We start from the raw sequence: 63,018 nt of genomic DNA, 5'->3' as shown, positions 1-63,018 counted from the left end.
CAGGCACCGGGGCTTGCCTGGGGCCTGCAGGTACGTCAGCCTTCTGCCTTACCCGGTTCCCTCCCTGCGGCATGCCTGCCTCTGGGGAAGAGTTAGAGAGCGGGTGTTACGGCAGCACTGATAACATCTCTGGGGAGGTGAGGTGCAAACATCCTCCTTGCTCGCTCTCTCTCTCTCAAGCTCATGACCCGGGAAGTTCTCCCCACCCTGAGCCAGCCAGGAGAAGACTTCAAAATTGCAGCGTTTCCACGTTCCCATCGGGAGGGAGGGTGGAAAGGTAGCCTTGGGCAAACTTGTGGCCTCCAGATGCAGCGGAGGGCCGTACCCGGCTGCAAGGAGAAGGAGCTCCGGGCTTGCCACCCCCTCTCTGCTTGGCAATTTCCTGCTCTCACAGGCTCCCACACAATGATCCGAGCCGTAGCCATAGCGACGGCATGGAAGGAGGCTTTTTTGTCTACATAATTTGAGTTAAAACGTAATATATGTGAGAAAAACAACCCTTCCCCCTCCCCTCTCCTTTTAAAGAGCCTGTGCTCTCAACGCAATTCAAAATGCCAGTGCAAACTTTTCCCCCGAAGAGCCCCCAGGTGCTGTAATGTGCTCCCGCACACAGCACTTTATCCTGGGGGATGTACCACCCCGGAGCCTGGCCGGCCGAACGCGGAGGTCTCGCCGAGGCAGCTGCAGGGAAAGCACCAGCTAGGCCTGGAGCCGGCACTCAGGAAACCATTGTGTAACTCACCGCCGCACGGCGTCACCTCGGGCTGGAGGCCAGCCCAGAGAGGTGCTTCGTGCCCCCCTTCCTGTCCCTTGACCAGAAGGTTTGTTTCCTTCAGCCGGTTCCCCCGGGCTCTCTCTCCAACACTCCTTGGGGGAGCAAAAGCTGAGCTGAAGGAGTGCGGTCACAGCAGCCGGGCACACACACACAGGCACGTGCCAACTGATGGCAGCGCCCATGACACCTGCAGCAGGCAGCTGTTTGCCTTGCTTTAACTAATTCACCTCACGTAACAGACTCGGCTTTGCCCAGTTGTTTTTTTTGCTTGCCTGGGCAGGATGGCTTAAATGCTTGCTTTTTTTTTTTGGAACTCAGGTTTCAGAGAAGTGGCCGCAATTTAAACAAAGACTTACATGGTTCAGCTGCTATCTGAAACAAACCAGCACATGACTAGTGTGGCTGCAACTAATGTTAAGAGTCATAGAATCACAGAATCCTCTAGGTTGGAAGGGACGTTTAAGATCATCAAGTCCAACCATTAACCAAAGCCAAAACCACCACTAAACCATGTCCCGAAGCACCACTTCTACATGGCTTTTAAATACCTCCAGGGATGGAGATCCTACCACTTCCCTGGACAGCCCGTTCCAATGCTTGATAACCCTTTCAGTGTAAAAATTTTTCCTAATATCCAACCTAAACCTTCCCTGGTGCAACTTGAAGCTGTTTCCTTTTGTCCCATCACTTGTTACTTAGGAGAAGAGACCGACCCCTATCTCGCTACAACCTCCTTTCAGGTAGTTGTAGAGAGTGATAAGGTCTCCCCTCAGCCTCCTTTTCTCCAGGCTGAACAACCCAGTTCCCTCAGCTGCTCCTCGTATGACTTGTTCTCCAGACCTCTCACCAGCTTTGTTGCCCTTCTCTGGACACACTCCAGCACCTCAATGTCCTTCCTGTAGTGAGGGGCCCAAAACTGGACACAGTACTCAAGGTGAGGCCTCACCAGTGCCAAGTACAGGGAGATGATCACATCCCTACTCCTGCTGGCCACCCTGTTCCTGATACAAGCCAGGATGCTGCTGGCCTTCTTGGCCACCTGGTCACACTGCTGGCTCATGTTCAGCCAGCAGCTGACCAAACACCCCCAGGTCCTTTTTCGCCAGGCATCTTTCCAGCCACTCTGCCCCAAGCCTGTAGCGCTGCATGGGGGTTTTGTGACCCAGCACTTTTGCCCTTGTTGAATCTCGTACCATTGGCCTCAGCCCATCGATCCAGCCTAATCTCATTGCAAACTCAAAGCAGGCCATAACTTCTCCATCCAGACACAACTGCCCCCCCAGGACTCTCCTTTGCCTGCAACGTTCCCCCCCCCCCTCCCCCCCCCCAAGACCAGGCTATCTTTTTTAATGTCGAGCAGCGTTTTGGTAAGTGCAACCTTGATGGAGGGCTTTAGAGCCCATGAGGAGCTCAAATCAGTCCCCACAGGGAGCTCATGAAAGAGAGAGGGTGTAAGGCTGAAGATGGTGAGCGTGGGGTCCAGGGTAGGAGCCCAGCCCGACACCAGTGCAGCAGTGCCAGGTGCACCTCTCCTGTCCCCCGGGCCTCACCCTACCGTACTCTGACTTTTGTTTTTACAATCAGCAATGCTTGCTGTGGTTGATAACAGAATAAAGCACAGGTACACACCCCTACCAAAAATAGAGAGGGAGGGGAAAAAATCCCTCTCCAAACGAGTTTCGGTTTCATTTCACAGATTTACTGGAGGCCAAAGCAAGAGATTAAAAGCCCCAGGGAATAATTAGCTCATGAGGATGAGAAACAAACAGCGGTTTCAGAAACTCCTCTAGGTTAAGTAGTTTTGTTTATTTGTATTTGGACTTCTGCGTATTTCTATTGTTCACAGAGCAGGTGTGAGCTGGTCACATTCACTCAAAGGGAAAAGGCATCTCCTTTTTCTCGAGCTGTTTCTGTTTCCCTTCTCCACCAAAACAAGTCAAAAAGACCATGCTTCTCTGGAGAGACAAACCCAGGTGTCCGCCTGCCCAGAAAGTTTGCCGTACAGCATGATAAGCTGGCTTCACATCTTCCAAATCACCTCCCAGGAGACCCCCGTGTGGGGAAGGAACACGAACCCCTGAAATTCCTACCAGACACCTTCCTCCATCTGGGGAAAAAAGCATGAGAGAGACCGTAACTTTCCACGTGAAAGCCCATCGGTCTTTCTAAGTAACCTGGACATTGCAGTGGCATTTTCAAAACACACCAGTAAAAGTGCAGGCTGAGATTTTTCATAGCTGGTTGCTATAATAAGGCACCCAGACAACACTGCAAAGGTACCTTTGAACACGCTTCCTCTAATTGCTCTCATGATGAGCAAACTCTAGTCCGGACTCTTCATGATCTCCCTGAACTTTCACATTTGGGCCGTTTGAGTCACTCATGTAGAAACACCACCACACAGCTTGCACAGGAGGACACAAAAGTAGTTTTGGTGTATAGTCTTGTACCTTTTGTAATTGCTTCCTGCGGTAGAATTTTGGGGTTTTCCCCAGCCAGCTTCCTACCATGGGCTGGCCCGGATGCACAAGAACATTTCCCACCAAACACCCTGAATAGGTTTTAGCTACAGTTGCAGGCACGTGGGTCTTCCCCCCCCCCCCATTTTTTCAGAGCCAATAAGGAGGGAAGGATCAAAATCTGCGTTCGCCACTCCTAGAGGCAATAATCTCTGTATGGAGCTGTAGCTTTGCCATTGGGGTAGAAAACGTAAAGAAAAAAAAGAGGCAGGAGGAGAGGTCTGCAGCAGCGAAGGGATGCCAGGTGCAGGGGCTGACCACGTAGACTGCCACAGGAGCCACGTGCCCCACGGAGGCAGCGGCACCAAGGGAAATGGTTTAGGCTTCATTCTTTCCAGGTAAGCGTAATCAGAAGAAACTAGAAGACTCTTATTTTGCAAAATTGGAAGTCTCAGGGGTAAATTCCTGGGATACATTAATACTTTCTGAATTATTTTTACCTCCCATCAATCTCATAAACCATAACTCAATGGATTAACAAGCATTGGATTTAGTGGTGCAGGAGCAGGAATTATTTGTTGCTGAAGAGCAACAGGCAGAACTGGCAGATAGAGGCAGCAACAAGCATTAGCATCAAAGAAATAATACTATGTTAATCGAGTTTTAAGCAAAACTAGCTGAAAGTTCAAGAGATAATGGCAGTCAGTGTATGCTGTTCCTTATCCAGGCAAGGAAGCACACCCATTTCATGTAACTACATATCTCTGAAAGTTGGCAGACTGTAAATAAGACTGGTATAACAAAGTCCACCTCTGGTCCAAATGACGGTGAAGTGAGGACAAAGTTGAAGAGTCCCAGAGGAAAAAAACCCAACCTTTTCATAAGCAAATACTGAGGATTTATAGGCATTAGTTGACTTCCTTCTTAGCACAGAGAAGCAATAAAACAATCCTGTGCTTCCATGCTGAGTTTGACGTCACCAAGATTTGACTGAAATTTGATTACAGAAGTCCTGCAGGGAGTCAAGCCCAGGGGAAACCTTGTGTGTGTGAGGAATCTGTGCAATGGCCAGAACCCTAGAGTGCCTTTTCTTGTCATTTAGGCTTGGCGTCGGCCAGCTATTATTTTTCTGCTGTTGAAAGCCAAAGCACTTTTCACCCCTGCAGTTCAACGTACTCAGGCATCCCTGCTTCACTCCCAGGCAGGACCCAGTTTGCCCTTACACACCCATAGCCACGTGCCTCTCCAGCACCATTCAGGCAGGTAGGGCTTCCCTCCCACACCCTTACAGCTGGTTTCTCAGCTAAGGCATTTTCTGGAATAAGCACAGGACCGCCAAAGCCAAAGGTCCTCCTAACACAGGTCTAAAGGCAAGAAGGGTTTGTGAGGTGTACAGGAGGACATGGCATTGTCTCCCGTTCTTTCTCAAAGAAGCTGTAGAGCCTTTGGGATCCGAGAATTGATGGTCCTTTCATTTAAAATATAAAGCCTCAGGTGCTCGTGTTTGCAGGAGTAAAGGATATAGAACAAATATAATTCGCCTAAAGCCGCATGAAGCTTGCAGCAAAAGGGTTAGAAACACAAGTATGCCCTGGGCTGCGCTGGGCCAGCCCTCGCCGCTTGCTGGGGTGCAGCCCTAGCCCTTCAGCCGTCTGGGCTGCCCCATGAGCTGTGGGGACGGTGGCACTTGCAGCTGGTCCTTCTGTTTCATGGTCTTCTCTAAGCTCAGCCACAGTGCCCTTACTTTACACAGCTCCAAACAGCTCCTGCATTCCTCTCCCCAACCTATCACAGGCACTGTGGTATGTGTTTCAGAGGAGCTTCTGTGGGAGCTGGCGCAGGATGGAGAGGCATGGAGGTGGCCCTGAAGAGCTGGAAGCCCTCAGCCCTGTGGCGCATAAGGACTTGCCCTGCGTTGAAGGTCCCGCTGAGCACTCCGGAGGAGAGCCAGGGGAAATGATCACGGGCAACTCCAAGTGTCCAAGTCTCATTGCATTGTCCCTGGTGCTACTGCAGCCAGCTAAACCTACCCAGCTGCAGCATGGCAGGTTGGAACATGATGATCTTCAAGGTCTCTTCCAACCCAAACCATTCCATGATAATTCTGTGATCTTTTGCAGGCTCAGAATCTGGTAATACCAGTCAAAGCCAAAACAAGGTCCCTTTCCAGGGAGGGAGGCTGAGCCCCAGCAGTCTCCCGACAAGGTAAATGGTATTTGGGAAGTGTCTGGTTCCATCCGAGACAGCTTCTCTGCATTGGGGCTGAGCTGTGGTGGATGAGACTTAGCACCTACTGGGATGTGGAAGCCAGATGGATGTGTCACGGCTGTGGGATCACCCTGGTCTGTGGTGGGAACATGATGGAGGAGAAACCCGTGAAAGACATGAAACAAGAGAGATATGAGGAGCAGATGTGGGTTCGGCCCTCCTCAGGTGCTTGGCCACCTGAGCATGCGGTGGGGAGGCCCAGGTGTGCCAAGGGCAGCAGAGAGCAGGCAATGGGTCCCTCAGCAGACATTTTATACCATGGGGCAGAGGAATCTCACACTTCTCCTCCTTCAGACAAGGAAGTGTCTTGCCTGCAAAGACTTTCGGACTTGAACGTGTTTTGGGGGCCATGGACATGCACTTGGGTACCTGTCTCATAGTCTGTTGCCTGGCACACTGGGTAAAACATACACCAAGCTTTATAAAAGCAAAGAAATACAGCTCCCTGCAGTGAAGCAGCAGGCGTTCCCCAAACCAGCTTCCTGCAACACAGCTGGCACGGAATATTCCAGAGAGCCTCTTTTACCAAACCCCTGCAAACTAGGCCACCGCCGCCTTGGCCAGGCGGCTGCCAGTGGCCAGGGCCAGCACACCCACATTGCAAGAGAGAACCGGGGCGCCCCCGAGGCCGGGCAAGTGTGGCCGGGAGGATGTTGAGGGCCGCCCTTGAATCAGCGCTCATTGAGACACCTGGCAATGACCCCCATGGACAGCCAGCAGAGCTGCTGTCATTGACTAAATCCCCGTTTCTTCTAAATCACAGAGCCTCATTGTTACCTGTGACTCGTGTAACGTGTGAGCAAGCACATGTACGTGAGTTCCTCTTCTTTTGCTCCGTTAAAGCTATGGTTAAAAGACTTTTCCCATAAAATATGGTGGAATTTTACTTAATCCCCAGCAAATACAGTACCTGAGTGATAACACGCATAAATAGTTGGGCAAAAGTTGCACCTGGTCATGATGCGTTTTTGTGTTATTTCCATTAAAGGAGTAATGGTGAACTTCTAATGACCATACCGCAAGGAAGCCTACAGAAAGTGTGTTGAAGGCACTAAACACTGCAGTTATGTATAGAGCAATTTACTCAAAGTGTTTTATTCTTGAGACAAGCAACTGCACTATTAAAGCATTAAATAAGAGGCTTTTACAACCACCAGTAACAAGTGCATACAATAACCTCTGGTTTGGGAATGGCTGCTCAATGCAACCAAGGTGCCATGTTTTGTGTGGCCTTTGCCCAGCCAAGGGAGACACGCTCCACATGGCAGCCCCTGCAGCGAGGACCAGCAGCCCCAGAGCACCCTGGCCCTGGCCAGTGCCTGCCGGTTGCCTCCCTGGGGATGTTGCAGGGCTTTTTAGCATGGGAGAAGAGCCCACATCCTCCTGAGCCCCACACAGGGCGACTAATGGCAGAGCCACATCTCTGGTGCTTGTTTTCCTGGAGGGCACGGGGTGGCTGGGTGCCATTTGGGCTTGTTTTCTTGCCTTTCGTTTTGGAGAAAAGGCAGGGGTCCCTGTGGCAAGACCCTGGGCCACCCGTGTTGCCCTGACTTGTGGAGCACAGGGTGTCAGCATCACCTCTGGACCACCTTCCTTGGGCCATCACCTCGCCAGAGACCTCGGCACAGCCTGGCAGACCCTCGGCACCGATGCCGTGGGTTCACACCAGAGATACCGGCAACACCATCTTCCTGAAAAGCTGAGCCCTAAAAATACCAGTTGGGCATCCAAAACCTGCCAGATCCTTTTTCGTCAGAGGCTCCGCGACAAGGTTTTATCTGTCCTTTCCTGCCCTTTGACAGCCCTTCATGTCACTGACTCATCTGGAGTTGAACAACGCCCAGGCAGCTCAGCGCTCAGCAGGAAATCCTCGCCTCTGCTGTGGCTGCTAAAACGTTATGAGATGCAGCTGGAACCTTCAAGCATGCACCAGGAAAAACATCTGGCGCACTTTTCAGCAAAGCGTTTAATAACATTTATTAATCCAAAACCACCATTGGACTGGGATTATCATACGACATATTACTTCAGGGTGTCTACTTTTTTTTTCCAGTAAATATGGATGTCTCAAGCTTGTTAATTAGGGCACTGTAATTGCATACACATGCTTAGAGAGGCCCAGATAGTTTCTTTATTGTTGTAAGCACAATTTTGCTTATCTCTTCCTTTGGGTTTTTTTTTTCTTTAGCACAAATTAAATAGATCAGATGAATAAATCAATGGCTAAATCTCCATTCCAGGAGAAGCAAGCAGCTCTTCTGTACGCCTTACTACAAGTAAATTGTTCTCTATTAATCTTCTAAAGATCTCATATTCATTTCCTTCTTCTGAATTCAAAATGTTTAAATGTCAAAATGTTTGCAGAATATATTACCAGAACAATAAAAAGAAAAGTCAGCATGAAATATGTTTTTGAGCATTCCCTTTCAACGGTTAAAACTCGATCTAATTCTCATGCATGTTATCAACATACTGTTGAAGAATTGCTATTTCTAGTAAAAAAAAATCCCACCTGAGAAGGGGAGGAAAACTCCCCTAGATTTATTAGCAGGCAGGGTTTTCTCCTCTGCACACAAATTAGCACTCAGCCTCCGCTATGCCCTACCACAAAACAAGTAGCGTAAAGACCCCTTGCAACTACAAGGGTACATTAGGAAAAAGTGATTATAACAAGACTTATGGGGCTACTGCAGCACCATGAGTGAAATCAGGGCTGGGAGGGCTGTGTCACTGGGTGCCTGCCCATTGCCAGCCCGGCGCATCCTGGAGAAATCAGAAGTTTTCCTCTTACATGTTTGGAAATCGCCTACCAAGATATCCCTTAAGCTGTAAGATGGGTAGGAGTATGCCCCCCCTGGGAATAGAAAAGGGGAGAAAGGAGAGGTAGGAAAGCAGTGCTTACTAGTCAGGGTAGAAAGTCAATAATGGAGAGCAGACATACAAAAAACCTACCATAGTGTCTTTGCGTGCTTTCACTGCGTCATTTCTGATCACACTGCACACTTTTGCTCTCTCTTGCTGCAATGTTTCTTTTTCCTCTAGTTTGACACTACCCTCATCCCTGCACTCAGCAGAGGCCAGGTCTGAGGGTCCGACCTGCCCGTGGGTACCACTATGTCCCTCCCGTTGGGCCAGCTGTCCCCCGTAACTGCCTTCACACGAGCAGGAAACCGAGCATTAGAAAAACAATGCCAATCTCTTCATAAATAAACGCTCATATTCTTCAAAGGCACCCCTTTTATGCAAGGCACGCTGTAACACCCTTTCCGATGGTGCTGGCTTCAGGGTGCCAAAAGCGCTGCAAAGCTGCCCTTGCCAGCCTTTTAGGGACAGCCGGCCGGATCTGCAGCGTGTCCCACAGAGAGGAGAGGCTGCGGCACTGCCAGCGTGGGGACACAACCCGCACGCAACCCCGTTGGCACTGGGCGACGCGCCATGGCCCCGTACACCAAATGTTCAGGAATAATGGCTCCGGGGGCACCAGGAGTCCTCCAGACATGCCGGCCCCCCGTACTGGGTTAGATGAGGCCATGGGGCCAGCACAGCCACCACTGCTAAAAATTAACCTAGCTGAAACCCTTGATGTTTAAGATAAATTATATTCAAAAAAAGAAAGTGAGCTTATTGTTCTGCAGCTCTCAAAGTAATAATTGACCAGGTTTTAAGGAAACACTGCTTCAAAATCAGTAATAAGAGCTGCTAGCAGTAACCATACATGAGAAGGAGCTAGAGGAATCCATAAATGAAAAACCTTGAAAGCAGGTGCAATGAATGTCAGAATTCCTCAAGAGAATTACTGAGGCAAGAGAAAAATGTTGGGAAGACCTCAGCAGGGCCCCCGGGACAGGGAGGCGCCTCAGGCAAAGCGCCTGAGAAAGTCCACCGGAGAGAGAGGTCACAAACACAGCGAGAGGAGAAAGGCGAGAGAAAACAAGTTTGCGTGGAGAATTAAGTCAATGATCGAGTGTGGAAACGTTACAGGATACTCTGCCTAGGGACCCCAGGGTTGAGTTCCCACAGTCGTGGGCAGAAAGGACCCCTCTTTTCCAGTTGGGAGGGACGTTGTTGAGCTCTCCTGTGCTCCAGGAGCATCCCTCCGGGGCTGGCAAGTGAGCTGGGTGATTCACGCTACGCCCCTCAGCCTTCCCGCCGGCAGAGCAGTTCTTCAGCTGCGGGGGAAGAAGGGAGAACTCCTGCCTTCTCCTCCTGCCTTTCACTCCATTAGGAAAATACAAACGTGTGGGAAATCCTGCAGGATTAACAATTAAAATTACCACTGCACACCTCCTTAGCTGTTATGATTTTGTTTATGGCAGTTTACTTACAATTGATGGCTACGGGTTTATTCATGGTAATTAACCCTGTAGCCTCCCAGGACAAAAATCAGGCTCCGAGCACAGCGTTTTCTAAACTCAGAGACTTCTGGCCTGAGGTATGTAACAAGTTCTGCCCGTCAATGTTTACACCTTAGTTTACCCACCGGGAGCCTAAAATCACTTGGATTTTTTGCTCCCATAGTTCTGTTACTTCTGGGTGTGAGTCACCGGCCCAGGACTGAGGGTGTTCTTACACCACCGCTCCTCTAACATTCCTCAAACAAGAGTGTCTCCTTAGCAGGCTACCATCATCTACAAATAGGAAAATAGTGTAAAAACACTAACGCTAAAAGGCGGCTAGCAAATATCCGGCTTTTTAAAGAGTTTGAGAAGGGTCGTGGTAGTAAAAGAGGATGTGCTCACATTTATGTTGAGTTGCTCCTTTTTTCCAGAAGCTAGGACTTCTTCCCCTTTACTGTTTTCGCCTTGGTCAAAACACAGTTGCTGATTTTAGCATCTGCGTATTTTGCTCTCTTGTACAAGGATAGATCGTACTGATCTTACTCCATCAAGGCAAAAGTACAGCCAAAGGTTATTTGGCCCCAGGGACACGTCCTTGTACAGTTGGATGCTGGGCAAAAGCTGTTAAATGGCAGAGGACTCCAATATTATGTATGAATTGGCTCGCCCTCTCTTTTGGCAGGGGTGGGGGGGAGCCGAGCAGACGCACGTTTCCTTCTCCCAGCAGCCGGTAACAGCTCATCTTTTTTTATTGCCAGATGAACCTGGAGGCGAGCGCCGAAGAGATAAACACAACAGACTCTGCCTCGTTGACCTCACCACCGAAAGGAAAATAAGTCCTTTGCTGCTGCTGGGAGCAGCTGCCTTTTCTCCAGCATCTGCGTTGGGATTAGCGTACCGAGGGTTGCGCCGAGCCCGGAGCCTGCCCGGGCTTGCCGGCGAGGCTGCTGCGTAAGCACCCCGCGTGGCACCGCGCCGGGAGCCCAGGCTGACTCACTCGCAGCTCCCCATGCCATTCCTCAGCTCTGGCAGGATATGGAAAATGTGTCAAGCCTGGCACACGATAGTAAACATATTCCTCTGGGCTGGCTTCGGTGCTGTTACCGGCGCCTTTTAGTTCGGGCGGTTTGTAAACGATGCTTTTAAGACAGAAGCTCAAAACCCCCACCGGCGCGGCTCCCCAGTAAAGGCAAAGATGACTCCAGGGTGCTGCGCTGAATAACAAAACTCTCTTTTTTTTTTTTCTTTTTTTTTTTTTTTTTTTTGGCACAAAGTATGGGAGCCGCAGCCGTGCTTTGAACGGAGGTTACCTTTATGATTCACGGCATGAATGAGCACTTCGTGGGCGCATACAAGAGCGCTGTACGAATCAGGAAATGGCTCTTTCAGGTCTCCTTACAAAAGGAAGTGAGTCTGAAGCTTGCTAAATTTACAGAGAGGACGTTCGCGAACTTAAATCTAGGGCAGGGCATGGGGGGAAGGGAAGAATCCCTTTTCTTTCCCTGGGGGTTGACAGGCTAACGCTGCCTGTGGCTGTACGCAACTTTTAACAATAAAAAAAACAAACCCCAGAAAGTAAGTGGGCTAAAACCGTGGTAGAGAGGGATGTCTCCACAGCTGCCTGCCCGTGACCCGGGGCCGGTACGTGCCTACAGTCACAAAGACTCTTCTGGCTTCGTGCTTCAGCGTCCCCCTCACCTCCATCACCGGGAAAATCAGAGAGCTTTTACCCCCGAGGTAAGGCCGTGAGTTGGCAGGGAGGGAGCATCACCACACACCTCTGCTGGGGGCGCCCTTCCTCCCTCCTCTGCCTCTGGAGCCCTGCGGAGCAGGGGCACAGGGGGCTCACAGGGCGCCCTCAGCGTTCTGGGCCAAGCCCTGGACGAGGCTCATTTTCGGTTCAAAGAAACAGGTTACTCTCTCAAAGGCACGGGTGCTGCACCCTGGAGTTGAGTGAAGGTAATTCAGGTTAAGATTCAGCGTTGGGAGATTGGGATGCAGTGGGACACAGATTCTGAAAGATTTCGGTACAGGAGGTGGTGTGGTTCTGTAGCCTTCACACCGTAAGGGCCAAAGAAGCAAGAAATGAAGTTCTCCTCTTCAGCTTATTCTTTTGTCCAGGCACGCGGTTCCTGATCTCACCGCTACCTTAAAATGAACGCCGAGCAAGCCCCCGCAGCGAGAGGAGGCGCTGAGGCGCAGCCTTCCAGTCCTTGCCTGCACAGTGGTCTCAGGGCTGCAAACCACCTTCCTCGGGCGGAAGGACTGAAGAACCCAAGCGGTAACAGACCAACAGCCTTCCTGACACAGCACCTGCCCTCTCTGCCGGAGGGCACACAGCAAGCGACCCATCTTGTTCCTTCATGGGACACGTTAATGTCGCCAGACAAGATCTGGACGCTCAGACTTACACGTAAAGCATATCCTTTAGCTTTAGTCTCTATCACGCTAAATTCTTCAAGTCTTGTGCAGGTTTGTGTTCACACGGTAAGAAAAGAGAAGTTCCCTGATCAAGCTCTCCCGTTGCCCCCACTGCCGTTTCCATGGCGGGCGCAAAGACTCTGGGATGGCGAGTCCCAGCACAGCTCAGGCTGCTGCACGGCTACTCCCAGGCACGCAGCAGCAAGTCACCCAGGGTCTATCCTCCTCGCTCCAGAAGATCCAGCAAAGCTGGATTTACCAATAGCAAGACCATGCCCCAGTAAGTGGGCCTGGTGATGGAGCGTCGCATCCAGCTTACCTGCCACAGCTGGACGCGGCCCACGTGACCGACTGTTAGTTGGTAGATTTAGACTTTTAAATGCACACCCCCCAAAAAAAAGGAGTCAGGGAGCCTGACAGCTTAGTCTGGTGCAGGTACCGTAGCTCCATTTCCCTTGTGGAAATTTTTTTGAGGAAGAAGATTGGTAACCAGCTGTGAGACAGCCTGAGCCCACCTTTGATTTCTCCACCTTTCAACACCAATGCAACGGCTACCAGTAACACCAGCCTGACAACGTGGTGGCGAGAGCAGCATTCTGGTGGACTCCATGAACTTCAAGGCAAGATAATATGAAAGTCCAGATCAGACTTTGGTCTTTAACCAGAGATGGCGAGTGATGAACTCCACTGATATCAAACGGGAGAAAACACCACAATTGCATCAATAAACCAATGTTCCTTCCAGAGAGGCCTTGAGAAAGCTGTCAGCTCCACTCCCATTAAGAACCATAAACAATCAAAAAACACCAGAATCAGCTGAAGGTCCAGACTTAAGAGGACAGAGGATTGTTACACAATTACAAACATCTTTTCTTTTTTTTTTTTTCCCTTCTAAAACATCTTCTACTTTGCAGTTAAGGTACCGTTACCAGAGGGTTTTCCTTATAAACAGGAAGCTTTTGTACCTGTCAAAACCACCCCGCAGTGGGGCTGACCCAGCCAGCTGCCAGGCCACCCAGGTGCAACAGCCGACCCTGCCCCGAGATGCTACATCCAGGGAGGTCCAGTGGGAAGTTGTGCAGGCCTCCCCAGCAGGCCTCAAGAGCCAAAGTGCTCTGTGTCAATAGCAGTTTACGATGATAAAATTGGCTTTCCACGGAGCTTGGGATTTATGGGAAGGTACGGAAATAACCTTTAAAAAACAGGAAAGGGGGAAAAAGATACACATGCAGCGGGGGCTCCTCTCCGTCCGAAGCAGATGTGCTCACATCGAGATTTCTTCCCCGGGTCTAATAAAGAGAGCAGTAGCCCCTCCAACTCCCAGGGCGTTCTTTTCTCTAGGTCTAAAATATGATTTCCTCCATATCAATCCGGCCCTTTCCTGCACTGCAGTTATAGATAGCTCTCTCGGAAGGTGACGGTTGCAACGAAGAAACATTTCAGTTACAATCTCTGCTAGTAAATCCGTGTCTGGGGCCTTCTGCAGTCAGAGCACTGAGCCCAACCCAGATTTTCACAATGAACACTCGTGGCAAAATACTGTGATTTTATTCCAGGCTGCCAGATTGTGCATATTTTCCTGGGCTAACAGGACTATTCCAGGTTGGTGATGCTCTTTTTGGCAAACGGAGCGGCTACACTGTCTTCCTCAGACAACTAACACACTACCTACAGGAACTGTCACCCCAGCATTGAGGGTTGCGTAGGCCAACCTGATGATCTCCAATTCCACAATTTCCACACGCTGCAGAGATTAAAGCTGGTGTTTTTAAGACAGAGCACTGCAACCTGGCCCCAGCTTCCCTGCTAACAGCCACTGTGGCCGAGGATGCTGAGATGAGAACAGTCTCCTCAGTTGCACGGACTCCAGTTACCGAGGCCAAAGGCTTTGGGTGGAAGGATGACCAAACTGTTGATGTGACATCTGGGTGGGGAATATACTGCTTTCATTTAGCTTATGTTGTAATAGCCACAGGCAGAGTCTGGCAAAAGATAACACATTCATGCACAAATTGGTTCCATGCATCTGTGTATGTGTACATTCGTACATATACATATATATATATATATATGTGAACAGTGGTCGACTGCGCTCCTGTTCCTCATTAGGAAAGTCTCTGCCAAGTGAGTTGAACGTTTACCATCTCTTGCGCTCTTACCAGCATAAAACTTTTTTTTTTTTTTTTTTTAAATATATTTCCTGTATTTGTGAAAAACAGAAGAAGACATAAGGAAAGGATTTCATTTAGGGCTATCTTGCTCACATTTTGGAACCATCTCCTCATCACGTGTGCGTGCAGGTGCTCCAAGGCAGTCATTTCCTGCTAGATAAAAGCATTCTGTTTTGGTGGCTATGGTTTGGGTCGTTTTTAAGCAGGGGTGTAAATACGCAGTATGAAGATGTGATCAAGTAAAAAGCGTTTAAGACAAGTGATACGTATTTAACCCAGATTTTTTTAAACACGTACACACATATATATGTAAACAAAGCAAGATTAAGAGCTGTTGTGTTTGCACGAGGACTAGGCTAATGAAACAGGCTGGATGTGAAAAGGTTCACTTTGCTTTCACAGGCAGTAGAAAGAAACGGAACGGCTAACAACCTCATCAAAAAGGAGATGAGAAAAGCACATCTTGGTGGAGGTCTAGGGGGGAAAATAGCCAAATTATCAAGTAATCATATTCTTAAATGCCTATGTGGCATATGCCAAATATTACTGAAAAAAAAATACAGGCATCTAAATCTGTATTCCTAACTCAACGGTAATCATTTTCTCTAGGATACGAGAATGCATAAGTGAAGGGCTATCTTTAAGGGAAGAAACAAATGTATTCTTGTATTGCAAGAGTGGTGTAACAGAGCAGTTACAGTTATGACTGATATTTCCCAATTTTCCTTCCCACTATTGACAAAAACACTACTTTGATCCTCCCAAGTCTGTCTGAACTATGTTGGCGAATTTAAAGTAGAAAACAAAAACACACACTGACCCCAAGCCCCACGCAAGAACTCCGCTCCCTTTGCTAAATCAACATCCATCTCTACCAGCCTAAAGCAATTATAAAAACATGCAATAAACAAGTTGGGAGATGCTGTTTTTCTGCCTGAGGCAACCACGCCTTATGCCTGTATTAAAAAGAGTCGGCCTGTTTTATAATGCCCACACAGACTGGTATTTACATTGCAGAGGTCTGTTTGTTTTTCCCTAAAAGTCTGTGGAATACATTCAGCCAGAATACCTACCTAAGTCGTAACAGAGATGTTTAAAAGCATTTTTAATATGATTTACTTTGTATTTTCTTTGTCGGAAGTTAACATATCATACAAGCACACACTTAATTCCATCCTTCCCCCAGTCCTCGTAGTCACTCATTAATTTAGGAACATTTAAGACTCACCAATAGAGCTTTAAATGCTCTGAGCTACTTGGATTACAGTAACTTTTGAAGCATCACGCCCCAAAAGAGAGACTCATGGAAATGGCAACAAATGATGAAAGGGTTTTATTGTGCAAAGATTTCAAAATGCTGGAAATCCTTTTGTATTTCCCTTCGCTCCACTCTCTCCTCCCCTCCCCTGGCTGGGAATAAGGAAACAGCCAAGTTATTCTATAGCCGGTTCCCACCACCGTAATGTTCTGGTTCCCATTGAGCTGTGCATTCAAGCAAAAACAAGAACAAACATCAACAGCTCCATTCCCATCCATCTACTAGACAGGAACTCACAGATGCTTCATTATATACCTCCTGCTGGCACTGACGAGGCAGAAGATTTCTATAGAAAGGAGGGGGAGACTCAGACAAAACACGAGAGTCATTGTAATTGTTCTCAATCGTAATTCTATTAGCTAATGTTAGCCAAAACATCATGCTACTTTAAGCTTTTCCTCACTGTTAAAAAATACAGGCATTGTCAACAGCATCTCGAGAACCTTTCACAGACTGTACAAATGTGACATGCACGAGTTTAAAGATAATAAGAAGAGGGGAAAAAAACAGGACCATTTTGTTTAACCGGAATTTTATTTTATATATTTTATATATAAATATTAACAAGAGACTGAGGGATTTTGAGACTTGCTACTTGCCGTGCTGATCCTGCAATGGGACAAGCATGGGCAGACTCGAGTCCCACCGCAGAATCGAGGACAAGGTCTCATGACTGACCCAAAATACGTAGTGTCCTTTCACAGATTCCATACCAGAAGCCCAAGCAGCACACTGTCAGTCTTTCCTGAGGCAGAAGGCAGATCAGTCACATTCAAAATCAAAATGGGTTCAGATGGTTTTCCTCTCTTTCTTGGGAAATTGTTGCTCTTATCTATATTTTTTTCTTCACCTATAACCAAAGAAAGTGGGCAGAGGATAAGGGGAAGCGGGAGGGAGAAATCTGAATTAAGTATCATAGAACTTTTCTTTCCTTTGTCAGAGTGCAATTATGACTTTGTTCCTCAAACAGATTTTGATCAACTTGCCACAAACAAATTCCTTAATCCCAATTTACTTCTAATAAAGAGATTTAACTCTTCATATTACTGATATCAGAGCACTAATGATTATGTCTGGTCTAGAGAACTCGATTCCCATAGATGAAGTGTATGGAAACATAAAAGAGAAGGAACACTTCCTAGCAACAAAACACCAACTGCAATCTTGCGTAATAAACAAACTAACTTTCTCAAATAGAATTCTTTTTAGTTCCCATCAATCTCACTTACTCTGTTGTAATTTAACTTGAAGAAATGGAATTACATAAATATAAAACCTGAACAGAGTGAAAACTAGATATGTTATCTTCATGGAAAAACATAAAGCCATGTCACTTCCCTGCAACTCTTCAGCACAACAGCTGGACAAAATTAAAGCTTGCTTCTCTCACAATGGGATGTGGTTTGAGCTGCAGTTTGCATATAATTATTGATGACAAACATACTATAATAAAGGAGGTGCAATCCTGCTGTTTTTTTGGAATGGAGAAATACGTTACGGTCTCCAACCCAAAGTGATTTTGTCCTTGGCTGACCATTCACAATTCAGAGACACGCTGTGGCAAATCTTTATGAGGAAAATGAGATTGTATTTATTTTAGTAACCAGATTCAACTAGGAATATTGCCAACAGCTGAAAATACAGTGAGATTTTCAGGGCTGATCTCATTTAGAATAAACAAATATGTCTTTTCAAAGATCACAGCAGCGTCCTCCAACCTTTGGGATGACCCAAATCCAACAAAACATCTGGACTTGGGTATGGAGCTAAATAACCGGATTTGATTTCAACAGAAGTAACAAATCGCCACCCCCGCAGAACAGCTGAAAATTGATACTGAATTGAACTTTCACCCTCTGGTTGCTCTAGGTCAAAAAATCTAGTAGTTCCCTTTATGTATTTCCTCCAGAAACAACATGCGGCAAAGCAAGTAGATTTCAAAACCAGCAGCACCTGAGCAATTACCTTCACTCTTTATAAAAAGAAAGGCAGTAGAACATCCTAGACAGCAGCTGTTAGTGAGGTTTTCCTCAAAACTTACTTATATAGCATGAGTATATTTATGATTAAAATCCCGAAGACAAAAGGGCCTGGATACCAACTTCAGTATAAGTTTTCCTGACAGCTTTTGTTCCTTTCCTACCACCCACCCTCCCCTTAAAAAGAAAACGTATCTTTAGCAAAAAAAGCACTAACATTTCAAAAAGTGAATAAAGACCTAACAGAAATTACATTCACATAGTAAGAAATGCAAAAAGAAAATAAAAGCTATTTACAGGTTTATGTTTGTAATGAACCTTGATATCTGTAGTGTCCCACATATATGAACAAAAGTTCAATTTTCTTGACTTTTTTATCATTTAGTAGCTCTGTCCTAGTTCAAAACAACCACAATATTTTAGTGAATTTTAGAGAAGCTTTTCTTCTTCTTGGTTCTCCTGGCTATCTCTACTCAAAACGAAAACTGTTCTTCCTTTTTTTTTTTTTTAAATTTTTATTTTGTAAAATACTTGGAAAATATGTATTCTTAAAGACTTTATATTCATATGACTGAAGGAAAAACTAATGTACTAAGTAAATCAGCAGTCAACATACCCTTTTTTCCTTGTGAGAGTTAGCTATAGCAATTAAAAATACATTAAGGGAAACACAACATTAGAAACTAGTTTTGCTTTTAAAGCTGACTGTGTAATAGTGGAACACTTGCTCAGCAGATGTGTGCGTTCCATCACATCTGCAAACATTTGTGACTGGCGATGATGCATGGAAGAAAAAATTGGTGCAGTTTCCTAAATCCGGACTCTATTTACACAGTTGACAGGAAAAAAAAATGAATTTTACTGGTAAGTGGAACACTGCATACAAAAATAACGAGGAGTCCCTACAATGCTAGGATCACTTTCTGATGAAATATAAGTCTTTAACATGTGAAAATAATACATAATATTTGTACTAATGATGCCCAGTTACAGCATCATTAGTAATAATGAGCCTCAAATACAGAGCAATTTTTGTCCCATGAAACTGAACCATCTTAAGAAAGTTGAGAGGGTGTTTTTGTTTTGCTTTTCTAGAAACTGTAACAATCACAGGACCTGCTTGACTTTAGAAAGCAAGCCTGCGGCCAAGCCAGAAACAGAACCGGCATTTCAATTTGAGTTTTTGGCTTGGAGAACTAGGAAACGCTGCTTCTGTTTCCTCCGTCATTCATTCCCAAATGATTAAGCATGTCTCATTAGGGAGGCGCATCAACATGAAAGGTCAGGCACATTGTGGACTGTTACAGGCTGTAAGATAGCACTACATCCTCGCACTGGCAAATCTTTAGAGAAAACAGGAATAGGTTTCCTTACCCTCCCTTCATACCTGCACAGGTCTGACAAAGAAGGCAAAGAGGTTTTTGGTACAGGAGGCAGAAATGGGAAGGGAAGAAGGAAAAAAAAAAACCACCCCAAAACCAACCAAACAAGAATACATTAGCAAGGCCTTGCTAAATTACCTCAGAACCGTTGGAGGACACATATGTTTACTTGCTATGCTCTAAAGACGAAGAATTTAAGCAAGTTAAGTTAAACAGTATTAAGAAGCACGCATATTCTTGACAAATGTTAAGATGCATAAATTTATTACCTCTCTTCCCCCCTTTCTTCATCAATATGAAGAAGAAAACTACGAGTCAAACTTGCAAATGTTCAGCTTTTCCAGGTTATTTTGCTGCTGTAGCCACATACTGTTAACAGCCTCTATCCTTTACCTGTCTGATGCCAAGTGATCGGGTGTTCTACTTCTGGGCTCGCTCTTCATTTGAAGCGTCATGGACTTCCAGGGGCTTGTCACCATCTGCATCACCCTTGAGGAGGGAAAATATGCACAAATTTTCAATTGAGGCAATCCATGATTAAAGCTTTTGCCAGAACAGAAACCTTCTTCAGAAGCTGAAACAAAAACTTCTTGCAAAATCAAGTGGTTGATGAGACTAATTCAGTATAATATAATCAAATATGATCTTCTCCCAAACAGTTTCTAGATTTTAGTCTTCCTGTCATCAGCTGAGCAATTAAAGGATTTGAAAGAACAAGTAGTTCAACAGAAATGTTTTAATTGACTCATTTTGCCTACGCTAATAATAGAGGATGAATTCCCACAGAGTAGTTGGTATTTTGCATTCTCTGAATTCTGCGTGGATTTATACAATAGGTCCCTTTTAGTACGTATCCTTTGAGAGAGTTTTCTCACACTTTCCACAAAATAAATGATAGAAATCAAAGAACGAAGAGAGGCTTGTTAGAGAGTCTGGTCTATTTGCCAAGTATTTTATAATGAACAGGCATTTGATTATAGTTTCAAATAGATATCAATATAAAAAAAAAAAAAAATACTTAAAGGGCCACACATATGGCTAGGGAACCAAAGCACATGACATACAAAGACAGGCGAGAGATGTGGGTCTCTTCAGCCTGGAGTAGAACAGACAAAGGGGGAACCTAATTGCTACTCACAGTTCCTTAATGGGCATTTACATATTTGGAAGAGCAAGGCTCTTCTCAGAGGTTCACACCAAAAGGACACAGGAGCATGGCAAATTTCTATTAGATCTAAAGCTGGGGGGAGGGGGAGGAAATGTGTCACACCACTAATCAGGCACTGAAACAGGTTTTCCAGAGAACTTTTTGAATTTCCATCCTTGGAAATAATCAGCGCTTGACCACACAAGGCCTGCGCCACCAAATCTAAGTTTGAAGCTGCCTGTGCTTTGAACAGTGGATTGGATGGAATGATCAAATGATGAGGCACCCAGCCTCAATTATTGTTAAATTTTACACATGAAAATTAAATGGCATTTTCTTTATTCTAAAAAGATATTTTACCGATATGACTTAAATGTGATAGCAAACGTAACAGGAAAAGCCAGAAGAGACTGGAAAACACACACATTTCACAGAATGGGTCAAATTTATGTCCCAGCACAAACTGAATACTATAGATAAGGCACTGAGTCTGTGAGACCCTGCATATGCTGTGCACGAGATATGGACTCAATACATCAAGATAAATCACTAAGACAATTCTTAAATTTCTTATTCTAAATGTGCCTGGCAAGACCTTTAAAAGTTAATTCTTTCTTTCAAAAACCCATTTTGTTTTGATCACTACCCTGGATATTTCACACATTACAGGAAATCACATACACAAACCACACCCACTTCAAAATAATGATCTACTCCGTAATTCCCCTGTACAGGAACCTGTAAATTATGACATTTTACTACAATTTATAATGAATAATCTGACTCATGATGCCTCATCTCAGGGATTACTTAATCCTGAACAAATGAACTAAAAATAAGCTGTTCACAGAGAGTTCTATGTTTTCGCACTTGCTTGTTTTAACTTGTAAAAAGCAAATAACATCTAGATAAGCTTTTTTTTTTCTTTTGTCCTGAAAGAGGAAAAGAACCCAAAGCAGTGCACGCACACACACACACACAAACAAAAATACAGGAAAATAGGGGTCTTGCTCAGTTCCTTTGTTCCTGTGAGCTCAGTAGATGTCATCAACAGGGCTTGTCTTCACTAGATCTATGAACTCCTATGAACTAGAACTATGAACTAGTTCACTAGAATTATGAACTAAGTAACTTAAGAGTTACTTAATTCAAGCCAATCCACTGCTAAATTGTCATTCCTCACGCAAACTCACTTGCTGAATTAGCAATTACTAAGTTCTTTTAACTCCATCCACTGTATATGCGCACATAAATAGTGAGCCTGAGTGAGACTGATCAAGCAGTAATATAGGTAGCAAGAAAAGGGTGTCATTTGAGCTAGTACAGGCCATAAACACACCTAATTTTACAACAAAGTGTCAAGATCCTCTAGTTGCACTCAAAACCAGATCAGCAGCAAAAAACGTGTTTAGATCAATGACCCAGAAGACAGGCCAGTCTCTGTGCCATGATGCCTTCCCATAATTAGAAGCAGGCACATATTCAAGATGGTCTTTCTACTTTCTGGCATATTCAAGACAGTCTTTCTGCTTTCTGGCTCAACACAACCGCTCCATAATATATCAGGGTGGCCAGAGGAATTCACACATCAGAGCTCTAAGGGGAAATATTTTGCAGCATTCTTCACATCTGACAGTATCAACTGAAAGATGGCTGATAAGAAATCTCCGTAAAACATTCATTAGTAAAGCGTTCGATACACCTGGATTCGATGGGATTAAAAAAAAATCTTAAAAAGTCATTCTTTGAAATTGAAAATAATATTGGAACTACGGGGACCATACACAATGCTTTTTGTAAGGTTTTCAGTACATGAGTGGTTAAAAGACTCCCTGACTTAGCGCACGGTATCCAACATCGATACATTGAGACCTCAATTTGAAAAAGACAAACTTAAAAAAAATGCAATTATTTCTGTGAAAATTTTCCCTCTGGAAACAAATGTCCAAAAGCAACCTAGCCTAATGTCAAAAAACCAAGCATGGGGTTGCGTTTTTCCCCACATTACAGCCTAGTCTGATGCAGAAGTTAGTTTCTGTTGTTCCCTCCGAGAAAGTCTTGCAATGGCCAGGCCCTTTTACACTGGCACCTAACCTTAGAAATTCTAACTCCAAAGGCAGGTAGCTATACATCTCTCTTAGGCTTATGGAAAACTCTTGAAAAGTAAAGTCTGGCCACCAGGAAAAAAACAACAACAGCTGCAAAAGAAGAACAAAAGCTCATCTGGGCTCACAGAGATTAATAATTTACCTTTCCTTCTGTCATCTTTTGTTTGCAATTTATTGCTGTGAATAAAGAGAATGTCACTGGTCTACCTTACTCATCCTCCTCCAGTCAATCAATAACTTATTTTCCATCTTTGATTTTCAGCTGAGCTCAAACTTAACTCTCTCAGAAATAAGAAGCACTTTTAAAAACATTACTCAAGTCCCCCTAAAAAGCTCAACTTTTTGTGGAGCAGATTCTATCTTTCCTACCTCTAACACATTTAAATTCAGCACAGCCCAAACTAAGGATCCAATCCAAAAGAAGTCATAATTTTTACAAGTTTTACTCTGTTGTTGTTCTTGCTACCAGGCAACAAAAGGAGAGCATATGACAGGGAACAGTATTTTCTGTCAGAAGTAGAAGTTTATCTTTTAGTTCAGATGACCAAACTTTTGCTTGTCTGTTCAGAAGCTACTGAAGACAAATCTTACGAGCATTAACTGTACAAAGAACCTCTCAGCTGCTTATGTTATGTTTTAAAAGATGCTTGAAATACAAGTGACTTAAAAACTCTCCTCTTAAGACACAATTTAAGGTTTGCTACGGTCACAATCCATGATGCTTACGGCAAAGCTCCCCAGTCAACACACTGACATCATGACTTCCACCAGAGCTTTCAGGCGAGGAAAATCCAGGTCCACAATTTCCTTGATGCTTGTCCTGAGCAAGCGCAGGAAACAAGTACCCAAAGCTGAGCAGTCTTTGCACCGTGGAAGCACTCTGTCACCAGCTAACAATTAATAAAAAACACAGAGATAGCTATATAGATATAGCTACGTTTTTAATATTTATATATTTTATATGTATATTAAATTATGTAATAGTAGTGGTAAGTCACAGATGGTTTCTATCAACAAACCAGGCAAATCCTAAAAACAAGCTGCAAGAGTTTCTCTCGATCTCTGAAGCTGTTTAAACAACCAAATAACAGGCAGCAAGAAAAATCAGTTTTCTGTAAGATCTTATTAGTGCTTGGACCAAAGTAAGAAAGAACATACATATAAAGAAAGGAACAAGACCTGGAAAAGAAGCTGTGTTTAGAGTCCTAGTGCTGTTCTGGTTTTTCACATTTTAGCCCCTGCAGTAAGAACAGTGGGTGCTCGTTTCAGCAGTTCAGTTGGGGGAAGAGAAAGAACCCAGAACAGCTGAAAACACAGTGGAAGTCTTTGAGTGGTATAAAGACAAGACAAAGTGAGAACTAACTGTAGAAAACTGGATTTCTATGTGTTTTAGTACACATTAGCTCACTGGCTGGAACAAAAGCTGGGTTTAAGTGACTTGGTGCCGTAACGCATGCCCTCATCACTTATAAAGACAAAGTCATTATAGCATGAGAGCTAATAACCCTACAGCACAATATAACAGTGCAAATTATGGAAGTATCGAAACCAGAGGCAGAAGAGGAAGGGCAAAAAGGCTGCATTTCATGAAAATAAACATCAAATGAGCTGACTGACAATTATAAGCGAATTGTTAGAAACTTACAGATGGTATGTATTGAACTGTGGCTCTGAAATACTAATCTTCAAGCAGTTTTCTGTAAAGAAGTTATAATCCTTTTTATAGAAAACCACAGTCCTTAAGTTTATTCTGCTGCAAAAAATCCTCAAGCTGCTATGGTCTGTCCATCTGATCTAAGGACAGGTATCAAAGCTGATAAACTCATCCAGTATTAAAGAAAGAGGGATTGCTATGGAAAAAGAAAAAAAAAAAAAAAGCAGCAGCAATTCACTGGCTTAACAGTTCAGCTAGTTCAATACTTTTGTAGGCACTGGAAGGCAAAAAGGTGTAGAAGAAAAGAAATGTAGAAAAAGATGATCTTGCGTGAACTATGATATTATTGGGCAAAGCACAGGGACCAGTTACAAAGACCAGCTGAAGGCAATGCAGGGTATCAGCCTTCATAATTAAAAAACCTCAGTAATAAAAGTTTGATGCCACCTAAGGCTACTCAAAAGGGTTTCAAACACATCATTTAAAAAAATGCATAAATGGATAAGTGGGTATGACTCTCTACAAATTTTGCACACTAAGTTTAAGACAAACAAGGTTTGAGGGACACATCTGCCATTTCACTATCACTTCCCCCTCACCTAAACATGAGGAGGCACTTCTTCACTTTGAGGGTGGAAGAGCACTGGAACAGGCTGCCCAGAGATGTGGTGGAGTCTCCTTCTCTGGAGACATTCAAAACCCACCTGGACACATTCCTGTGCAACCTGCTCTAGGTGGACCTTCTTTGGCAGGGGGGTTGGACTAGATGATCTCCAGAGGTCCCTTCCAACCCCATATCATTCTGTGATTTACAGCTTGATAATATAAATGCTAATACTAATTCCACTGATTTTTGTGGAATTACCTTTTGTGATCAAAAGATTTTCAGAAGATAAAACCTTAAAGATATACCTGGCCTCCCAACAAGTTGGTTACATTTCTTCTACCATCTCCTCTACCCGGGTGAAGAAGTAGAAAAGTGCACTTTATATTGAGATAAAGTAGACAGAAACTGAATAGCTACTCCTGTTGTCCCTTCTTAGGAAAAATGTTTTATCCTTCTGGAAATAAAAACCGTGAACGCTGATCTTTACATAAGGTACTTGGATAGTTTTAGCAGAGGGCTTTCCTCCTGGCATCCTGAAGAGCTGGCCCCTTCAATAAGCCAGCTTCAGGACACCAGAATGTTATACTGTAAACTGCGTATTCAAAACCTTATCAGACAGACTTGCTGTATCAAGGGGCTCCAGCCACAGTGTTTTGAAATGTAGCAGCAGAAGGTCCTGGAATTCATCTTTCTTGGCAGAACTTAGATATCAGTTGATAATGACCTCAATTTGGCACAGTTTTTTGTTTCATAAAACCTTCAGAAAATTAACATACCACATCTATTTTAACGACACATTGCTGCACAAACATGAAGCTATTCACAGCTGTGGTACCTATGACTATCAAACAAATTATGAGCAACGTAGCAAATTAACACAAGCCAAGAAGAGCCACCCATATACTGCTTGACTATTTGCAAGAATCCTTTGTGTAGCAACAAGAAAATGCTAGAGTGATTGTCACAACAACAAAAAATAACATCTTTTGCTCTGGCATGGTTTCACGAAATGGGTTACATCTGCTGTAACAAACAACTCAAGAATAACATTTATATTTGCCTTAACTAGTTAAGGAATCTAGCTGCCTAGTATGACAATAAGAAATAAATAAACAAAAACAACCCAATTCTTTCACAGGGCTGTCAAATTAGGACAGAAGCCCCAGGATCTATCATAGAATGCTTTGCCAATTTTAGTGCATGATAGTTAGAAGTACTTATATTCTTCCATGACACTTCTGTATCAGTAAAAGCTCCAATAAAAATGTAACTAATAACAGAAATTCTTTTGCTGGAAAAGTTGCTACTGATTTGGTGGATCTAATCATCCATATGAACAAAAAGTACTTTTTCGCACCAGTGTAACCACACAGCATTAGAGACAGACTGAAAAAGTTTTTCTAGGGTAAACTTCACGTCTCGCATCTCATGTTAGGAACACACCAATGCTTATATGTATAAAAAAATGCAGAGGTTTTCATTATTAACTGTGACTGACCACATCCTGATGAGAACATCGTAACACTACCTTAAAAAACAACCCAAACCAACTAAACCAAAAAACAAGAACAAACCCACCCCTACCCCCTCAATTTCTCAACTATTTATTTTACACTGCTTCACCAAAAAGAAGTTTCAGAGCAGACTTCTTCCACGAGAGATACACATTCTAGTGACTTTGAAAGCATGTGACTTTTTATGACTGCTGTTCAGCTTCTCCAGACACCAGGGAGACAATACCCTCTCTTGAACAACTTCAGAGGACAAAGGAACCATGAGGCTGTATACTCCAGTGGTAAGAAATCACTGAAATGCAGGCAATTTCATCAAGTGCACAGTGCTTCTTCATTTGAGTCACAGGATTTTTATATCTCGCCTAATCCATGAAGTTCAATGGCAGCAGTTAACACTAAAAATATCTGATCAATCAGATGAACTTTAAGAGGAAACCATCCTATGGCACTTCACTCCTTTGTGCAAATAACATATTTTGGCAACTAAGGGGTGTGATTTAAAGATTCCGCAAGGAGGAAGAGAAAGAAGTGTGTTTACTTAGTGGCCTCTGCAATTTTGCATGTCGTTTGTTTTTCTGCTGAGGTAGCAAGTGCTTGAATAAGCCTTATAATAAGATGAAAGCTTCAAAAGTTTTTGCCTTCCAATAACAACCACATGTTTTCCTTTGAGAGCCTGGAACACAATAAAATAAAAAGCTCAGCTAATTTTTACTGATGCTGTCAGTTTGTCTTTCTGAAATATTTTAATGTTGCCTATTTTTTGAGATACTGTTTGGCAGCCTAGGTTTTAGGAAAGGTACAGTAGGATTAGCTAACCTTCGTTTATTCAAACACCTATACAAGTGCATTTACAGAAGAGTTTATGGCCAATACAGGACAAGTATCCACTGATTAAAGTCTCCACTCACTGATTAAAGTCTCCACTCTCCTAAGACTCAGCAACTGACAAGACACGTGAGGATTTCTCCAACCCAGCTTGTTTGGAACTAGTCCCACACCTAGACCTACGCAGGGAACTCAGTCCTACGTGCAGCGCAATTGCCTCTCCAAAACACGTCTCTCGGTGGTTATACCCCTTAGGTCTTAGGCCTCTGGGTTGAAAATACGGTGCTCTGGTCAGATAGGACTTCTGGTTTACAACAACCCAGAAGCCATACATCCTTGTCAACCCAGTATGAACTATAGCTCATAGTTTTGAGCTATGGCTCAATCAGGAGGTCCACAGTAAAAGACCCAGACTTTCTGCTGGTTCAAAATTGTTTTCAGATCACATGTTAGTTTTGCCAAGGCTAAATTAAACAACTAAGATAAGAGATAAGAAGCAGTCTGCAGCTAGGGCAGCAGTTTGTATCAACAGAACAAGCATAGGTGCTTAGAAATCAGGAATTAAAGATGCAGTAAGTTTAGAAGTGAATTTAAAACCACAGAAGCTCTACGCTACACACCTGAACTTTTATTTGTTTAAGTAGCAGCTAAAAAAAAGCCCTAAAAACCTTACAAGCTCCCCCTGGCACACATTTAATCAACACACACAGTTCTCCAGGCTCTTACACTCTGCTTCACTGAGCCATCTACGTGTATTTCCTAGAAGTCAGTTTGCTTATCTGTACCAGAGAGGTACAACTACAAAGACAACTTGCTCCTGTGGGGTAACAGAAATGTCTAGAACATAAAAACCAAAAACATCATTAAGATACTTAACTCCAGAAACTTCAGGCAGGTTCTAAATCATGACCAAGACACTACATAGCATAATGATTCATTAAAACAAGTTCCCATTTCTTTAACAAGTTGGTTCTAATCTTCTAATTAATATCATTAATCAATCACACTGCACTTATTTTGCAACTTGCTAGCATTTTGTAGAATGCAAAATGCATTTGAAGCAGCAAGATAGAATCTTGGACTTTTTTGAAGTGAGTATTTATATTTGCTCTAACATAATGTCGTCACTGTGTACTGCTCTATTGGAGATTACTATCCACTCATAGTATCTAGCAATTTCTAGAAGCAAACAATTACAGGTATAAAAAACTAAAACCCTACAATTCACTACAGTTGTGTATCATATTTGACCAACTCTACAGATAAAGTACTGTGTCCAGTTCTGGGCTCCCCAGTATAAAAGATATATATATATACCGGACAGAATCCAGTGAAGCACCACTGAGATGATTAAGAGACTGAATTATCGCCTATGAGAAAAGGCTGAGAGAGCTGCGACTATTCACCCTGGAGAAGAAAAGGCTCTGGGGGGGATCTCATCAGTGTGTATAGATACCTAGAGGGAGGGTGCAGAGAGGACAGAGCTAGGCTCTTTTCAGCAGTGCCCGATGACAGGACCAGAGGCAATGGACACAACTGCAACACAGGAAGTTCCCTCTGAACATCAGGAAACACTTTTTCACTGTGAGGGTGACCAAGCCCTGGCACAGGCTGCCCAGAGAGGCTGTGGAGTCTGCACCCTTGTCTGTTCCAGGCAACCAGCTGTAGATGGTTGGACCAGATGACCTCCAGAGGACCCTTCCAACCACAACCAGTCTGTGAATTTATATAGAAATATAATATACATTTTATATTTTTATATATATATATTAAAAAAATAATATAAAGTCTTAATATACACTGTTTTAACACACACAAACATATAAGCAAAGTTAGATACCAATACAAACACTAAAACCAAGGATAAATTAATTCATGACTGAATAATATGACTTAAATATAGTGCAACTACTTTCATGACTAAATCAACCATGGAAGAGCACATTTGCTGATATATTGAGATTTAAAGTAACTAAATGCACAAATGTCTTAAAATGGTTGTATTGTATAAGCATGGATCAGAGGAGTGCTGGAAAAAAAGGCTTCCCTTCTCTGGTGAAGTATGCAAGGAAATCATACTGTATCGCTGATGCTCTGCTGGGGGATTAGGGAAAGCTGCTCTGTAGGGGCAATAAGGAAAGCTGCTCCATTCTGAAGCTGAAAATAAGTATGAAGACATTCACTTAGTTGTATTAGCAATGTTAATTCAAAAATGCTGTTTTAAAGAAACCTCAGTGCTTGCCAAACTCTGGAAAACAAAGCCATTATGTTAGCATTTGCTCTGTCATCAGGTGCAGGCATCTCTGAGGCAAGACATCAGTCTGCTAAGCATAACACAGAATAGTAGTACAAGATCAAAAAAAAAAAAAGTAACTTGTAGAACAGAAAATAAAGACGAATGTTATTCTGACTAAAAAAAAAAAAATCACGTATGTTAATGTTAGTCTGACCCCTCGTACAGTGTTTAACAATTAGAAACCTAGAAAACAGAAACTTTCAGCAATGACTGTGCTTGGCATCTCACCAGGATGCTTAGTTCAAAGCAGATTCAAAAGAAATTCAATTTTTATTGGCAGTCTTCTGGATAAGAACCGATTAAATGAAAGTTTCCTACAATAGGGCTGTTAAGTATTCAACCACACAGCTAGTTATCTACAACTAAATAAATTGTATATCCCTATGAACTGCTGCTTTTATGATTAGAGAGTGAAGATTAATAGAGCAGTACACAACGACATCATCATGCTAGAGCAAATATTCACGAACATCCAAAGGAAAAGGGAATAAATTTGAAACAAGATTCTATTTTTCTCTCTTTCAAAATGTTATTTTAGATTTTTAAGATGAAGCTTGTCAAATTAAATAACTTTTTTAAAAAAACAATCCATTTTTAAATAATCAAGACTGTAAGAGCCTTGATCCCTAGCATTCCAATCACACTACTAGCAACTTTCCTATTAAACACTTAGTAGATTATATACTAAAGCATTTCTGAAAGTTTAACTTGAAATAAGCTCAGTGTTTTTCTACAGCTTAGAAAGACAGAATGAAAACTGTCTTCAGAAATAAAAGCTGAGTCAGAGTGGAAAAAACCCACTACTGTTCGTATATTCTTTGTCTGAAAATGCAGCGGTAAATTCAGAAATCAAGTTCCTCAGACTTCTTACCTTATCACCTTTTTTCCCAGATTTCTTCTTAGGATTATCCTTCCAAAGAGATTCTACAGCAATATATCCCTGAAGACTCCAGTCATATACCTGTGTACCAGCAACCTTTGAAACAAAAGATATTAGAAAGCATGAACTTAATAATCTGTGAAATACTATTTTGCTTCTTAAGTGGACGAAATCTCAAAACACAAGAACTTTAACATCTTCCTGTTCAAGCTCAGGTGTACAGCATTAATAAATATCTTGGAAAAAAAAAAAAAAAAGACACTTGCACTTGTTGCACTTCCCCTTGAGCCCCATGGAAATTTTTAGCATCCACAACGTCCTGTGCCAAGGGGCTATACCACTGGGCACACTCAATTCAAACGTGACAGGTATAGAGAGTTATCTTTTTCAGTATCAGGTGTGTTCGTTTTCAAGTACTTAACAAACTAGTTCTGAAAGCCAGAAGAGCCTATAGATCATCTGGAAAGATAGTGTCATCACTTGTGCAAGCAGTATAAACCTACCAGGACTGAAAAATAACCACAATAAATGAACAATCAAGGGTTTTTTTTTTTTGTCTGCAATGTTACTAAGAACACAGCTAACAACAAAAAATGAGAAACAGCAACTATGCATAAGCCATTTCTTGTTCCTGCTTAAAAATACTCCATTAAAATACTTAAAAACACTCTAAATACCTAAGAGGACAAACTTAAAATATTCTTACAGGAGTCATACCATCAAGTGAATTATGAATTGCGCTAAATGAGAAACTGGTCATTCACATGGCTGAAGTAGCTACATCACAAGGTACAGCAACCCAGATAGTTTACGTCTGTCAGACTCAACCAATGTTTCAACACTGTACATACTTCCCAAGAGCTGGGAACCACACACGCGTTCACTATTCCCATGGGTTGAAAAATATAAGTCTAGATAGACTGTAAGCTGCAAGTTACAGGGTCAACAGGAACATAGCCAAGAAATTCTCAAACCACCCAAAGCATCCTCTCATGAAGACAACACCAGAGTCATGTGTTAGGCTTGTGCTTTATACCTCTCTCTCTCATGGAGCAGTTGAAGAGGAAGCAGGTGAGTACTGCAGTTGCCACCGCTATTCTTGGGAGTGGCAGTTCCAGCCAGGAATAGCAAAAGGAACAATCATCATACAAACAGTTCAGTCAATTGTTTCAAGTGTTCATTCCAAAATTCATACAAAGAGTTCCTTTCAAAGGGGGACAAGTTTTTCCATTCAGTCATCTGGAATTCTTAATTTCTGGAAGATAACAATTTCCAGCTTGTTTGTGTTAAATTACAACATGCTAAAATACCACGTCTGTTCAACGGAACACTGTAAGTTTGTATGCTAAAATTTGAACAAACAAGTTGAAAAGTCAGATTGAGTGGTTCTCAACAGGGACTCTGAAATAGCTCAGAAGAGACCTGGGGCCACGAACACCTGTACTAGCTCTAATGGGGTAGCATCATCAATCTCTAAGGCCTAATGTGCGTGTAAACAAACTCCCATATTATAATTCCACACAAGACCATAAGAATATGATATTGACTATACCATATACGTGAAGATTATCAAGCAGAATTATGGTTAGCAAATCTTTACCTACATTGCACGCTGAGAAACTAAACTGAGAATCTGCTGGCTTTTCTACCTTTATATTGTTAACAAAAGTAGTCATAATGCAGTTTCACAAGCATTTCACTCTGCAGCAAACATGGATCAAGTGACCCCAACTCCTCCTTTTCAATCCACAGTTCCTCTAATCGTGTCATGCTCCCAGTTGTGCTGCTACAACTGTTCATGCCTTATGGACTGACCTGGGCAAGTGACGAGGTACAGGTTCAAAAGACATAGAAATAATTTAATTTCTTGTCAAAGAAACAAATTTACATGCTAGGAAGCTTTTCTTTCTTTCAAGAAGGTAAGCATAACACACAATACTTTAGGAAATTTGAGAAGTTCTAAAGGGCAACAAGAAAACCTTCTATAAGTCTGTCAGTGATAAAAGACAGACTAGGGAAAATGTGGGCCCTCTCCAGAGGAAAACAGGAGACCTGGTCACCTGGGATATGGAGAAGGCTGAGGTACTCAATGACTTTTTTGCCTCGGTCTTCACTGGCAAAGGCTCTGACCACACCAGCCAACTCACAGAAGGCAAAAACAGGGGCTATGAGAATGAAGAACCACCCACTGCAGGTGAAGATCAAGTACGAGACCATCTAAGGAACCTGAAGGTACACAAGTCCATGGGACCTGATGAAATCCATCCACAGGCCCTGAGGGAAGTGGCGGATGAAGTTGCTAAGCCACTTTCCATTATATCTGAAAAGTCATGGTAGTCTGGTGAAGTTCCCGCTGACTGGAAAAGGGGAAATATAACTCCCATTTTCAAAAAGGGAAATAAGGAAGACTCGGGGAACTACATGTCGGTCAGTCTCACCACTGTGCCCGGCAAGATCATGGAGGAGATCCTCCTGGAAACTCTGCTAAGGCACATGGAAAATAAGGAGGTGACTGGTGACAGCCAACATGGCTTCACAAGGGCAAGTCATGCCTGACAAATTTGGTGGCCTTCTACAATGGATTACAGCATTGGTGGTAAGGGGAGAGCAACTGACATTATCTACCTGGACTTACACAAAGCGTTTGACACTGTCCTGCATGACATCCTGGTGTCAAAATTGGAGAGACATGGATTTGATGGATGGATGACTATGTGGATAAGGAGTTGGCTGGATGGTTGCACTCAAAGGGTTTCGGTCAATGGCTCAATGTCCAAGTGGAAACCAGCAACAAGTGGTGTTCCACAGGGGCTGGTACTGGGACCAGTGCTGTTTAATGTCTTTGTCAGAGACATGGACAGTGGGATTGTATTTTTCACAGAATCTTCATGGTTGGAAGGGACCTTTGAGATCATCGAGTCCAACCATACGCACACAAAAAACACCCCAATGATCTCAGGCACTAGAGCATGCCCTGAAGTGCCACGTCTACACGTTTCTTAAATACCTCCAGGGACGGTGACTCCACCACCTCCCTGGGCAGGCCATTCCAGTGCCTGACCACCTCTCAGTAAAGTAATTCTTCCTAATATCTAATCTAAACCTCCCCTGCCACAACTTCATACCATTTCCTCTGGTCCTGAGGAGTGCACCCTCAGCAAGTTTGCCAATGATACCAAGCTGTGTGGCGCAGTCGACATGCTGGAGGGAAGCGATGCCACCCAGAGGGACCTGGACAGGCTTGAGAGGTGGGCCAGTGCCAACCTCATGAAGTTCAACCAGGTCAAGTGCAAGGTCCTGCACCTGGCTCACGACAATCCCAAGCACAAATACCAACTGGGTGGAGAATGGATTGAGAGCAGCCCTGAGGAGAAGGATTTAGGGGTGTTGGTGGATGAGAAGCTCAACATGAGCCAGTAATGAGCACTTGCAGCCCAGAAAGCCAACTGGATCCTGAGCTACATCAAAAGAAGCGTGGCCAGCAATCACCTGAGGGAGGTGATTCTGTCCCTCTACTCCGCTCTCGTGAGACCCCATGTCAAATACTGCATCCAGCTTTGGAGTACTCAGTATAAGAAGGACATGGACCTGTTGGAACAAGTCCAGCAGAGGGCCACAAAGATGATCAGAGCACTGGAGCACCTCTCCTACGAAAGCAGGCTGAGAGAGTTGGGGTTGTTCAGCCTGGAGAAGAGAAGGCTCTGGGGAGACCTTATAGCAGCCTTCCAGTACCTGAAGGCGGCCTACCGGAAAGCTGGAGAGGGACTTTTTATGAGTCCATGTAGTGATACGATGAGGGGTAATGGCTTCAAACTGGAAGACAGTATTTTAGATTAGATATCAGGAAGAAATTTTTCACTGTGAGGGTGGTGAGACACTGGAACAGGTTGCCCAGAGAAGCTGTGGATGCCCCATCCCTGGAAGTGTTCAAGGCCAGGCTGGATAGGGCTTTGAGCAACCTGGTCTAGTGGGAGGTGTCCCTGCCCATGGCAGGGGGGTTGGAACTCGATGATCTTTAAGGTCCCTTCCAACCCAAACCACTCTATGATTGTATGATAATAAAAAAGAACGAAAATTAATTCTAATGATAAAGATACTGATTTAAGTAACTTCAAACTGGAAAATTTTTTCCAGATGGAAGAGAAGCCACAGTAAGTAAAAAATATTTTGAATCTATTATGATTAGCAATACAGTTCCAAAACGCTACTTAAATTGCACAAGAACAAAATAAACCTTAGTATTAAATTCAGTTCCCTTACCACATCTACAGTTTGACCATTTGTTCAGTTATACAAATTAAAGTAATACTAGCAGTGAGGAAAAAAAATTTCTTATAAATTTGTGATTTATCAGAATGATTACTAAAGCAGGAAAAAAAATATTAGTCTAATTAGTCTGTGCATTTCTTCCATCCCCAGTTAGATGAATACTGCCTAAAAACTACGTATTACCAATGATGAACTCTGTTGCTATCACTTCACTTAGCAATTCATACATTTCAGTTAAAGAAAAAAGTTATCTTTCAGACAGATGCATCAAGTGTTGTACCTCAACTGCAAATATATTTTGCTGTGTTTACTTCCAACTCTCCAATGGAAAGTCTTTAATAAAGGCGGGAATGGAAAAAAAAACTAAAACAACTACCCAAAACTATTTTAGCCTTTTAAAATATGGTCAAATCTGAAAGTTTACCAAATGATGGGAACTATACCACTGTAAATGAAAATGCAGTGATGAAGTACTGAAATGTGGAAGAAAAATAAAAAGAACACAATATAAAGAATAAATAAAAATTTAAATTATTGTTACAGAATATTTTGCATACTGTTCTATTAATTTGGCAAGTGCGCTTTGTACTGACGCATCCCTTTTTAGGCTTACATAAATTTTTTGAAAGGCCTATGAAACATTTTAAAATAATTACTAGAAAGAAAAGTGTTTTCAATTTCAGATTAAAGAATAAAAATTATGGATCGTAAGATCTGATGTTCTCAAAACTTTACTTCTTTATGAAAAGCATGAGAGAGATTACAGGAACCAAAACAGTATCTAGGATATCACTTTCTCCACAGAAGTTTTCAAAATCATATGTCTAGTGTCCTGACCAAGTCAACAAAGCTAAACCTATTCCAATCAAGTTTCAAGCTCATGGTCTCATACCGTATTTTTTGTTACAGTCAAATTAAGAACTGTGAATTAATCAAAGGGCAATCATGCACTTCAAAGTTTTTCTAAAATAAACAAGGTATTGTGAAGCTGTTAGTAGCAAATCCATAGTTAAGACTGAACTGAGCTTCTTTAAAAACAATAACATGAGTTTAACACCATTGAATCCCTTCCCACTTCACTGTTCTGAAGATAACTAGAATTTCAATACACAGCTTCCAATAGAAACGTCTAAGCTTTTTAAATTTTGTGGGATTTTTTTCTGCCACTTGTATAATTTTCACTCCCTGAGAATAAGTCAACAGAGCTATCTGTATTTACAGCATCTGAATCCTGGAAGCACTAAAAAAAGATTCCATCAAAGATCAGGGCATCACCAGGCTGGCAGAGTTCAAATATAGCATTTTCGACTCTCCCTAAATCAACGACTTTTCAGTTTTCAAAGAACATCATACGTTCTTGAGAATACCATATTTTCATCCTGACATGTCAGTGTCATTCACAAGTCTCCAATAACTGGATAGTAAATTTACCAAAGCCTGAAATATAAAGTATTTCTGACACACTAAAATATGTGTACTGTGAGTACTCAAAAGCTGTATTTGAAAAAGAACGTGGTGGAGAACTAAGGAATCTGCCAGTACAATTAAGTGTGGACAGCAAGGCATGTGAACTGCCATCAGTAGGGGCTGTAAACAGTTGTCTGGTCTCTTCAGTTCTTTCTTTCACAGCAAACCCACTTAAGCAACTGTAAGTTAACATGTTTCTTATGTGCCTGAAACAACAAATGCATGAACAGGAAAGGCATCCAATAAGCAACAGAATTCTTACCCCATTCCAGAATGCACATGTTTTCTCAAAACTCTATCAGAAAACTTCAATAACAATGCTTATCTCAAAATGTTGTTCCCATGCTTTCTCTGTAGAAATATATGTATCTCTCCCTTCTTTTATTTTTTTTCTCTTTCAAACCCCATTTTTCATTTGCTCTCAAGATATTCCAGGTTTCCTTAGTATTGTAAATAAACATGCAAACAGCACTTACTAAGCATATTTACATTAATTTATAATTTCTTGAGATTAGAGATTCAAAGGAAATTATGTTCCTCAAATTGAAGACACTACTGCAGGTGAAGTTCAACCAGGCCAAGTGCAGGGTCCTGCACCTGGGATGTGGCAATCCCAGGCACAAATACAGGCTGGGCAGAGAATGGATTGAGAGCAGCCCTGAGGAGAAGGACTTGGGGGTGTTGGTGGATGAGAAGCTCAACATGACCTGGCAATGAGTGCTGGCAGCCCAGAAAGCCAACCGCATCCTGGGCTGCATCAAAAGAAGTATGGCCAACAGGTTGAGGGAGATGATTTTGCCCCTGTGCTCCGCTCTCATGAGTACTGCATACAGCTCTGGAGCCCCCAACATAAGAAGGACACAGACCTGTTGGAACAAGTCCAGAGGAGGGCCACAAAGATAATCAGAGGGATGGAGCACCTCTCCTATGAGGACAAGCTGAGAGAGTTGGGGTTGTTCAGCCTGGAGAAGAGAAGACTCTGGGGAGATCTTATAGCAGCCTTCCAGTACCTAAACAGGGCCTACAGGAGAGATGGGGAGGGACTCTTTATCAGGGAGTGTAGCGATAGGACAAGGGGTAATGGTTTTAAACTGGAAGAGGGGAGATTTAGATTAGATACCAGCAAGAAATTCTTTCCTGTGAGGGTGGTGAAGCACTGGAACAGGTTGCCCAGAGAAGTTGTGGATGCCCCATGCCGGGACGTGTTCAAGGCCAGGCTGGATGGGGCTTTGAGCAACCTGGTCTAGTGGGAGGTGTCCCTGCCCATGGCAGGGGGCTTGGAACTCGATGATCTCTAAGGTCCCTTCCAACCCAAACCATTCTATGGTACTTTGATGTTAGGGGGGGGAAAAAAAAAGTCACTGAAAGAAACAGAGTATCTGACCATCTTCCAGCCTAGACTGCATGTTCTTTGACAAAGTAACTATCATTTTGTTAAGCGCCAAGCACAATCAGCAGTTAATTTGAAAGTAGGAGACAATAATCAAAGAAACGTATCATCACTGACCTTTGCAATAGCAACCGCTTGCTGAGGGTAATACATGGAGGCACCAATACCCATGAGACCTGCAGGATACACTAACTTCTTTATTTTTGAGCCTGTTTCATAACACACAAAAAAAACACATAAACCAAAACATTGTTAGGCTATATGTTAACCAAGATAGCTGAATGGCCCTAATCTTTTACTTATAATCAAAACAATTTTATTAAACAGTAAAAGCCACAATTAAGAGATATTTAAGAGAATTATACCAACTGATACTCTTTTCTAAACTAGAAGGAAAAATTCAGGTAAAGGAAGGTTAGGATAACATTCTTTTGATACATCAAACAGAACAAGACACATTCTAATGTGAACTTTATAAGTTACCTTGACTCACAAATATTGATTCTTCCACAACTGGTCTTATGAATAATTTTTCTTGATTCACTATAGCAATTTATAAAGCATTTGAAAGTACTTACGCTATACGCCTATTGCTCAATCCCCAAGTAAATTTTGAACATTTTAATCAATTTGAACTATCTATTCAATTATACAAGTCTAAAATAATTCAACTGCCTGAAAAGTTCATCCTCTTATCACAGCTGGCCACAGGTTGTGTATCCCGGCTGGCCAGTGACAATATTTATCATTGAATCTGTCAGAGGGCATGCTGCAGTTTATCCAGTCAGAAAGGAACAGAGAAGGGAGCAGGTAAAGGAGAAAAGCAAGCAGTACAGGAGAAAAAAAGGTCATAAAACAGACGTACAGGAGTCAGGACGCAGTAGTTCCGTTTGTCATAGAACAGCCTGTTCTATATGCAAAGCCACATGTGCTTCTAGTAAAGGAATAATGAATTTTGAAGAGGAAATGCATATTAGAAGTATTTAGTGTTTCCACTAACGTATGCTCGTGATGAGATGAGAAACAAGAGACATTCATAAAGTGATGTTGCTAGTCTTGTGAAGAGAGAACTTGGTACCAATTAGCTATAAGAAGGACCAGAAAAGGCAAGCTTCATTGTATCTTTACAACCAGAAATATTGCACTTTGTTGTCATTTCTGGGAATGGGGAAATCTTCCTTAATGATAGCTCATCAATGTGCCTACAATATCACTTTATGAATAAAAGTAATAGCTGAAGATATTAACGATTTCCAGCAGGCTGCTACTGGCTGGAGATACTAATTAGAGAGAATTTTAGGAATACTCCTGTATCCATTCCAGTACTACTCAAGGTCAGAGCAAATTATCTTCGATAGCATTTTAAACCAAGCTGGATGACTGTACAATATTCACATGATTAAACTCCGAATACCAAACTTTCTACTTAGTGAGCAGCTGTATCTTCAAGTCTTAATGGTTAGATCTGGAAGATTTTATCTGTACCTTCCAAGAGCACAATATCTTGCAGTGACACCAAGGAGGAAGGGTTAAAAAAAAGGGGAAATTTGATTCTAACTTCCTGTAGCATCAAAATTAAGGGGCACTTCCTTCTACAGTTTGAATACTGACTGTTATTTCCAGAAAGTGTTGTAAACTATAACCAGACAAGAAGTTTAAAAATTATGGCTCCAATCCTAAAAGATTCACAAATCAGACTTTCGTATTATGAGGTATTTTTATTAAACTTAGGACCCTCTATCTTTTAGACCTAGCCACAAGACTCCACACCCCACCCCAAATTCTGCTAACAGTTGTAAAAGCTGGAAACTGATCTCATACATCATCACATAAATCAATAAGCAGGAATCTGAATAGAAAGAACTTCAAATAGGTAAAGTTTGAGACCTTGATTTTAATTTTTAAAAATATACTAGAAGAAAAAAAACCAAAACACTGCTTTCATCATCTTCCCTGGAAAATTCCATATTTTGAGGAGTGCACATATAAGCACATATATTCACAGAATGCTTTCCATTTCTACATAGCCAAGCATACGTATCCAGTTTATTCAACACATACAGGCCCCACAAAGGTGTATTTTTATCCAAAGCAAGTCCTTACTAGTAATTAAATGCTAGAACTTTACAGTTGCATTACCTAACAAGTTTTGTTCTTGCGTTACTTCATTTCACTGTATTAAGAATCATAGAATCGTCTAGGTTGGAAGGGACCTTTAAGATCATCTAGTCCAACCATCAACCTAACTCTGATAAAAAACCAAAACCATACAAAAATACCCCCCACATTACTAAACTATGTCTCTAAGCACTATGCAAACCTGTCTTTTGAAAACCTCCAGGGACGGTGTCTCAACCATTTCCCTGGGAACACTGAATATCTCAATACAAACACAAAATATTTTAAGAAATGTTAATTGTGAAAAAGTATAATTTATTTTTGTTTAATGGGGCTTTGAGCAACCTGCTCTAGTGGGAGGTGTCACTGCCCATGGCAGGGGGGCTGGAAGTCGATGATCTTTAAGGTTGCTTCCAACCTACACCATTCTATGATTTCTATGAAAGCATAAATGTATTAGTTCCTCCAATCAGTGTGATGAAATTAACTGTATCACATTTCTATAGCACAAAATGTACATGTATTTATAGCATACCCAGAATTCACAAGTACTTTTGCTGAGTATCACCATCTACAGCACATCTGTGCCTCAATACACAATACTTTGAAGGAAATTCAATAAACAGCTAATTCTATATGTATCATATTTCAGGAACGTCTAAATTTTACTGGAATTTATTCCTCTGTAGTTTTCTACATAGGACATATATAGTGACATATATGATCAAGAACTTAAGTAATTAAAAAGAATTTTAGGCTTTAAAAAACCTTTTCCTACTTTTGCTATAAGCTAGAAATGGAAAAGATCAAAAGACTAGATTCTGGTAACAAATACAGTATTAATAAAAAATAATTGGTGGTTTACCTGAGGTTTCTTTGTGATTGGAGGAACATTGTAGAATCTTGCTTGTAAAGTTAGTCAGATCTCATGCGTCACAATTAAAAAATAGTATTCAAAAAACCCGCAAATAAATTGTTTATCCCAAATGATAACATAAGCAGTTCAAAAGGTTCCTGCTTACCTCTAGCAAGAAACAATCCAACAATTCCAGCAAAACCTATCACACCAAGCCTTGGATAAAACCCAGCGGGGGGGTTTTGGAGAAATTCACAGCCCTCTGAAAAGAAGTCAGAACAAAGTGCTTTAATGTAATGTGAAAGTGGTTTTGTGATAAGGAATCATCAATACGTGCTGGCAATTGTTAGAAAACAAAGAGTTATCAAAACACATTTAACTATCATGCACATTTTAGATCTGCTGGCATAAAATTCAAAGCCTTTGAGATCTTCTCTAGTGACACATGAATGAAACTGAACATCGTATTGTATTTACCAATTTTCATAGAAGCTTTTGCCTTTGCTCCTGGGCCATCTGTTTTGTTTTGCTTTTCTGCATCTCCGTTATATCTTTTTGAAGATTAGTGATAAAAACCTTTGCAAAAAGGATTCTTACATTTACACATTAACAAGAATTAGTTTCAGAAAAAACACTGTAGAAAAAACAAATCACAGAACAAAGGAAAGACACAGCATAAACAAAGCTCACTCCAAGATGGGAGTCCAATGGGGGAATGGAAAACTATGAAAAAACCTTTCATGCAAAGGAGTTCGAAAGATTGAGAGTGTTAAGTTCAAGGAAAAGAGGCGCACTATCTGAAATGCATGCTCAATCCTGATGAGCCCAAGTATGAAAGGATGCTTCCAAAACCAAAAATAAATACAAACTATTTTGGATTAATTCAAAATTCTTCAGATATCCAAGGAAGAAAACCAAAATTAAAAGGTTAAACATTACAAACAAAAGGCCTAACACTTGTGGTAAGTAACAAACATTGCAGGAAGTTTCAGTTACTAGACTGGGTCAAGGAAATACTACCAACTGGGAATAAATTGTGAGGCTTTTTTTCCTTCTTTTCCTGCATAACTGTCTTTTTTAGCGACATTGGTGGACACAGATGCAGGTCTCAGATTTTAATTATTTAGAAAAGTAGTGTCACAATGATCTACAAAGGAAATTTAAACAGATATACAGTGCAAATAAAGTAGTCTTAAATGCATTAGACTTTATATATATATTGATGCTTAGTGGAATTCCCTTTTAACAGAAAATATAGTACAGTCCTGCATTTTAAATTGCTAGTTAAGAAAACTAAACTGATTTACCTCTACCATGCTCAACAGCTTTTTCTAATTTGGGCATAGCTTTGGCATAAAGATCCTAAAAAAAAAAAAAAAAAAGAAAACAACAGTAAATAGATACCAAGCAAGTAAAATGTAAACTACAGATTGTAACTGATCTGATGAAGAAAAAAAAAAAAAAAAGGGAAGAAAAAAAAGAATTGGGTCCCTAAAATAACTTCTTTTTATTCCCACTTCCATGTTCACTTACAGAGCTATGCTTGCTCAGTATTATATTTGGCATAACCTAAAGCTTTTTCTCAAAGTAGTCTCTGGACACACATGAAATATAATACCTCAGAACACAGATGTCAACTTTAATATATTACTGAGTTCCTGATCAGGTACCCGAAACTCAGGATTATCTCAGGTTTCTCAGTGTACATAGGTATCGCAAAAATACTTGAGTTGATGCAAAGAAAGGAAGTACATCACCGCAACAGACTACTTCCCAGCACTTCACAGGGGTACAAGAAGAGACTATCTTAGGCTAACGTTCTGTTAGCATTTTGAAGTGACCTGGAAAACGAGATTCATAGATTCATAGATTGGTCCAGGCCGGAAGGTGTCCATACAGTGTCTGAAGTAAATCAAAGAGCACTGCATCAACCCCACAAACTAGCTCTAGGTTTTCTTCCCAGACTGAAAATATGCAGGAAGTAAAAGAATCCACACTGCCTTTTATCAAAGTAGAAAAAAAAAATCTCAGTAACAGCAACCTGCTAATTGTTATTATGCTAATAATCCTTCGGAGAGACAGTGTAAAACTGTCTATCAATTTGGAACAAATTCATAACCTTGTATGCCCAAAGCTAAAGCTGAGTAGGGTCTCGCAATATCACTTGAGCTGAATCTGTGCAGAAGTGAAAGCATTTGCTTAGGATACTGCATGGGGGAGAATATCTTTAGAACTTTCGTTTCCTCACTGGTAAGAGTGACTTAAAAACGTAACTTGTCATGAAAAAGAAAGTGTTAGCATAGGACACGCAACGTAACTCTAAATGGATGTTGGACTTATTAAAAGCCAATGAAAAAAGAACATGCTCTAAAGACCCCAGAGGCTGGCTGATATTCTCTCACAGCTCACACATAACTGGTTCATTTTTACATCTGTGTTTTGAACTGACCTTCCATTGCAGTTAAGCAACCAATTTTGAAAAAGAAAAATGGATGCACAAACATAACCAATTTTATTCTCAGTATCCTGAGTTATGTTTTTAATTCTGAAGACAACTGAGACATGCCTAAAATGTTATTTTCTTTAACCTAGCAGGGGGTGGGGGTGGCGCAAAACCAAAACTATCTCTGACTACAGTTAAGCAAGCAAGATGATCCCAAATCCATAAAGCTGACATGCCCGCTTCATAAAATGAGTCAGTAAACCACTGCCAGGAAATGGCTTGCTGTGTGCGAGCAGAAGAGCACATCTTATGTAAATGATTACCACACAGACAAAAAATAAAGCAAATAGGAAGACAACAGGCCAGGGAGACATAAAGCACTGTTCAAGGCTTACCTGCAGCTAGTCCTACTGGGCAACTAACCTCGTCTCAAATTTCATTCTGTTATGGTTACCGCAGGCAACCAAGCAGAACCCATGCATTTAGGAGGTCAAAGCTCTAACTATACTGTGGAAAATCATCCCCCTTCTCCTTCAAAAGTGAGGGCAGTGTACTCCTGCTGGTGGCACTTTAGAAACACATCACCTGACTGAGCAACCCTGAGTATTTCTGAAAAAATGTTTCAGTACTGTTAAAGGTCAGTACCACAACATAGAACTTCTAGGCAGAAAGGACACCCTGATCTGAACAGCTTGGCTTTCTACGGAGAACTGGAAAACCAGCTTGCAGCTTAAGAACAGGATTCACAACAGCCAGAGGGCAAAGTAGAGAGTCACCCAAAGTTGCAAAGAGGCAACCAGATGACAAGGACGCCCTTGCTTCAAAAGTAAGCCTCAACAAGAAAGACACCATATGACTCTGCAATCTAATATCAATAATTTAGGCCTTGATTACATAGATCTTGGTTTTCCTCTATGCTCCAAAGACTCTTTTTGTATTTAGTGATGTTTAGTACAAACATGCTACCTAATAAAATATACAAGTCTAGGGGCCAGGTTTGCCATTGAGAAGTTGCCTGGGATTTTCTCTCTTCTGAAGAGCCATGTTCTTCCCTCAACATTCCAGTTCAGCAAACAGCGATTTATTTTCTGCAGTGTTGTGTTGTGTCACAGTTGCAGTGAGGACAACTTGGTTTGGCTGCTCCAAAACACACTGCTTGATAATTTATGGTGCACTCCTTGAGCATGGAAACTGCAAATTTAATCACTCTCCTGTCTTCTCCAGTCACAGGATAGTACCAAATCCAGATATTCCTAGATATCTTTAACCTTGAAGATTACTTCAGATAACAATTCTAAGCTTTAGTTAATTTCCTTTTTATTCTTTTGGATGGATAAAAAGTGTGGAAAAGGAGAGGGTTAATTCAGCAAATCAGTAGAAAGAAACAACTGGTTTTGTATCAGGAGGGGGTAAATATTGTGATTTGAACTGTGGAAAAGTTTAAGTCATGCAGCATTTTTGAAAAATGCATGTACAACTACTAACTTTCACTTTGCTGCTATCTATTAATTCTGTGTTTAAAAACAAAATCCCAGTTCAACCCTTAGCACTGAACCACTACTGGCTGGGATGTAAAACCATTATACCTGACACCAGGCTGTGTATGGCTCCATAACATGCCGTAAATGTGAAACCCCTTCTTCCAATTGGGTTTGTGGATCCTCCACATACTTAGTCTCACGAACTGGAGAGGAGTAGAGCGACAGCTGTAAATATCAGCAAACAAGAGGTTAAAAACAAAGGTGTAATTCTGTAAGTAGGTCTTCAGGGCATGAACAGTCTAACCAGAGAACACTTAACGCTGTGCTTGCTACATAAACAATGCACAATAAAAATTCACGCACAGTTGTGAGACAACCATTATTAGCAAAGTTTAATTATATACTATGATGAAGATGACTTCTAATTGCTATGCAATTCATCCATAGCTGCTATATGATCCAAGTCACAAGTTATAAATTAATATTAAACTAGTTTAATAAGAACACAAAATATAATTGTGAAAAATGTTTCTGGTCTTCATCAGCACTTCTGGTTCCCAGTTAACATACTAAATGTACTAGAACTCTGAAATCACAATTGATTATTTTCTATATTTGTACAAACCATCATTAAAGAGTTTAAGTAGCTTCTAACAAAGGTAATATCCGATACAAATTTGTCTGCTTGTTACTGTGCAGGAAAAGAGTATGACATACCAACATTGCCATCATTAACCACACCAGCCACTGACAGCATTAATAGTGCCATGGGGCTGAGCAAATAGGAACTGTAACAACCACCTGAAGTGCAATGGGCATCTTCACATAATAAATATTAAACCACTGTATTTAGGATTTAGCATAACAACGTATTTATTACAATTACCTAAACATATTTAAAATTGTATTCCATGACGAAAAAAGAGATGAGCAAAGTCGATATCATTGAAGACAAACAGCAAAGTTTAGATCAAAACAAAACCTAGCAGTTTATGCACTACACTGATGTTTAGTATAAAGAACTTATATTTTATATCACTTTATACTACTTTTAGTAGTTTATTATAAAGTGACATTTACACATACTGTTGAGGCAAAGTGTAGCTAGCCCACTTTTCAAGATAAGTTGGAAAACAACTGTACTTCTATCATAATAAAAAAACCCCTGCTAACCATAACAGTATATATAATGACAGAATTTATCAAATTATTCTATAACTTGCACAGCTGGATTTCCCATAATACTTTGAAAGGCAAGCACTTTAAGTCTCATTTCCCTAGGAAATCCGGTCATCTCTTGCAATCATAATCACAATCGGTTTAATTTTGATCCTGTTAGGCAACCTAACAACCATGTCTGGCACAAGGACAAAAGACTCAGAGATAAGGAAATTCTCCTACATTGTATGAAACTGGACAGCTGGCAGTAGAGATCCAAACTAACATACACTGTGAATGGTAAGAAAGGCAGCCAAAACTCCACGGCTTGCACATTCTGCTTGGCTGGAGCTGACGGGCAAGCCAATTACTCAGCACATATGTTACTTCAAACTACTGCCTCATTACTGACTCATGCCAGCAGCAGTGTAGGGCACACGACAGCCCAAGCTAAGGTAACTTCACTGGGATGAAGCCAGGAGACTGCTTCAACTATTGATCCTCACGTACCATGCCGGTGAACTGCCCATGCAGACAACATCCAAAAGACCTAACCGTACACAAAAGTAAGTTTCATTTAGTTTCACTGCTCATGTAGCAACACTTTCACTGGGGTTGAAGTACTTAAAATTTTTAAACACCTACAAACTGTCACGGATATGAAAGCTGTATTTAGTCATAAACAACAATTTACTTTTTTCTTTTAATGTTGGAGACTGTTAAAAGCCTATGCGACAATGCTGGTGAGTCTGCAGTTTGACAGGGAGTTTTAAAGCTCTACTTGTGACATCACCAAGACATCTGTAACATCTTAGAGAAACAATAAAGTTACAGGTTTTTATTATCACTACTTCTTGTATTTGTTTTTGCTTGTGTCTGAATGCTGTAAAGAAAGGAAAGCTGATAAAATTCTGCAGGCTACTATATCAGATTCAAAGCATTGCCAGACAAAAATTTTGCCTGTAAAAAAAGAAAATATTTTTGGAAATAAAAAATTTTGATTTGCTGTTTTACCGGAAAACATAAATGAAATTTTAATAGAATCTGCCAACAGTACTTGTTAAAAAAAAATACATGGCGTTACCTGGATAAAAAGCAGGGAAAATATTTCTGGGGATTTGAAACACAGCCACAAGTAAATCTACAAACACGAAAAGGTAGTTTCTGAATGCAAAAGAGAAGGCTTTAATGTAGGAAAAAGATCTTGCACACAAGCAAGTCTGATGCTGTTAAGTGGAAGGCACCAAATGCAACCCTCAGGTAACAGAAGCAAAACCATGTAGACATCTCTACTACTCAAAACAGAGAAGCAAGTTTAAAGGCAAGAATACAACGGGTGAAGAGATATACATATCTCTGCGTTTTCACGCATCAAAATACAATGTCTTTCAGAATTTTGTAGATACCTCCATATAGATAAAAGAGCACTAGGGCTCTAACCACGCTTACCTCCTCAATTTTCAGCAACTCCTTTTTGGAAGTCTCCTTCTCTGATGAGGATGCATAAACCTGGATGGAGAGCAAGCTCAGGCTAACAGGGGTGGCCCCCAGCCGAATTACCTAGAAACATTATAGGAAGAGCTGTAAGTCATTAAGTTCAAACAAAATGGCACATCCATGTAGACAATGTTTATGTACCCCTATATGTTAATAAATGATACATTAAGATGCTTAGAAGGTAGGAGAAAGGGGAGTCAGTGGTACACAATCTAATGCTCTCAGGCACTCAAATGATAACACCTAAATTATTCAGATGGTATTTAGAAAAGTCTAAGGATAAAGGAGACAGTAAATATAAATGCTAATCTCATCAGTTTTCATCTCACAAAAAGATCTTCTGTTTTCTCTCACTTGAAACATAATTTTTGTCAACTTTCTTAGTATAGATATTAACATTATATTCATATTTTAAACAATTTTGTGAATGTCCATAACACTTCAGTTTTTCCGCAGTTAGTACCAAAAAGTTCAGCATTTTATTTCTAGTTATTGTCTGCATCTAGATGTAGGGGAAAAAAAAAAAAAAAGAGACTTACAGTTGAAAGTATCAGAACATAATCACTGCTTTCTAAGAATTTTAGGAATGTCTCCTACTTTTCTGTGAGAAATACGAATTACAGTGCATCGTGACAGATACTTGACTGGTTTTGAGTACTTCATAGGCAATCCAGTCACACAACACAACCACCATGAGTAAGGTGAATATAATTCTTCCTATATTCAGGACCTACACTAAATTGTATTTCTTAACAGGAGACACTGCTTTAACTTAAAAAAAAACAGAAGATAAAAATCTTAGCTGTGTAGTGAATCAAGAATGCACAGAAAGCATTTTCCAGCAAATGTACATCCTTGTTAACAGCAATGTTTCACTCAAGAAATGGCAGCTCCAATGGGAAACCTTTCAGCGTCTCATATTCATGTTGCTGCTCAGACAAACGTGCAGAGTTAACAACAGCCCGTGGTTTGTTCTATCAGGTTACAGCGTGAGTGAATCTAACAGCCTGCAGCCACCAAACTGGAGTGGTCTGGCTCTGCTCGTGGCATCCGTTCCCAGAAGTCCTGGTGCTCACCTTGCCCTAGCTTTGGTGGCCGGACGCTTCCACCGTGAGACAATTCACCTTGCCAATTTGGCAAAAGATTAATTCCTGAAAAAGAAGCGGAGAGCTTGGCGCGGGGGGGGGGACGGTGTTAGTAAATTGATCCCATCCATGAAACAGTCCGACAAGCACGAGAGGAACTGTGTGGCCAGGGAAGAGGGGGTGAAAAAGGAGAAGGCAGCAAGCCCTCTTCCTTTTCAGAAATAGTAAGGGTACATTACACTGACCTAGCTGCTTGTGAAGCTGAAGCCTTGGTCAAACCAGTACATCCTTCATGCTGTTATGATGATAACTGACGTAGCATCAGGAACAATTACTCTGAAACTTTGTTTCTGCCCATTGCAGAACTGTTAGAAAATAGCTTTAAAATTATCGAGGTTACATGCTTATTGCAGACAGATCGCTATTTGCAGTTTAAATTTCTTCCGCTGCCTTTCAGGTGGAATATTTATTAAATGTAACCAAGAGAATCCTCAAACTCAAAACTAGACTATATAGTTGTCAAACTTCCTGAAAACGTTCATTTACATGTAAAGAAACAGCACACAAGAACTAGGTCATCGGATTTATTTTTGGAAAGATATGAGGGATCTGATGAATCAAAAGGTATGGAAAAACTTGCTCAAAATGGAAGTTTTTCCTTATTTGTATCTATGGACTCGTTATTACAGCACTATAATGAAACACCACAATGACCGGATCAGTTGTTTCACAGCCAAGGAAAGACATGACCAAACTTTAAGAATGTTGGCTTAAACAAAGACTTTTCACATACTTTCATTATCCGAGATAAAAATGTGAATGGCACTAACCATTAATAACTGTAGAACATATTTCCTCATTCTTTCCTTTTTTCACTGCAAAACTGTTCTGTCACTGAAAAGGCAAAAATCTGAAATGCGCTTTCATTCTGAAAAATATGCTTTCAGTAAAATATTACCTCCTGTGATCTTTGGAACATTTAAGAATGAAACACACCACCAGAAAAGACATCAAGACATTCACGACTCCATTCACTTTCCTCAAAGCAGTTTCAAACTTATTTAAACTACAGCTACCAGTTACCTGAACAGCCATATTCAGTATAAATATTTCATGCAAGCCTAAATTTCAAACAAGTTTAAAACCACAGATAGCTTTGGTAGGGCAACTACTAAATCAATGGCATATACTACACTCAGAAGAGGTTAGTGCAGAGGTGGCTTTTGAAATAAGCCGTGAAAAATACAACTTCGGAGAGCGCCACTCAGAGGCAAGTGTCTAAAACTTAATTCTTGAATATGGCAAAAGTTTGTTACATGAATACACATACAGAGTTTTTACAACTCCTATTTAACATTTCTAAAAAGTATCCCTTGCAGTACAAAAAAAAAACAAAAACAAAAACAAAAAAGAACCCAACAGCAACTTAAAAAAAAATAAAGTACAATTCATTCTTGACAACCTCTGTTTAGGAAAAATAAATCTATTCTGCTATGTTAAACAACAGGTTTGGTTTTTGCTGCTATTCAACACCATTTATATTGTTTGAAAATTATCTGAACTTCCCCAGCAGAAACAGTAAATCCAAATGCTTTAAATACTTGAGATTTGTATATAAAGACGCACACAGACAGCAGAGCATAAGAATGGAACCACCTTGGCCAGCAGGTCGAGTGAGGTTATCCTCCCCCTCTACTCTGCCCTGGTGAGGCCGCATCTGGAGTCCTGTGTCCAGTTCTGGGCTCCCCAGTTCAAGAAGGACAGGGAACTACTGGAAAGAGTCCAGCAGAGGGCTACGAAGATGATCAAGGCAATGGAGCACCTCTCTTATGAGGAAAGGCTGAGAGACCTGAGTCTGTTTAGCCTGGAGAAAAGAAGACTGAGAGGGGACCTCAACAATGCTTATAAATATCTAAAGGGTGGGAGTCAAAAGGATGGGGTCAGGCTCTTCTCAGTGGTGCCTGGTGACAGGACAAGGGGCAATGGACAGAAGCTGGAACACAGGAAGTTCCATCTCGACATGCGGGAAAACTTCTTTGCTTTGAGAGTGACAGAACACTGGAACAGGCTGCCCAGAGAGGCTGTGGAGTCTCCATCTCCGGAGATATTCAAAATCTGCCTGGATGCGTTCCTGTCCAGCCTGCTCTAGGTAGGAGTGTTGGACTACATGATTTCTGAAGGTCCCTTCCAACCCCTACAATTCTGCGATTCTGCGATTGGTTTCACAAACAAGTATCAGCCACAACAGAACTACTCATACTGAAAATACCATATTACCCAAATACTTAAGTGCAGTCATTTTCCAAAGTATCCCTTGCAGTTTCCTATTTACATTTTAAACAAAATTAACCAGTAAAAGTGCAAGAAGCATCTCTCCCTAAATGCACTGTTCAAGCTATACTGCAATGGTCTTCTACATCAACTAAGTTTATGGGACAGATAAGACCAGTACTAAAGTATCATGTATGTGCACACACACATAAACACAAAAAGTTTATTCGGCAGTATGAAAGAAAACGTTCTACTTTCTGTTTCCAAAATTCACTTTAGGATCTCATTTCTTAATTTCATATTAACCATGTAAACACTTTGATTGAGCTGTGCCTTCAGTCTGCCTTACAGCTATTCAGCTGATACCAAAAAAGCAGAGCTGACATTCTTCCCTCTAGGCAATGCTCTGCATTTACTTTAAGTAAAAAATAATACTAAGCTTATTCCTTTCTCTAGTTGAAAAGCTCAACTTTATCTGTAGACAGCAGATTACTCATAAGCAAATTCCATCTGAAAGTTGCAGGGAAAAGGACATTTCATCTTCCACTGTCTCGCTTTACTGTCTTTCTCAAAGTTCTTAACTAAAAAATGCCTCTGGAAAGAATAAATCCCATATTAGTTCTTAATACAAATGGGGGGATCTGGGAGAAGAGCTAAAGAGAAGAGCTAAACTTTTTTTCCTCTTGTCTATGGTTTCTCAGTTCGCTTGTTACTGTCAGCCTGTCAAAACTGGGGAAAGGAAGAATAAACCCGTAATCATACTTTCGTGAAGGCTGATATTTTCCCCTAATGCATGAAGCTGCTTCATTTTTCTCTTCTTTTTTCATTCTTCCCCCTACCTCTCAACCCCATCTGAAAAAAAAAAACAAAAACCAACCAAAACTAGAACAAAACCTCAAGCACTCCTGTTCCCTGAAGCATAAATATCAAGGACAAGAAGCCACCTTCCCCTTTTGCTCTTAGGGGCAAAAAAAATAGGTCGGCCTGAAGCACTGGAATCTGCTTTACCTCAGTGGTGGTATAAAAGTAGTCATATTATGTGTAGTACCTCAAACCATGAGTTCACATATAACCCCTTTAATGACAATTCCGTATCACTTACAGAATTCTCAAGGACTCTGAGATAAAATCCTTACATAAGAATTCCAGCAATTGCCCCAACACTGAAGTACAGAAAAAAAATATGAAGTTGTGACAAGAGCAAAGCAAGCATAGGCTGCTCAGCATAACAATATATATCGTTATATTGATATGCTATCAATATCTGACAAACAAATAAGGTACAAAAAGAGAATGAATTTCAAAGATCAAGTTTCACCAGGCTTTAAAAAAAAACTCCAGCCTGAGTAGTCATGATTGAAATACAGTAATCTTTGACTGAAATATACAACTTGCTTTTAGCCTGAAGGGATTCATGGCGCTTCATATCAAAGGCAAAGATCTTTAAGCCAATTACCCAATTTAAGCCCAGATCACGCATGTTCCCTCCTTTTCACAGATTTCACTGACAACCATGCAATAAGGGGAGGGTTCCGAGACGAGGACAGTCTCAACCGTACAGATACAAACTCTGTAAGAACACTCACTCACAGCTCCACGCTGCTGTACCTAAGAAGTAACTTTAAATAACGCATGTGGTGTTTGTGTGGGTTTCTTCATGCAACACGGATAAGGCACGTAGTTTTGAAATATTAAAAAGAGAGATTATGCAGCTGCAACAAGAGTAAAACCAAAGGCTTGCGAGATATGCCCCGCCTACAGCTGCCACCAGATAATACAGGTTTTAAAACAGTGTTAGCTCGAATGTAAAAAAAAAAAATAAATCATTCGCTGGTAACAACGCCAGGGTCTTCACTACCTCCTCTACTCAACCGAGTAACTAAAATTGGCTTTAAAGGGGGAAAATAAGAGAAAAGGGGGCCTTCCCGGCCCAGAGCGGCCGCCTCAGCGCCGGGCCCCTCCGGCCGCGCTCCGGGGCCGCCCCCTGCCGGCCTCTCCGGACACGGCCGCCCTCAGGATCGACGACCCGGCGGCACCGCGGCCACCCCACCGTCTCAGCGAGAGCGGAGGGCCGCGGAAGGGCCGGGCGGGGCCGGCGGGGATGGGGTTGAAACAGCAACGGCGGCGATTTCCTCACCTTCAACATGGCGGCGCCGAGCGGGCGGGAAGCGGCGGCGGCGGCGGCGCTGCCCTCTGACGTCAGGACGGCCAGCCCGCCGGGGGAGGCGGGACCGCTGGTAACCTGGCAACGCCTAGGGGGCGGGGCCTCCCACCGAGGCCACGCCCCCTGACGCCCCAGCGGCGGAAAAAATCAGCGAATATACCCCTAATTTTAGCACTAAAACCCCCAAGAAAATAACGTGGATCCTCCCTTTATAGAGTTTTCCCGGGTCGTGCTTGCCCACCACCCCCCCCCCCAGATTGCAGTGATTTCAAATGGTTAATATTGCTTTTAACGTACGAGGAATAGCACACTATTCGCCGGGGAAAATTCCCATTGAAAGTAATTTGTTGCTTAAAAAGCACTTGAAAAACGCAGTAGCGAGTAATGCATCCGGCAGGGGATTGTGGGAAGGCAGGGGAGGTACGCACCCTCTTATAACGTTACATTTTCTTTGCAATGGTAATTTTTGTTGTTCCCTCTTAAGAGAAAATTCCTACATTTCTCTATCACTGCCTCTTTACAGACCTGACAGAACCAGCTGTATCAGGAACAATGATTTTCCAGACTAGTGGGGGTGTAGAATTGGGTGATGCTTCCCAAGAAGCAGACAGTCCGTGTTGGCCCACTGGATTATTGTCTATTTGAGGTGAAATAAAACTTCAGGTTCGTGCCTTTTCTTTTTAAAGCTTTAGTGTGATCTTTTTTTTCAGCTGTGTTTCACAGGCAGCAGCTGATGCTTGCAAGTGAGGAGGGGATGTCAGAAATACCGTAAGCAAACGGTACACGATGAGCTTCAGTACCCAAACCACAGGATGACAGATGATAATGAGATTTTATTACAGATTTGGTTATGAAGATTCCCTCTTCAGCAAGGAAGAGTTGTATCTAAAGCGTACGTAAGTGACCGATGGGTGAAGAAATGCAGCAAATGTTGTGGAAAACTGTTTTTGCAGTGCTTTATGGCAGCTTTGTGAGAGCATGGAGGGCGACTGGGTAGCTTGACGAGAAAAGCTAGAAAAGCAGTCGCATTTCTTGACGCATTTTATTCATCCTCAAGCTGTTAGAGAATGTTCCAAGCTCAAAAGGACAGGCGAGCCCACCAGAGGACTGACGATGGCGTTGAAGTGAACAGTGGCACCTGCTATGGCGAGTGCTCAACGAAAGCTCAGTCCCAGGCTGCGAGCGGGACCCGCTCTTTCCCAATTTTACAGAGGACAGACATAAGAATACTTCAAGTGTGTTCTCTCTTTAAGTTTGGTACATGAACTGTAAAGAAAATTCCAATTGTTTCTGGATGTACAACGGTGTATATGTTACAAATACATCTTTTTCTGTTCGATTTATATTCAGTGACTACATAGCAATTATTGATACAATTATGTAACACACATATCTGAAGAACAAATAACTGTTTCATAAATTTTTTTAAACAAAACAGTTTTACCAGCTCCAGCATCTTCAGTGCATTTTTTTCTTTAATGTGTGTTAAAATGTGCGGAAGTTAATCTTTAAAGTGATTGATATGACTGATCAAAAAGAATGGGAAAATCTTTATAGAGAAGAACAATACATATATATTTGCTTTCAAGTAGGTGTATTGTTCTCCTACAGTCTACCAGTAATCTGGGTGAAAGCCCTGCGTACTTTGGTGGCAGGAATAACTGCTGGAGAAGGTTGTCTCTGCAAAATTTCCCTGGGATGACAATAATATACGCCATAGCAGATTATGCACAGTCCAAAACATTGTCAGACAGACTTAAAAAGGGGCTGAAGTTTCTGCTGCTCAAGCCACAGAATAAAGACCTTTGGCATGATCAACTCCTGGCTGTTTCTAATATGAGAACCTATATCAAGTTTCAGTTTTATTTTGCATGCCAGTATTTCTCCCTTTCTTTGGTAATTGGCTTTTCTAAATAATTGTGAAAGAAATATTTCCTTTAGAAAGCTGCAGCTCAGAGAAACTTGAAAATGTTGCCACAGTTCAAAACCTATATCAGTCCAGGCAGAAATACAATATAAAAAAATTGATCTATAATCCTTTGCCCTAGCCATTACAGTCTGAGCTTTCATAATGTTGTATTAGATTGCTGATTTACAGTTTAATTTTTTGTCAGGAAAATGAGAACAGTCCTTTACTAGCAATACAGTGACAGTTATTTACCACACATTTATAGAAAAACACTAGAAAAAAATAATTATTTGTTGCACATTCCTCTTAAAATGTGAGTTTGTAACATCTGCCCATTAAATATCAGTGCAATTACCTACTAACACTGATCACTGGAAAACATAATTCTGACAGGCTGGCTTATTTTATGTGCTCCTTCATGATAAAAGTTCTTGTATATTAAAAAAAAAAAACAAACCCACAACATTTTTCCATGCGCCTTTCCTTACTAATTTAAAATTTTTAAATACCACGAGACTTGCCACTAGTTTTTGCCAGCCTGTTTAGAACTCATTTTTAAAATCTTTATAAAATAAACTGCTTTTCTGCCTCTTACAGCTTTTGTGTGTGCTTTGAGTTAAAGGAATGCCCTTTGGCAGACTTCTTTTCCTTTCAAGTTCTTTTAAAAATGTGTAGTTAATAGAAAATACACAACCACAAGGGCTCCAATAAACTGGAATTTCAGTCGTTGGGCCACTTCACCTCACGCCGTGAGCCTGGCTTTCTAAATGCTCCGCAGAAAGCAGAGTGGGTTGTGACGCATCGGGTACACCGCTTTTCTAGGTCTGTTCAGTCTCCAAAGCACACGATCCATTTCTCATGTTCCCGTCACTTTAAGCACCTATTTGTTAAACAGCTAATTGAACTGGCTTTTACAGGAGCGTGTGATGATGGACTTTTCCCAGTGTCTTTATGGAGTGTAGTTTGCACATTCATAAGAATACTATTTCAGTCTTTCTACTTTATTCACTTCCTAACTTGAAAAAAAAAAAAAGGGGTTGAACAGATTTTTATATTTAACGATATTGTTTCATTTGGAGTGAGACTTACCTTGTGCTTTTGCTTTTCATACTTAAGGTGGGTCATTTTTAGAGCATTTATCAGAGCTGCTATTTTGGCAGCTGTGAGGTCTGAAGTCATACCTTCAGAAAGTAAACTCTGTTCAGGACAGATGCCACTGCAGAGCTCTTTCTGCTTTCCCACTGACCTACCTTTAATTGCAGCAGAGGTGTTACTGCATTCACATCTGGGGTAAAGCAGTACTTGGATTTCAGTGCGTGCTGTCTCATCAGCTTTGTCACGTTCTGACAGCATCCCAAATATACTCGGTGCTCTCCAAAAAAAGATTCTATATTCTAAGATAGGGGACAGGTAGAAAAGAGAAACGTATCATGCAAAAAAACTCCAGTGTAATCCAGCTTCTCACTGCAGTCATCAGTAGCTCTAGTTCCAAATTTTTCAATTACTCCCTTCCAGCACCAATGAATAATTGCATTAACAAGTTGTTGATACTACCCACAGTGATGTCAGCTAATGTGTGGTGTAGCCATTGTCTTCTAAAGCACAGATATATGCTATTAGTAGCAGCAAGAACAGGAACATCTTTTTGATGCTCCTAAGCACCCATCACAACAAAGCCCAACTCCTTCCAAAATTATAATGCATCTCGGATTTCAGTTGAGCTGGACACATTTTGGAAATTAACTGAGGCTAACAGGTGAAAGGTCTTACATCTCTTGCCAGTCTCTTTAGGTATTTAGCGCATCAAATCTTTTTACCTTAAAAATTATCTTCAAAGTAAATCTTAATTTCTTAGCAAGATAATGTGAATATCTTCCCCTCATTTGCCTATAAATGTATTGACATTGGTACCTTCATAAATATATATTAAACACAGTACCTTATTTACCTGAATGACAATTTCTAGATTTACCAAATAATTTCCAATTAAAGGCCCGCATTCCTTCGTTTGCTGTGCTGCCTCTTTAATAATTAACAGTGACATGCTGAGCTTGCTCCACTTATAACTGACTTTTAGGATGATCATTTTTGAAGAGATTTAATTTCTATTTTACATTCTACTAGGGCACATGATGTAGCTCTCCCATGAATGAGAAGTAGAATGTATTATATGGTTACTATATACACATACACCATTACGTGATTATTCCAGTGTATTACTGGAAGTGTTCTCGTGTCTTCTTTTTTGCTGTCAGGAAACTGCGTTTTAATGTTTCTAACAGTATCCCCACACACTTGTAAGAGCGAGAGGAGTTGCAGCCAAGACCACGGGACTTACACACACACAGACCAGCTGGAGAACGCAGCATGTACCACTGTGTGCTGTGCGATGTCTTGCATGATAAAAGTTACTGAGAAATAGGCAGAGATTTGTGCACTTGAGTAGCGAAGCCTATACTTACATCGTTAGTTAACGCTCGGCTTGAGCTCTGACTTACTTCCCCATTAAGCCCCTAGGCTGGGGCTTATAGCCTTACAGGATCCTGGGGACCAGAAGACCGTTCTGCAGGGGTTTGTTGCGCAGCTGGAGCAAGAAGGGAGACAGAGCTGAGCAGCACATGAAGAATCATCCGGGTTTCTTCTTCAGTGATGCTGCCACCGTCATTTGATGTAATTGGAGAAGAACGCAAGGGAAAACGTCCAGTATTCTATTTCTAGAAGGCAAAACTTGGGTTTATGGCTTTATTTGTTCAATCTAGAGTAATACCCATTTTGAGAGGAAAAGCCTGTATTTGTTATGTAAATGTTTTTTTTATTTTCTAGATTTTCATTCCCATACAACTCATCAGTCACCTCTTCTTTTCACTCTGACCAGCACGCTACAGTGTCCATGCAGCCAACATGTTGCTCTTCTCAAACTCAGTGGAAGCTAGCAAAAATGAAGAGGGTGTATTTGACTGAGAGAGAACGAGAGGTATGACGCAAAACTGGAAGCAAGATGCCCTTTTCAGGACATAATCCTGTGTTTCTGTGGAGACTACTCATTACCCAGAAAGTCCTAGTGTAGTTCCTTGCTCTTTGGTACCACGGCATTTGTTCAGGCTGGTTTTCCACTGTTTCATTCCTTCGCCTCACAGTCATCAAAAACCATCATGTCTGGCACCTCAAACTACTGCTTCCACTCCGGGAACATTTTCCACAAAGGAGTAACACCCAACCTTACATATGTTTAATCCTGAAGTGCATTTAGGAAACCCTAAGACACGTTTCAGGGTTTCTTTCACAATCACTAATTAAAACTGTCATCTAGATAGTTTCACTGGCACTCATATATGTTATCACCTTCTGCTTCTTATAACGTGAAGTCATTTATGTTTCTGCCCTATGGAGGAGGGCTCTGGCTGGCACAGTCACAGCTTATGGCATAAGAATGGAAGGGCAGAGGGTAGTGGTGCACAGAGTGACACTGTCTTTACTTTTAACTGTTTCTCTCCAGCACAACATTTGAAACTACCTCTTCAGTCTCACAAATTAGTACAATATGGTGCTGATACAGGTAAAAACAGTGCTTTAGGTTGCTGTGTCAGTTTTATAGTTGAGAAAAATGTTACATTTCTCATGTGTAATTTAATAGGTTCTCACTCCTGTATGTGTGTGTAACAATGCATGGTATTATACAGGTACAGAAACTGGACATTACGAATAGGAGTGACTTCATTGAACATTAAGGAATGGTAGTTTCACGAACTGAAAAGCCTGAGGATCAATCTATCATTACAGAAGAATGGGAATACGAAGCAGGTAAATCGCATGCCTGGTCCCAGGCAATATCTTTGGAGGATACTGGACGATTCCCATCCACAGCACGTGCATAAATCTTCAGAAGTCAAGGCACTGGGAAATTGCTAACCCTTCTAGCTCACTTTAATGCATTCTGCCTTCCTGTGAACAAGGCTGCAAATGTGAAAGCATGGCTTCCTACACCAATTTAACAAGTTTAGCAAAACTAACATTCTCGTAATTAACTTTTACCATGGGAAAAATAAAAACCCCTGCACTGCAAAGGTAGGCCAAAACTAAAACTCAGCAGCTGTGAGCGTTTTGTAAAGTTCGTAACTTCTGCGAAGTACAGCTGGTCAATTATTTGGGTGTTAACAATTTTGTACCAAGATTTCTTTGGCTGGAGTATTTAGTTTGTTTAACTGATGTAGAGGTCAGCCTCACTCCCCTTGTTTTCAGAGAACGTTACTAAGCCAAAATCCAGCTCTTTCAGAAATCAGTCAAAACACTTCCAATAAGGTTGTTAATTGTATCAGCTCCCAACTTTAAAGACCATGAAAAGTCACTAAATTAAAAGCTACAGTTTAGTTAATTATCATCACGCTGTGTTTTTGTTTTTGTTTTTGTTTTTCTGACTACATAATTCTTTTCAGCGTTTTGGATAATCTGTCAGGAGAAACAGCGAAGGAAAAAACTATTACTTGACAGTAACTCTTCCTGATTGCAATAAATGAACTGAGAATTGGGAGGAGACAACAACCTTGGAGGAAGAAGCGAGAGCATGTGCGTGAAGCAAATCCCATGGAACATTCACAGCCAGCCAAGGCTAAGGGACCAGGCCTCCATCCTGGGAATGAATTAGGCAACGGGGCTTTCTGAGAGCTGCAAGACGACAGCAGGGCAATTTCTTGCTTTCCAGAAGTCAAAATGAAGGCCATCACTACACCAACACACAGGAAAGTACTTAGGGCATACCTTGCATTGGCACCAGTGTCACCACCCATGCATTTTGTATGACTTCAGCAATCTGGGAAGGCAAACACAAGAGGAATACACTCACCACCTTGGAATTTCTCCCCTCAAACTATGGAAGTTAAACATGAGGGAAATACTTGTTCTCTGTTAGCATTATGCAATTCTTTTGACAAAGAAGGGACGGTAAAGTCAGAAAGTCTCATCAGTAGTACTCAAATACATATAAACAGACCCACAACATACACAATTCACCACAGGAGATAAAGATTCTCAATTATATGGTTGGTGTAACTCAAACTTGTGAGATGAGCCACATGACACCAAAAAAAAAAAAAAAAAAAAAAAAAAAAAGAAGCAAACGAACCACTGCTTAGAGCATGCCTGTGGATATACTGAAATAGGTGTGGGAAAGACATAGCTATCCGGTAAAATTACACAATGCAATAAAAGGGTTAAGCTGTGAAGCCATCTGTCTCATTAGAAAACAAATATTTTTTTCAGCACCACTTTTTGAGCAACATTTATCCATAATACAGGAGAACTGCTACCAAGGGTGACATCGCCAGGAGACACATTTGACAGACATCAGATACATAGCAAAGAGAATTTTCTTTTAGTTCCTCAAGTAATACATATAGGATCTAGAAGGCTCGGCGCTCAGCATGTGATGCTCAATGCTGGCGTTCACTCCAATGGACAGATGACTGAAGAGACACCGGGTACTTAAACAGAGGTCATGACGAGGTTTATTTTTTACCTGTAAACATCGCCGAAAGCACCTGTCAGTGCAAGTACAGCATTGCATGTAAAAGTGGAAAGTGTTAATGAAAGTGAGAAATGAAAGCTGTCTTTACACATATTGCCTACGCTCTCCCTTGGAAGAAGGAAAATTTTGCACGTTAAGAAAGTTGCCTTGGACAAGAAGGCACTTGGATGAAAAGATGATATTGAAACATCGGTAGACTTGACAGGCTAGAGGCCGGGTAGGGGATCACATGTCAATGACTATGTTGTGAACTCAAAAGGTACAGAACTGATACAGAATCTGTGCAACACCCAAAGCAACAGCTTTCCTTTCCGTATTAGGAAATTTACAAAATCAGAAAAGAGAGGGGGAAAAAAAAAAAAAAAAAAACACAACAGAAAAGCAAACCCCAAATCTGTAACAAAGGGGGAATATCAGTTGAAATTAAGAATTTCAAGGCAACAAGGGTGGTTAACTTACACCAAAGAATCTGGAAGGAGTTAACTGGAAAAACCCTTTGCCAAACTAACATTAATTTCATATCACACAAAACAAGTGAGCACAGACGACCGAACTACTGACAAAAAACAAGACCACATATTCTTAAAAAGTGAAGAATTTGGTATGAGCAACCAGTTAAAATGTGAGAGATCTCCTTACCTTACTGAAATAACGGAGCCATCATTTGAGATTCCTAATCAACTACAGTGCTAATAAGTAATTCAAGTCGGCCAGTGTAGCATCATGGATGAAAGGTATTGCCAAAAATACACCCTGGCTCACAGAGAAGGAAAATTAAAACAGTTAACAAAAATAATTGTAAATAACATTTACAGTGTGAAGAGACTGCTGCCATCTTCACTTCCACTGTATCAAATACATTTGATCTCCTTTTGAACCAAAAAATGGAGACACACCACAATAAAAAGAGGCCCTTCCTCCCATGACTCATCCCACTGGGATCGGCACAAATTCATTCATAGCATTCTCCCATTAAACAGTATTACTTAGTGGAGGATGATGTCAAGTCACCAAAGAGGGAGGGGGGAAAAAAGTTACTTCATGCAGATAAAGTTTTAAGCCATTCTAAGTATTAAAATTAAACTAAAATGATATTGTAGAACTCAATATAAAAAAGGAAAGAGACCACAGTTATTTTCAAACATTCTCGACTGATAGATTTTTAAACCAAGTGCTTTGATCTGACAACAGAAAGAGTTGTTCGGCAAATAGTTGCCGAAAAACACAGGCAAAGAAAAGAAAAACTGTGGCAAGGGACAGACAAGGAAGGCTTTCATCAGGCTGCTTGAGAAAATAAGATCATAATCTCCTGTTTTACCGCCCCCCCTCCAGCGCTTGGTATTGAACGTTGTTCTAATCTGATACTTTAATCCTGAAGTGCAGTTTCCCCTTCCTGTTATGGGAAAGGTTAGGCAGTATGACTTGGACTTCTGGCACCCAGAGGTCCAAATGTGTAATGAACATGTGTTGTCTCAATTCCGTGTATTTGATAGCGGGGAACAGTCTCTTTTCCTGGCTGCTGACTAACACCAAAGGCTGGCTTCGGTTTTCAGTCTTACAGTTTACATTTATGCCTCAACATGGAGTTAGAAACGTAATGATGAAGTCAACTCCAAACATTATTTCAATCTTGAAATGCAGAGTAGACACATGAATGCACTGCAGCAATTAAAACTGGCAAGGCTGTAAAATACAGCTAAAGATACGAGCTTGATACTATATAAGGACATCCAGCTTCTCTTGCTGGGATAACTTTAAGGCAACATTATGAATTATAGCAACACTTAACATTTTTGAAGGGTTGCTTAACCGAGTAAACCCTGAAGTCCTACAGAAAGTAATCCAGGTCCACTACACTTGCAAGTATCACAAAGTTTACACAGGAGTGTTTAAAGATTAAAAATATTTTATTTACATTTTTCTTTATACACATTTTATACATTTTTTCAGTTTAAAAACTGAACAGAGCGCATATGCAAGTCTGAGCATACTGTATCCATAGCTAGGGAAAATTACCTTCTGCCAAAAAAAGACAAGAAAAAAGGCTTTAAAACAGTTAAAAAGAGGCAATTCTTAAATTATTCAGAGAAGTTTATAGCAGCCCTGGGGTAGTCAACAGTTAATCCAAATGTACATATGAGGTCATATATATATAATTTTCATTTTTTATAGGAAAAGTATTTCCAGTTGCTAGCACAAACACCGCAGAGTTTGAAAATAACCTTTCCTGTTAACTTATCAAATACTTATCAAATACATTCTTTTCAATACAAACAATCCGTACACTGGAATCAAGTGGGATACTATAGTGGAATTGCAATCTCCAGCATATAATAATTTATTTTAAAAAGATCTACAAAAATAATGATATATAGGGAAAATATTTAAAATAAAAACATAGCTCACTCTTCCCTTCACCTGTTCCCAGAACTGACATAAAAGTTAGGTGGGTCCCACTGAGGTAATAAAAGCCCCCTAAGTACAGCTAACTTTACTGTCCTACATAACACTGTATTTTCTAGACTTACACCAAGGTTTTCTACCAGAGCCATAAATAAAAACTACTGTCTGCAAATAGAGGTGGTTTTCCCCTAGCCATCAACTTAATATTAATCCAAAGGTATTTGAAATTGATCTTTGAAAGTTATTTTTAGAAGATTATATAAACATTAATTGAAATTCGGGAAGTGAAAAAAAAAAAATTAGTAGAGGGAAACCCAGGAAAGCTGTGCTCAAAACAAGTTAGTTTTTCTGCCACATACAACTAGGTTTATGAAGTTTACCCACACAAATGGAAATCTTAGAAGTTACTCACCAGCTTTCAAAAATAGAATACAGATGCAAAAGTAGTCATTAGTACTTGTTTTAAGCAGCTTCAGGTTGTTTTACAAACATTAAAATCTCAAAATATTAGCTACAGGACAGCAGCAAGCTTTGTTTTAAATAGAGTACACGTGCTTTCCAGTTATGGTCTTTCCCACTCTCCTCTGCCACGTGTGACGGACCACGCTTATTCAAGTAACTTCACCAGCTATATTTTTACTAATGGAAGGAGAACAGGATGGTTGTTTTCTCTGATGCCCCAACCCTATAAACACTTCAGCACAGGTTTAATAACATTTGCGTTTTTATGTTTTCTTTTAAGTACCTTGCAGGTTTCTGTTTTCTTTATATTGGACTGTTCACATATGTGAAGTACACATTGGAAGTGTTAAAAAAAAGAGGCCCAATTCACTTTTATTTTAATA

The 63,018-nt window shown here is 41.3% G+C and overlaps 1 protein-coding gene across 1 annotated transcript; it reads right to left on the bottom strand.

The window, feature by feature from the left end:
• Positions 1-15,737: 15,737 nt before the first annotated feature.
• APOO (apolipoprotein O) lies at positions 15,738-52,371 on the bottom strand. The gene is made up of 9 exons (XM_074154342.1): positions 52,314-52,371; positions 46,773-46,883; positions 44,271-44,390; positions 41,549-41,603; positions 40,408-40,503; positions 37,385-37,476; positions 30,133-30,237; positions 19,504-19,599; positions 15,738-16,599 (listed from the first exon to the last, which is right to left on the bottom strand). Exons 1-8 carry the CDS (start codon positions 52,320-52,322, stop codon positions 19,531-19,533), a joined length of 657 nt encoding a protein of 218 aa, XP_074010443.1. The 5' UTR covers positions 52,323-52,371; the 3' UTR covers positions 15,738-16,599; positions 19,504-19,530.
• Positions 52,372-63,018: the final 10,647 nt, after the last annotated feature.

This window comes from Numenius arquata, chromosome 1, assembly GCF_964106895.1.
Source record: "Numenius arquata chromosome 1, bNumArq3.hap1.1, whole genome shotgun sequence".
NCBI lineage: Eukaryota > Metazoa > Chordata > Aves > Charadriiformes > Scolopacidae > Numenius > Numenius arquata.
This window is presented reverse-complemented; position numbering and strand designations above follow the sequence as displayed.

What these genes read in the sequence shown, in the direction of transcription:
- APOO (XM_074154342.1), bottom strand. An exon ending in AGCTGTTGAGCATGGTAGAG is followed by an intron (nt 40,504 to 41,548) that starts GTAAATCAGTTT and finishes ACTTCTTTTCAG; the next exon opens with AGGGCTGTGAATTTCTCCAA. An exon ending in CTGGGAAAAAAGGTGATAAG is followed by an intron (nt 19,600 to 30,132) that starts GTAAGAAGTCTG and finishes TCCCTCCTCAAG; the next exon opens with GGTGATGCAGATGGTGACAA.